Source organism: Molothrus ater, chromosome 14 (assembly GCF_012460135.2).
Source record: "Molothrus ater isolate BHLD 08-10-18 breed brown headed cowbird chromosome 14, BPBGC_Mater_1.1, whole genome shotgun sequence".
Taxonomy (NCBI): Eukaryota; Metazoa; Chordata; class Aves; order Passeriformes; family Icteridae; genus Molothrus; species Molothrus ater.
In genome coordinates, this window is record NC_050491.2 from 7,598,537 (window position 1) to 7,670,003 (window position 71,467).

At 44.9% G+C, this 71,467-nt stretch overlaps 1 protein-coding gene across 1 annotated transcript; it reads left to right on the forward strand.

The window, feature by feature from the left end:
• Nucleotides 1-299: 299 nt before the first annotated feature.
• Nucleotides 300-43,219, forward strand: GPR50 (G protein-coupled receptor 50). Its single transcript, XM_036402393.1, has 2 exons — nucleotides 300-477; nucleotides 38,699-43,219. Exons 1-2 carry the CDS (start codon nucleotides 300-302, stop codon nucleotides 39,565-39,567), a joined length of 1,047 nt encoding a protein of 348 aa, XP_036258286.1. The 3' UTR covers nucleotides 39,568-43,219.
• The last annotated feature ends 28,248 nt before the right edge of the window (nucleotides 43,220-71,467 follow it).

The following is a 71,467-nucleotide window of genomic DNA, read 5'->3' on the forward strand; positions in this document are numbered from 1 at the left end:
TGCGGGGCCCGGCGGCTCCGAGCGGGGACCCCCGCCCGCCCCCGCCCCGCGCCGCCCGCCGCCGCCGCGCGGTGGCGCCATCGGCCCGGAGAGCGCCTCAGTGCCCCCGGCGCGCACCGGGCACCCCCGCCCGGCCCCCCCGCTCCGCCCCGGGCAGGGCGGCGGCACCGCCGGGGAGGGGGCGGCGGGCTCGCCCCGGGACGGGCCGGGCCGGGCCGGGCCGGGCCCGGGGGTGAGAGCTGCCGTCGGGGCGGGAGGAGGAGGAGGAGGGGCCCCGGCGGCGGTGGGCAGAGGCGCGCATGGAGCGGCCGGGGAGCAACGGGAGCTGCCCAGGCTGCCCAGGGCTGGAGGGGGGCCCGGCGGCGGGAGCCGCCACCGGCCTGGCGGCCGTGCTTATCTTCACCATCGTGGTGGACGTGCTGGGCAACGCGCTGGTCATCCTGTCTGTGCTGCGTAACAAGAAGCTCCGCAACGCCGGTGAGCGCGAGGCGGGCGCGGGGCGGGCGCGAGGGGCGGGCGGAGCGGAGCGGCCCCGGCGGAGCGGAGCGGAGCAGCTCCTCACCGCACCTCACCGCACCGCGCCCCGGGCTCCGCCGGCCCGGCCCCGCTGCTGGCGGGGCTGGAGCCCGCGGGCAGCGGCGGGAGCAGAACGGCAGTCCCGCACCGGGGCGGTGAGGGCACCTCCCCTGGGGAGCCCCGGGTCCGGTCTGCCCCGGCCGAGGACTCCGAGCAGCTGCGCTGAGCCGGAGCAGTGCCCGCCCGTCGCTTCTCTCCGCTGGCCGGGCTGCCGCGGGGTTCCCGGCTCGCTCTCTGCCCGTCCCGCTGCTGCTGCTGCTGCTGCTGTCCTCCGACTTTTCGAAACTTTTGTCCCCCAGAGGCAGCTGCAGACGGAGGAGCCAGCTCAGGTAAAACCCACGTCCCTTCAGCGACCCGCGCTGGGAGGAGCGGGGCAGAGGTGCAGGTGAGGACGACTCCGAGTGCCGCGTCAAGTGCTCAGCAAGAGTGCTCGGGTTTTTAAGACAAGTCCATTACAACGTTGTACACTTGCTTTTGTGTTCCAGCCTTTCAGTGTTTTAGTATTTTTATTACAAACCTGCTATGCTGAAACCAGAGTGTAGAATTTACGTGTTTTTTCCACGGGTAACTTGGAAGTCTGCTTTGTAGCCCTATGTATTGACCTCCCTAATGAATTCATCTGGGAAAATTGTTAAACTGATATTATTCAGTGTTTTTAAGAAGGCTGTATTATGCGAGGGTGTAAATTTCTTTCCTTCAAAGTCTTATTATTTTAGCAAAGAAATACTGGATATCAGTATTAACAGAGAACTTATCCTGGATAAAAATTGCTGTGTAAGGAGTTTCAAGTAATCTGTGTAGTGCTGCTTAAATTGTACCATAGAGTATGTTTTACTGAGGACTATATCACTGTCTGCTTTTATAGAGAGACATTAAATGACCTTCAGTTTTATAGCTTGTAAAATGGCTTTAATGAAATATCTGTGGTGTTTATGATGTGCAAGTTGCAAGTATTTTGAGATGCTGATGTCTCACTATCTCTCTCAGTCTCCTGTAAATAAGCAGTAACTCAACAAGGTTCAGTAAAAGTACTGGATGGATAAGGCTGAGAGGACAATTTCACTCCAGTGCCTCTAACATTTGATTGATTTATTAATGAAAGAAAGCACAGAAATGGCCATTGGCTTGGGCAGGCACTGGATGCAGTGACCCTGAATAGTGAGTGGCTTTTTAACTGGTACATAAAACGCTGCCCATAGCTACAGGCAGGCTGTACTGGGTTTATGAGAAACTGCAATATAGCTGGAAAAGCTCCTCTCTTCAGCTTTGCTTTAAAATGTGGGTGCAGCAAGCCTGTAATCAGTGGTTCTGAGGAAGGAAAGCACCCTACCCTTCTCCCAAGATAACTAGCTGTTTATGTTATCTGGCTGCAAGCAGATTTGAAGCTATTAGCGGCTTTTATTACCTTTCACATCGTTGATCACTTGAATGCATTTCATGTTTTAAGACTGCTTCCACTGTGAGTTGAGTTAAAGCTCCTGTGAAAGTAAAAAAGAACAGCTTTGAGTTTAAGTGATCACGGAGATATTTTCCAGAGCTTAGTCCTTGTCAGTAGCCTGTTGTCTGCTCTCTGTACGAGCTGTCGGCGTGTGGGAATAAAGTCAACACAAGTGCAAATAGTGCTAATCTTCCTGATCTGAGGGGACGTGGCTCTTGTTGCACACAGAACGTGAGTGTGACTAGTGGGGAATTCAGTGTGACAGACTTTGAAGCTGTGGTAAGTCCCAGGACCCATCCTGTTTTGTTCACCTGAGCACTGTTCCTCCTTCAGTCACAGCCTAAACTGGGAATGCCTGTGCTAAATCATGAAGGGGTTCAGCAGCAGGAGGATGAGGTGGTCAGGCCAGTGGTGGTGGTTTGATTCAGTAAAGTAAAATGTCTAACCTGCATCTAAGTGTTGTCATCTTGTGTTGCTAAAAAAATCATATGTGCTTAGAGTATTCAGACAGTCCTGCATCTCTCTGTGTTGGGAAGTAAGCTGTCTGACAGCCTCCCTGGATGCAGGACAAAAAGTCAGGAATCTCAGCTCAGTTCATGCTCCTCCTGACATGTGAGCAGCCATGTGAATGAGAGGGGCTCATCTGGAACCCAGCAGCCAGATTGAAGTCCTTTGGACCAAGAGTTTATCTACTCGTGTGCAAATACAGCCTAAGCCAGTTCAATAAATGAAAAGGGCACCTGTGATGGCTGTGTCAGCTCTTGCCAAATCCTGGAAGGACCAGGTCTTCGTTTCTGGAGCAAGCTCACGCAAGGTCACCCAGCTGGAGCTAAAACTGTATTGTCAGGCTAAGCTGGGTTCAGGCTGGGATGTGTAACTGGCACTGCTTCAGGAGCTGTGGTGGGTGGGCACTCTTGTGAGGTGGGGTTTTTGGTCTGTTATCCTGGATGCTTTTGAAGAACTTGTCCCTTGTCACTTCAGCACTGCCCACAGCTGCAGTGGCACATAGCCACAAGAGTGTGGCTGTTGGGCAGCATCTCACATCAGCATTTGCCTGGAACTGAACAAAGAGAAGGAGGTGGGTGGTGCCTGTGGGCAGAGGAAACTGGGATTCACTGAAAGCCCCAGGTGTCCTTTGTGGTAGACAGTTCACATCCACAGCTGGCTGTTCAGCCAGTCATGCTGGAGAATGTCTGGTGTTAGGCTTTCCCACATCCAGCTACTTGGACATTTGGAGATATTTGTGTGGTCAGAGAGGTTCAAAAAAAGCTCCAGGCTTTGGTCTGTATGTCCACAGTGCAGGGCAGTGCCATGATTGAGGGTGAAGGGTGTGAGGAATAACCCTGCTCCTCTCACAGGAAAGATGTCTGTATGTCTTTATGGGAGGGGTGAAGTTTTTTGGCAGCTGAAAACTTTGACAAACCTGATCATCCTTCTATTGTTCTGGACACTGGGGGAGTTGGGAAGAACTTGCTCTTTCCAGAGAAATCACACTGCTTCTCTTTCCATCTGGGAAGGTGTAAGGTAAGTTGATGTGCCCAGTGTTGTTTCTGGGAGGTGCTCAGAGTGCTGAGCACAGATTGGGACCCAAGTAAGAAACAATGATAGTGAGCTGTGGATAATGGGGCACGTGCGGGATCAGGACCAGCCGAGGGCTGCTGGCATGGCTGAGTTTACAGCTTTCCATTCTTCCTCTGGCCAGCTTTACAAGTGTGAAAATCAGCTCTAAAACCAGCCAGTATTTTTCAATGAGCTAGCCTGCTCCCTAGGCAGAGGCTCTGGCAATACCCTCCTCTAGTTCTTCTGAACTCAGTGCAAACTCAGGCACGCAGCCCAAACTGCATTCCCTTGAAACCCATGTCTCCCAGCAGTGCTGCCTGGAGCTTTGTGTGCAGAGAGCAATTTCTGCTGCCTCACAGGACCTTTATGCTCTTGGGAATGTAATTTCTAGGGATCCAAAACCTCTCTAGGGGCAGGCAGAGCAGGTACAACTCTAATGAGGTCATTGGGCTCAACTGGCTTTTAATCCTTTGGATATACACTATACAGGGCTGTTTGCATAGCGAGGGGATTTTGTTCTTGAACTGTCACCCCAGCCAAAGTCGGGCGTCACGCAGAAGTCTGTATGTATTATGTCAACAGTTACCTTTGTCAGCCAAATGCAAACTCTCAGAAGAAATCCTAGATCTGTTTGACAAGCCCTCCAGCCAGAAAACTGTGTTGACTAACAGGAGTTGTGTTTCCATCCCTGAGCACGGGCAGGGAGACCAGCCTGCACTGCCCGGGTCAGCCGCTTGCCCTCTGGAAATACTGGCACTGGGCTAAGTTTTTGTTTGCTTGAGCAGGGCTTTTTATTTATTATCCCAAGACCTCTGGAACTTCCTGGCTGGCCTGGGACAGGCTTCTGGTTTGTTTTTTTTTTTGAAGTCAATGTTAGGAATTTGGGTGAGCTCCTTCAGAGGCTCTGAGTCCAGGTTTTCTCGTTACAGATGTGAGGATGGTTAGCAGATGGTGTTGGGGATCTTCCCAACTTGCTTCTCAGAGACTTTTGCTATAGCTGAGATTTAAGTCATCCTTATTTGCAAAGATAAAAAGTAATACTTATACTTTCTGTATCATCTATATCAGGATACTTTCACTGTACTTTTTTAGCATCAAGCCTAATGTATTGATCGATGGTTGCTTTTTTCCTGATAGAACTATTGCCTCTAGGTTTTTTTTAATATCTTTTAGCTTTCTTTATAAAAATGTATTGAATTGTATAAAATTTGCTCTAGTTTTATAGCAGATTTAATTTTTTTACATTTTTTTTAAATTTGGCTCTTGTCTTAATTTCTATTTTAAACCAAATAATTTCTAAAAAAGATACTGTTGCTTTTCTTGGTGGGAAAGAGGGCTCTACTGAGGCATCTTTAAACATCCTCCAATAAGCATTGTCACACTTACTTATATTTAGATGTTTTCTCTCAGTTATTTTTGTGTCTGGTTCTTTCTAGTTTTGTGAAACTGACCTTTAGGAGATGTTGTTTTGGACCATGTTCTGTTTCCTTACCTCAGATGTAGTTGGGAACTGTGATTGGTTTTCTTCCAGCTACTGCAGGATTTCCTTGTCCTAGAAAGCTATCTATTATATGTAGGTGTTGAGATTTATTTTTTTAAATTTTTTTTAGCACCACAAACCCTCCAGCATCTGCCATAAGCCTGAAATTACATTTCTTCTTGCTGTACATTGTGGGTAGATGCTTCAGGAGCTGCTCATCTGTTGCACTGATTCACTTGTCTACAGCAAACTCCTACCAGTGCTGCTGGTGCACCCAGCCCGTGGCCCCTGAAGTGAGGGGGGCCCTGCTGCAGGTGGCTGGGCTTTCTGGGGGGCTCTGCTGAGGGGAGCAGGCTGTGTGTTGGTTAAACGGTGAGAAGGTTGCTGGGTCTCCCCTTCCCCACCTGCTGAGTCCTGGGATGTGAAGGGTGGCACCCAGCACCCCCTTGCCCTTCAGCAGGGATGGCACCTGTCACATCAGAGGGGTGAGCTGCTGGCAGATGCCTCTGCTCTAGAGGGGGCCTGTCCACACCAGTGGTTGCTTTTAGCTTTGTTACTGAAGCACCAAGAGCTCGGTGATGAGTTTGCCATGCCACGCTGGCTGCCAGTGCTCCCCCTGTGCCCCAGCCATGGGAATGGCACCTGCAGCGTTAGGGCTGCAGAGGGGCCTGGCTGGGGCTGGGGCTCAGCACAGCGAGGGCCTGGGCTGCAGGGCTGGTGCAGAGAAGTTGTTGAGAGTGGTCTCTTGGGGGCTGTGGTGGGCTCTGGGAGCAGGAGGGCGGGGGGGGTGGATCTGTCCCTCTGCTGCAGCCCCCTGCTCCCATGGCTCTGCAGTGGGTGCTGGAGTGGGGCTGGGGGAGGTGGGAGAAGCAGGAGTGACAGTGCCATGAAACCTGTGAGAAAATCAATTTGGATTAAGGTGAACTGTGAACTTTAACTGTAATAGGAGCATAAAGTGGAGAACAATCTTGACCTGTCCTTTCCTAGAAGATGTCTTGCACAGTGAGACACAGAGACAGGGCATTTGTTCGGGCTGTGTTGGAGCCACAGGCACAGCCCCATGGCCAGACTAACTTGGAGAGGTCTCTGATGACATCACCTTCACCTTCATCTGCTCCTGCGTTGGTGAGGGCTCAGGCTGCATCCCCATCCAGGCCCTGGCACATCACTCCTTCCAGCAGTGCTGCTCTGGGCTCTCCCTGGTCTGTGTCCAGAGTGCCAAGGAGGAGGCTCAGCCACTGCCCTGTCTTGCTCCAAGTGGCATTTCTGGTCCCATGCTGTGCTGCTCCCATGCTGTGCTCCCAGGGCTCTGGAGGAAGCAGCAGCTCACTCAGCCATGAGCAGCTCCTAAGTTGCTTTGTAGCACAGTAGCTTCAGAAATATTTCTAAACTGGTTCTTCAAGCAGCTCCACTGGGGTTCCCAGGGGGATTCCATCCCATCAACTCTGGGGTCAAAGCTTCCAATATTTGGGTTTGGTTTTTTTTCCTTTTCTATTTTTTTTTTTCCAGGGAAAAAAGTCTTTATGTGGATGTGAGTATTTTTAGGAACACTGGATCTCAGGAGCCCCTTTGTGAAACTCTGTGTAACTCCCAGCATAAATTTTTGCTCCTCCCACTCCCAAACCCGGGGTTGGAGCAGGACTTGAACACAGACAGCACTGTAAATCATGGATGTGTGGCTGGGGAGTGGAGTTGAAGCACTGTTAGTCATTCAGTAAGTCAGCAGTGCTCAGCATGCACTTCAGGTGTACCAGTGGTTTGGGAGCCAGATGGTATGTGGTCAAGTGATAAATATGTGATTTGAGAGGAATTGTCATGGTTTGATGCTGGCCCAATGCCAGGCACCCACGAGAGTCTTTTGCTCACCCTCCCCTGCTACAGCTGGGCAGTGGAGAGGGAAAAAAAAATTGACAAACATTTTGTGAGTGAGAAAAGGACCAGGAAAAACACTTAAAGGACAGAACAGGCTCAATTTATGGTTGCAAAATTAATTTATTACTGACAGAATCAGAGGAGGATACTGAGAAGTAAAATAAGCCCCTAAAACACTGCTTCCCCCCAGCCCCTGGCTCCTTCCAACTCACAATGCAGGGAGACAGGGCGTGGGGGTTTGGTCAGCTCATCATGGAGATTTTCTTCCTCTGCTCAGGGAGAGGAATCCTTCCCCTGTGAGACTGTGGGGTCACTCCCACGGGACACAGTTACCCATGAGCTTCTCCAGAGTGGGTCCACTTTCATGAGCAGCAGCCCTACCACACCTGCTGCAACATGAACTCCCCTACGGGCAACAGCCCTCCCAAAACTGCTGTGACGTGGCTCTCTCTTGCCATGGGGTGCAGCCCTCCAAGGACAGACTGCTCCAGCCTGGAAGAAGGGTCCCTGTTTCTCCATCAGGTCTTCCACTGGATCACAGCTTCCTCCAGGCATCCACCTGCTCTGGTGTGGGCACCTTCCCCCATGGGCTGTGGGTGGATCTCTGCATCCCCCTGGGATCTCCACAGGCTGCAGGGGCTCAGCTGCTTCACCATGGTCTTCACCATGGTCTTCACCACAGCTGCAGAGGAATCTCAGCTCCAGTGCCTGGAGCACCTCCTCCCCCTCCTTTTCCACTGACCTTGGTGTCTCCATGTTGTTTTCCCTCACATGTTCTCACCTCCTCCTCTGACTAGAAGCAAAACCTGTGACTTTTTGATTTCCTTCTTAAATATGTTATTCCAGAGGCATTACCAGGCTCTCTCATTGGCCCAGTTTTGGCCAGCAGCATGTCCATCTTCAGAGCCTCAGAGGTTGGCTCTGTTGGACGTGGTGGAAGCTTCCAGGAGCTTTTCACAGGAGCCATCTTTGTGGCTCCCCTGCTACCAAAACCCAGGCTGTGCAAAACCAATGCAGCAATGAATCAGGTTTCCACTAGAAACAGTAATTCTGGCATTTCTGAACTGAAGATTATGTGTCTTTGCAGTGTTTGACCAAAGTTCTGTTACACATGGGTAACAGGTCTCTATACAGTTGAAATTAGTTGAAACAAAACTCCTATTATTGGCAGATCTGTGCAGATTTGTGTCTTGTATCATGTAAAATAACACCCTGCCTCCCCAGATGGCCATCCTGTGGACAAGAGAGCAAGCCATGTTCAGCACACTGCTGAGCTCCTGTTCTCCCTTTCTCAGTCCCCCCTAGCCCTGTGCCCTTCCCTGTCTCTGGCAAAGGCTCTTCTTTTCTTTTCAGCCCCAAAGAGCATTGCTGCCCAAGGACTTGATGTTCCTAAAAAATCTCAAGAGCCAAGTACTGGCGTAGATAATGGTAAATAATTAATTACCTTGCAGACAGTCCTTCAATATGAGCTGGAACATCTTTCAGGAAAAGGGAAGGTGGGCATATGTGCTCAAAGTAACTCTTCCCTGTGATTACTTAAAAGGCTTAGAAGGACAACTGTCATGTCATGGCCTATAAATAAAATGGAAATTAATTCAGAGGCAGGTTTTGAATACTTTTATCTTTTTTTCATTTTGTTTGCATTTTATTGTTTGCCTTTTGTTTGCTTTTGTGCAGGATGTTTAATTCCTTCCAAGTCTGTCCCACAGCAGAGAGCCGGGGTGGAGGAGGACAGTACAGTCCTTAGGAGAGGGCTGTGCCCCAGTCCCAGGACAGTCATGTCTGCAGCAGCCCCAGTCTGATGGAACTGCTTTTTCTGGTGCTGAGCAGGCGCACAGCCTGCAGTTCCCATGGGCTCTATGAGCTGTAACTTAAATGGAGTTTAACATATTTCATCTTACTCTTAGCCCATTGTGTGGCCTTCTGATCTCAGCTGTGAGTTTTATTTCTGCAGATACTGCAGTAGAAAATAGATCAAATTGAATCTTAATGGGATGGGTGAAATCCACAGCAGAGTTGCATTTGGATGCATTAGGAAATGGAGCCCTGGCTATGCTGCCCCAGGGAATGCTGCCTGACAGCCAAGTGGGAGGGAGCAGCCTCCCCAGTGTGCCCACAGCATGAGCCAGGATGGGGGCACAGGGCTCCTCTGCTGGCCTCAGCTCTGCCCTACTTGTGAGGAGATTCAGAAGGAGCAATTTAGGAAAGGGAGATGTTCTCCAGGTGGTCCAGGATTTTCCAATGACTTTTGCAGAGTAACTAACTTTCTGTCCTATGTCTCTGAGGTGAGGAGATCCTATTCCTTTAGGTGACCACTGCAGCTTAGGCTGTCCCTGGACTTGCATACAAACATGGCATAGGAGGGTTGGTGGAGTGAACAGCACATAGAAGGTAAGAGGGAGTAGAAGACTGGAGTCCTGGTGCCTGGATATGGATTTGGGCTCTGCTTTTAGGGTAGAACTATGCCGGGAAGACTGGGAGATGATGATCTGTGCTCAGGGGTGGTTCTTCTGCACCCACCCAATCCACCTGCTTGTCTCCTGCTTTCATCTGCTGGCCAGTTTCAATGGCAAGAGCCACCCAGATCTCATTGTGCCAGTTCTTTGGCCCTCAGTCCCACCTGCAGGTTGCTGAAATACCCCTGCCCAGTCCTTTTTAGTGGCTTGCATTGGCCTTCCCACTGCATTTGTCAGCACTCGGCTTTGGGGCTTCCATGGGCCGATGGAGGGTCCCTGGCTCATAGGGGAGCAGGGTCAGGATCAGCAGGAAGGATCCAGGCTTGCCTGGAGAGGGAGAGCCGATGGGAGCTGTGTTTTTAAGGCACACTGATGGAGGAGGGAGGCGTGTGAGGCTCCTGCTCATGTCCCTGAGGGAGCAGTGAGACAGGGATGGCAGCATGGTGGCACTTCCCTTGTGCTGCTCCCAGTTTTTCTTGGCAGGTTTCTAGGAAAATGGATTATACCACATTCAAAATATTCACTACTGGATTTAATAATATTTCAAAAATAACTTAAATACATTTCTTTCAGAAGTGGTATTCCATGGAAATCCTTTCTGTTTATCTGCTGGCATTGCCAAGCACGTACTCAAAAGCCGGCATCCACACGAGTCATTGCTTTTTCAACAGAATGGGAGAACAATAGCCTGTGTCATTAGCCTGGCCCCAAGCTGTCTGAGGACAAGGGCTGTGCATTGTGTCATTCCCTACCTGCAGCTTTTCCCTGAAGTTGTCTGGGTCATATCTCTATGTTGGCACTGCCAGAGGTGCCTCAGGGAGCAAAGCCAGGGCTGAATGGCTGGGCAGTCTACCCCTACTTCTACAGCTTTGCCATCTGAGTTTGTTCTTCAGCCTCAGTACCTCTAGAGATAGTTCTTCAGTCTCTTCATGTCAAGGTTCTCCTTCCTCACCTCTGAGATGCTCTGGAACTTTCTGAATGTCTCAGTTGTGGAGTGCTGGGAAGGTGGTGGAGATCTCTCAACACTGGCCTGATTTTCTACTGTACCTAAGATGTGAGCATTAAGTCAGTGGTGAGCTCTGCCATTATGGCTTGTGTCTTAAACAGTCTTTCTACTAACCAAAAGTGATTAGTCAAAATTAATTGGACTGAGTGGAAAGCTTGCTGACAAAACACTTCAAGAGTAGGTGTAGCTGACAGGCACCAGAATGGTCAGACATTACAATGTGGATTGCAAACTCTGCCTCTGCCGTGCTTATCCGTGGGAGTTTCTGTAGGGAAGAGAGAAGTGTGGTGTGAGGATTGCAGAAAAACTCAGGTGTGATGGGAGAAGGAGGGGCATGTGTGCTGGGAACAGGAGGGATACTTGTGGTGGGAGGCTGTGGGTGAATCCCTGCCTTGGAAGAGGCAGTCTTGTCTGCTGAGAGTTAATGCTGGCCAGCAGTCAGAGCAAGGAGGAGCAGCAGCAGCCACAGCTCTGCTGGCTCTGACCAGGCACAGGTTTGCAGCTCCCGCAGAGGATCCAGCTGCACTCCCTGCTGAGATACATTTGGGCCCAGAGCAGTTCAGCAAACACAGCCTGCTGGAAGGTGCCTGACCTCAGGTCGCTCCTCACCTAGGTTAGGAGCATTGAGCATCTCAGCACATGTACTGGTCTTCTGGCCCTTCAGGGAGAGAATTAGAGAATGCTTTGTTTTGGAAGGGATTTTAAAGATCATCTCATTCCAACCCCACTGGCACAGGTGTTACCCTCTTAGGAAAACAGAGAATTTGTAAGACAATGCACTCTTGTTCCTGACAGATGCTGATGAGCCAGTTCCTAATGACCCAAGACCTTGCTGGGGACTCGAGGGGCCCCTGTTTTCAGAACAGCTGCAGTGAACAAAACATTCCCTGCCTGCTCTAGGCTCTCATGGAAAGGTGAGGCAATGCTGTCTGCCAGCTCCTTGCTCTAAGTCCTTCCAAAAAGCAAGTGAGGACAGAGAAGCCAGGACCTGACTTGAGGCAAAACTTGGTGGGAAAACCAGGGTTTCCCATACAAGGCAACGAGGAAGTAAAAGTGACTTGCCTAATTAAGACAATAGACTAATTAGCTAATGAGAGAAGTCTTTCCAGTGTGGATGTACCATTGGAAGCCATTAATTAAGTCTTGCTAAATCCCAGACTAGACAAAGCCTTTGATAATAGGGAAGAGGAAGAAGTAGTTAGCACTGTGTCCCTTAGCACACACAAAGCCTTCTCCATGGAGTCTTTAAAATAATAAATTTGCTTTGGAATAAATTATACAGATATGGAAACAGAGGAGTGGGGAAGCAACAAACAGGGCTTACAAGGAGCTAGACTCTTTCAGTCTTGCTGTGGCAGCATCTGTTCTTCCTTACTGGTATTTTGACTCTCATTTGTTATTTCCTTTTTGAGACAAATTTCTCCCAGGAGAGGTTGGATTTCTCCTGATTGATCGTGGCATTACAAAACCAGTTGCTGCTGCTGGGCTGTTTCCATTGCTTTGGCAGACCAGTCTTTCACAGTTTCCTCTTACCTTTAAAAGTGATTCTTTTAATTATTTCTAGCAAATCTGTAAAGATACCAGTTTTTCCTCCCATGTGGAATGAAGACAAATGATCAAACTCTGACACCTTTTTCCTGGAATATGATCCTGGTTTCTAACCAACTCTTCTATTTTTCTCTTCCCTGGTTTTAAATGAGTTTCAGTTCCTGGTAGTCAACAAAACTGTCTATGGCCTGGCCTGCAAGAGAACTCGAGAGGGACTTTTTACAGGGGCTGTAGGGACAGGAGAAGGCAGAAGGGCTTCATGCTGACAGAAGGCTGGTTTAGATGAGATACTAAGACAAAATTCTTCAGTATGAGGATGTAGGGGGATAGAATATAAGAAAATAAAGATAGTGTAGAAAGTAAGGAGTTGCAGCTGGGCCAATTATCAAAGATTAGAACAGGCCTGACTTTACCAGGCCACAGCTGTAACCAGTGAGAAGAAGATGCTATAAAAGAGTGGGGTGGCTGGGTGAGAGGGGAACTGGAGTCAGTGGCTGCTTTGTGAAGAAGAAAGAGTCAGTGCTGTGAGAGCTGCCCACGAGAAACACCAAGAAGGTGTGAAACTTTTGTGATAGGAGACAACAGTACGGAACCCCTGTGATAAGATAACAACATGAGGATGGTGAGACACTGGCACAGGTTGCCCAGAGAAGCTGTGGATGCCCCATCCCTGGAACTGTTCAAGGCCAGTTTGGACTTGGCTTGGAGCAACCTGGTCTAGTGGAAGATGTCCCTGCCTAGGGAGTTGTTGTGTCAAGCCCTTGGCCACAAGCTTTCCTTAGCAGGGCTAAAATTGTCCCCAAACTGGAGTGGGAGGATATAGCATGTCAATGAAGAGGAAGTGCTGAGCAGCCCTCTGTTGAGTTTAACTTTCTGCCATGGACATGCAAGACAAATTCGTTTTAAAATAGAAAGCTGAACAGTTATTCTGCACTGTGTTGTTCTAGAAAAGCACTTCTTTTTTTAAAGAACAGACAGAGAAGCCAATTTCTGCTAAGCATTCATTTTGTATTTGTCCTTTCACTCACCCTTGCTTCTCTAATTCCACTGAGACTGATCTTTCACCAGGAAATGAGGAAGGCTGGGGAAAGGTGCTGTGTGTGGGGCATCTAAATGCACTTGGTTGCTGACTGCAGGTGGATGAGGATGCCAGCACAGACGAGCACGTGGCAGTGGCTTGCACTTCTTCAGAAACCAGTGGCCCTTTTTGTTCTGAGGGATCTGTTTTAACTCCTGGACTTTCTTGAAAGCAGGGTTCTCAGTGTGTGCTGAATCCTTTTAGAGTAACTGGGTTGGATTTGAATTGGGAGCCCTCTAAATACTGTGAGTAGCTGGTGGTACAGCTGTATTTGTAGTGGCATCCTGGCTGCAGTGCCATAGCTCTGAGCTGCCACACCAGCAGGGACTGGGAACTCCCTGTTGGGACCACAGGCATTGGGCACAGTGTGTGTTGTGTCTCTGTGGGGTATTGAGTGTCTGTCCTGTTCTCCCACTGTGCTGAGTGGTCCTTGGGGGCAGCAGAGTGGGGGAAAACAGAGTGGAATCAGGAGAGAGAATGATTCCAGTCATCCTAGAGCTCAAAGCAGAATTGGAAAATCTCCAGGATCACTGAGTCCTACCATTGACCTAACACTGCCAGGTCCATCATTAATCCTGTCCCTAAGTGTCACATCTACACATTTTTTGAACGTTTCCAGCAGCCTCCTTGTCCTTCTTTGGACACAAATCACTTGAACAGCTCTGCTCTAATAAGAAGATAGATATTTTGCAATCATGCTAAAACAAGACTGTATAAAAGTCTTCTGATTCTGGACCTTTTGGCCTGGCTGGTGCTGACTTTAAAGGTGAGGTCTCTGCTGAAGTGGCCCAGGAATAGAACAGGGGAAGCTGTTGTGGAAGTTCCCTGCAGTGTTGGTAAAAGGACAGCCTGAAGCTGAAGTGTCCTTCAGTGGCAAAAGAGATGAAAGTAGCTTTTGCTTGTATACAGACAGCCCCCTTCATATGCCTCTGCCTGTGATCTCTGTGCCTGTGTGATTGTCAAAAACAGTTTTCAGTTTCCTTTTGTGGAGGGTGTGAGAGGTTAGGAAGCTCTTGTGCTGGCTTTCTGGGCAGCTGTGAACAAACCCCAGTGCTATTGATATCTCTTCCACAAAACTGGGCCTGGTAATGTTTATTCTTATCTTTCACCCTTGTAAAAGGAAGACCGAAGATGGGATTTCTTTAGGATGACGGTGAGCTGTGGACTGTAAGCCTCCTTTGCAGGGGACTGCTGCCGGACCAATACACTTCAGACAGACCATGTGCTGCTTTCTCTGTCCTAGACAAGGAGATTTTTAGAGCTGTGGTACCTGAAAGAAGCTAAGATGTGTTTGTGTCCATCTGTCCTGGTTTCAGCTAGGATGGGGTTAATTGGAGCCCAGTGCTGGGCGTTGGATTTAGGATGAGAATAGTGTTGATAAGACACTGATGTTTTAATTGTTGCTAAGCTTGAGTTAGTGTTTACACTATCTCAAGGGCTTTTCAGCTTCTCATGCTGCCCTGCCAGCAAGGGGGGGCATAAGGAGCCAGAAGGGGCATAGCCAGGGCAGCTGACCCCAACTGACCACAGGGATATTCCAGATTGTGTGGTGTCATGCTCAGCCCAGAAATTATGGGCAAAGCTGGCCAGGTGCTGCTGCTCAGGGACTGGCTGGGCATCAATTGTCAGGTGGTGAGCAATTGCATTGTGTATGATTTGTTTTGCATATTCTAATTCTATTATTGTTATTACTTCCGTTTCTGTGCTATTAAACTGCCTTTTTCTTAACACACAAATTTTACCTTCCCTCCCATTCACTCTCCCATTCCACTGGAAGGAGATAAGTGAGCAGCTATGTGGTGTTTAGTTACTTGCTGAGGTAAAGCATGACACTAACCCATCATCTGGTTTACTTTATTTCTGTCAGAAGTGCCCAGTTTGCACTTTAGGAGCTGCATCAGGGACAATGCTTCTTCCTTGTGAGAAGTGCTAGTGGTAGGATGTGAGACCTGTGGAGCTATAGTTTCCCCTCACATTGTATTAGTTTCTTTGTCTCATTCTTTCTCCCTTCATCTAAAATTATTTTAGCTTTTAAGTGCATTTCCAAGCTGTGGAAAGCTACTGACATTCAGAAACTCTCAATCTCCCCCACAAAGAGCACAATTCTGCATTTTCTATCAAAAAGTGTATTATAACTCATCAGTCCAGTAACACCTAAGTTTGCAAAGGTTTATGGGTTGTTTAAATATATTAAGTCTATGAATCCCAAAAGTAGATATCTGCTAATGCATCAGATCTGTTCCTTATGCCTCTTGTACTTCCCTGCCTTCCTCACAATCCTGCTGTAGTAATTTTTTTTCAGGGACTAACAGTGTCTGCCTGTAATTGTGTTGTGAGTATCTTGAGAAGTGAGAAGCCAAATAAAATTCAAAGCAGGACAAGGCAATCTTCCTGCAGATTTTGAAAGTGCTACAGGATTGCGCATTAAAGAGATCAGGCACCTCTGCTTTTGCCCTTTCCCTTCTGTCGTAAATGATCTGCATTAAAACAGTTTAGCACAGCAACAAAACACAGCTAGTTTTAAGCAGCAAAAAGGCAGAAATAGAGCAAGAAGAGTCCAAAATTAATTTGTGAAGCTGCTTGTTGTCTTCTGACTTAAGATCTGTATTCTGAATCATTGTTCAGAAACATAAGCCATTGTCCATGTGAGTGGATTTATATAGGGTCTAAAAGGAAAGGGTGAGATCAAGTCTGGTGTTTAGGTTTGCCTGCCATGAGTCTTCATCTCAGTTTCCCTCTCCTGTGACTCTGCCATGGAAGTAGGCCAAGACACTTTCACTCTGGGAAGCAATGTAAAGCCAATGGGCTGGGTTTCACAGCATGGAAAATATTTGCTCTCTTCTGCCAGTCTTCTTCCTTAATCTCTGAATATCTCTATGCACAATCTTGTCTGTAATTACAGCTGCACTGGAACCTGAGAGTGTGATACCAGTAATTACTTACTTCATATTTATTTATTCATATAACTTCTATTGTCTTTTATCTGTGTTGAAAATCAGATTTTTATTTTCAATTGTTCAAAAAAGTCAAGTGTTTAAAAAACACACAAAACCAACCCTGTTGGCCCAGGCACTCATACACCAACACGAGTGTGTCGTGTGCCTTGTCATCTTATCAAAAGTTGCAACTTCTAAAAAAAAGTAAATTGTTTTATCACTGATTCTGGCAGCTCAGGCAGGGGTTTGTATGAAGAGATGCTTTAAAGGCTAAAGGGACCAAACAAGGGTGCATGTTTCAGTGCTGTTCTGAGACAATAGAGATATGACCAGCCAAGTTGTTTGAGCTAAACAATGGACTTTTTGCATACTAATTGATAGCCTGATGTTTTCTTGAAATGTGCTGGTTAACAAAAATAATGACTGCATCACTAGGATACCAATACATCAGAGAATCATAGAGTTGTCTAGTTGGAAAAGACCTCCAAGATTCAACCATTAACCCAGCACTGCCGTGTTCATCACTAAACCATGTCCTAAATGCCACATCTACACGTCTTTTAAATCCCTGACAGGATAATGACTTTACTATGTCCCTGGGCAGTGTGTTCCAAAGGTGTGTTGCCCACCCTTTTGGTAAAGAAATTTTTCATAATATTCAATCTAACCCTACCCTGGAGCAACTTGAGGCCGTTTCCTCTTGTCCATTGCTTTTTACCTGGGAGAAGAGCCTGACCCCCACCTGGGTACAACCTCTTTTCAGGCACTTGTACAGAGTGATAAGGTCCCCCCTGAGCCTCTTTTTCTCTGGGATAAACATCCCCGGCTCCCTCAGCTGCTCCTCATCAGCCTTGTGCCCCAGACCCTTCCCCAGCTCTGTTGTTCTTCTCTGGACACACTGCAGCCCCTCAGTGTCCTTCTTGTGAGGGGCCCAAAACTGAACTCCGCATTCCAGGTGTGGCCTCACCAGTGCCCAGCACACAGGAACAATCACTGCCCCGTCTTTCCAGCTTATGGCTTTATCTAATTCACGTTTGATTTAGAGTCTAAATTTTCACACCATTCAGAAAAAAAAAAAGGTTTCAAACAAGCAGTGCCTCTTAACATACATGTAACTTCATCTCCTGCTCTGAGTAGAGGAAAGGAGTATAACAGGGAGCAGGTGTTGCTTCTCCCAGCTTTATACATACTTGACTATGATGCTTCTTTTAGAAATGTTTCCTTCTCCAAAGAGCCAAGTAAAAACTGTCATCCTGAAAACGATGACCAATTAAGAAATGGCAACATGGAAATTCCAGGAGAGGGAACAGCATATGACCCTTATAAAGTGCTGTAAGCACTGTGGAGAGCAGACAACTGTACTTGGTTCCTGGCAATATCTTTAAAAATTAAAATATGAAGTAGCCCAAGAGGAGCTGGTTGTAGAGCTTTGTATATCATCAGTGGTGTAGTCTGGTTTTTCTCTAATACCTTCAAGCCAGAACTTTGGATGAATTTCAGTACAAAAACTACATTTTAATTTCACAGTGGTTAAAAAGGTATCATTTCTCGACAAAAGTCTATCTAGCCAAATTTTAAAGACTTTTTTCTCTTCTTCCATGGCTAATTTTGATTAAGACCTGCTTTGCAACAATGCCAGTAAAGCCAAAGCTTTTTTACTTCAGAAAATGGAGAAAGGTACAGCAGGTTTATTGGCAAGGCTGGATGTATTTTATTAACACCACGATGGGGAAGTCTGATTCTGATTTATTTGCAGAAATTTCACAATTTGGCAGTGCTGTCTGGCAGACTTTCTCTTGATAGTTCATTGTTTGAATATTAGGATTGGCCTGAATAGAAAGTTTTGTTTGAATGGGAACTTCAGTGTGTGCTGAATCCTTTTTAGAACCTGTGAACATTTTTGAGAACCTAAGGCACACAGGTAAATGTTAGAGAGTTTGGAAGAAACCCGTAGTTCCTGATCAATGCAGTTCTAATTCACATATCTGTTAGAAATAGAACTTTTCCAAAAGCTTCTGTCTAAATTTAAATGGACTGTTTATAGCAACCAGCCAGTAATACAATATCATGAGCAAAATGTGCTGAGCATGTGGAGCAAACAGGGTTATTAAGCCATGAATAAATCATTGGTTCAAATCAACTTGCACTAACGATGGTGCCCATTTAAAGAAAATGTACCTCGTAATTCCAAGTGTTTCAGAATTTATAATAATAATTACAGTCTTAATCACCAGGAGGCAATGTTTCTTTCCCTTGCTGGCAGAGGAAACCCTCGTAATGTAGGGCTTCTCCTTCTCTAGATACAGGACTCTAATTTTCCCATGACAATCATATCAGACATGTGCCATTTTATGGGGTTTTTCCCCTCTGCCAAATGGGGAAAGGCAGAGAAAGATGACAAATTTGGCCTTGTATATTGTTTTAGGGAGTGAATGTCTTTGACTCTTAATTTCTGTACTATGGAGAATTTTCATGTCCAGATTTGGGTTTTGGTGTTTAAAATTGGAACAAAAAGTCAAAATTCACTGCACACTGGAGGTCGATTGCAGCTTGTCAAAACACTCTATTAGTGCTGAAAAATGTAAATGTGCATATAAGATAAAATGGACTTTTCCATGAGGCAGCTCCTGCTGGCAGTGGTGGTGCAGGGCATGGCACCAGATGACCCTCAGGTCTGCTTTGATGTGGCTGTTCTCAGGCTCAGAGCATTCCTCAACCCCTTGGTCTCCATGAGGTATGAGAAAACACTGCCTTAACAGACCTCTGTGCATTAATTCCATGTGGCAAATACTGACCTTATTTACCTGGCTTTCTGAAAACTTCTTGCTTCTGGTGACACTCAGAAAGTCCAAGGCATTTTTTAAAGAGAGACCTGAAAATGCAGGGTACTGAACCAAAAGGAAAACAGTCAAAATGTAAGCTTTCTACAGCTCCATGTATTGCAACCCCTTGCATTATTAAACCTTTTATTTATTATATCAGACATAACTATGTGAATTCATACACTTCAGATGTATACAAGTATATTCCCAATCAACAGGAAGAATTTTAAGATACTTTATGAGTGGGTACTTTCTGCAGTTTTTATTTTTTAGGGTGCTTGATGCTCTTTATCCTCCTTAAACTTGAAACCAGGACAGTTAATGCTGTGGGATGGGATGAGATGGAGTTTGAAGAATGGAAAAGCACAAGAAACAATTTCTTATAAGGTTACCTATAATCCCCTGCTAAATCTATGCTTCAGAAACATCTTGAAAGGGATGGTGCTGATGCTGTTGCCACGGAAGCAGTGTGAGTGTTCGTGCTTGCTTCAGCACACCAGGATCAGCCCTGTTGGGAATGTCCCTTCCCATAAAAGGGGAAGGAGGGAATTTACTCTTGAGATTTGTCAGTAGTGGGAAGGGAAGTACCAAATGGGTTAGTTTTCCTACCACATCAGGTTTCCCACTGGCACTCACTTTTCCTATTTTTTGCTGAAAAATAGAAGAAAGCACCAAGGGGGTGGGGTAGAAATGAGAAAGAGAGGAATAGTAAGGATTCCCTTGTCTGTGGGATGTGGATTTATGAGTCTCATAAAATGCTTTTCTGCTTTTCCTAGTGAGAAATAATCATCCAATTCTTTTGTCTTTAAGAGTATGATGATTTATGCTCTCAGAATGAGTGCTCTTTCCAGTTTTCCACATCTTTTCAGTGCCTCAAAAATGTCTTGGGGAGATTTCTTTTTCCCAAGAAAGAGTGGAACAGATGATCCTTGGGGCTCCTTTCCAGCCTGGTTTTCTATGATTCCATGATAAAGTGTGTTTGATTTTTGTTATTTTTGCCCCATGTAGTTGTGTGGTGTTCTCCATTAAGGGCTCTGTGATTGTGTCTCGGGGAAATGTGTGTAGATAGAAAATCATTCACATGATACTCTGTGCCAGAGTCAAAATCTGTGTAATTATCTGAACAACTGCATACCCTAAGTGTTACAGAGTTGAAGACATTTGTGGCTTGCAACCTGGGCTTTATGAAAGATCTAGTTTTGTCTTTGATATTATGTGGGTAATTCACATGATGTCATTCAAGTTTGCAAAATACATCTCCAGAGTATTGGTTCTGGGATCATTAGTAATGAACATTAATCATAATTAAAGGAATGTCATTATTTGAACTTTTGAATTTTTGTCCTTTCAATGTTTATGTGACTGTTGCAGCAGCTGCAAGTATTGTTGTAAACATCTGACCACATCCATGGAAAGAAATCTGTAAATGATCAGAAGACTACTAAAGTACGGCTTTCTTTTCCTGGACTTTAAATGGTGTCAGCAGCATAGTTACCTTCCCAACGTGTTTTCCCTTTTTAATATATTGAGGAGCCAGCTTTGCCTTCCTTTACAACCCCTGTCCATGGATAACAATCCAAATTAATCCTGATACCATCTTTATACACCATTTGCACATGGCAGGAGAATGTGTAAGTGAGGGAGGGTAAATATTTGGAGCAGGTACTGTCATAGCGTGCAGCCAGTGGGTGTGGGTTGTGGACACGTCGCCCCAAAACTTGTTGTAGGATGCACTGTGGTGAGGTAAGGCACAAAGCATCTTTCTCATCATGTGCCCAAAGAGGCTGGACCCAGCACATCCAGGAAATAGCAAAGTTGGGTTTGTTTCCAGAGGGCTTGTTCCCATGCAGTCTCCAGCACGCTCACCCTGGCTCAGGCTGCGTGTACTGGACAGAGCATTCCAATTTCCAGCTCTGCCTGTAGGGAAATGAAGGAGCATTTTAGGACCTACTGCTTCTCCTTGCAGAGGTCAGACTAGTTCAGACTAGTGAGAACTGGGTTTGGCTTCCCATGACACAGCAATCCGAGGGGAAAAAATATGTGAATCCTGGCTTAAATGGATAATGTGAAATGCAGATGTGTCATTATGCCTTGCCCTGCTGTCTGCAGGGGCAGGGCTGAGCCTCGTGCTTCTGCTGACAGGGGTCTTGCATGGTTCCCAAAGTGTCAAAAGTTGAAGACAACTGTACTTTCTGGGTCTCCAGAGAGAGTGTGCAGTGCCCCCACCCCCTGACTCCCCCAGCATTCCATCCATCCTGGTCCCCTTCCTCCCTCACAGCCTGTCTCCTGGGCTTTGTCTGCCTTCAGCCCAATCCTGTATGAAAACAACAGAGGGAATTGGGAGGGGCTGTCATTTTCCTTCTGCTGTCACATCCCCCAATGAATCTGAGGGTGACTTATGGGTTTAAAGTGAACTAGCAGCAGTTTTAAGCATGGTCCTGCATGTTCTGCTCCTACTCCTGATTTTTCTCTACTCATTGAATGCAGCCTCTCACGTTAGAGAGGGAACTGTCCTGCTGACTGCAGCAAGCAGGCACTGCAGACAGAGGGGACACTTTACTCATCAGCTCCCACTGCTTTCCTTGGTGATGCCAGGCCTTGCAGTCACATCTGGGAGTTTTGCAGGAGGATGGGAATTCCACACAGTTGTATTGATGAGGCATGTAGTCCAACCTATGTGTTTTCATCAGCCTTTTTCTCACTTAAAACCCTTTCAGTTGAACTCTTTTTGTTATTCTTGAGCGTGTTTCCTCCTGCCCTACTTCATGTCCCAAGGTAAAAGTTACCATTAAAGGTTTTACAGATAATTGCGTGTTTTTATTGCATCCTGCAGGCAGAGCTCAAAGGTTGAGAGGAAAGATGTGCCAAACTGGGCTGTCCCTGAGAGGATTTCCTTTGTGATGGAGCATTCTGGCTCTAGCTGATGCGTCAGCCAGATTTTCTTTGTCAGCCTTCATTTTAGAATGTGACCAGGTAATAATAGAAGAAAATATGGCCTTTAATTCTTACTCCTAGGTTTTTCCCTGTTGGCTTTCAAACCAATGATGTTTCTGAAATGTTGAGATGCAGATGTGTTTCTGTGTTTTCTTCCAGGGAGTGAGCAATGGCAGCACTGCAGGTCCTCAAATGAGTGCAAGGTGATAATATTTTACAGAAGAAACCTTTGTTGGTGAAAAATTATGTAATCAATTTCCCAGATTCTTTTTTGCAGAAAACGATTTTTTTTTTGTGTTATGAGGAAGAACAAAATAGTGGTTTTGACATCTTCAGAAATTAAGGTTTTCATGTAAAACTTTCTTGAAAAAAGCCCCAACTCAAGACTTCAGTTTTATAATGAAAGTAAAAGAGCTTGAAGTCACGGTGAAATATTCTGCTCCCAAATTTCTTCTTGTTTGGTGCACTGGAAATTACATTTTCTGAGGTAATGAAGAACAAATTGTGTAGTAGCAGTAGCCAAACACTCTTGTTCCAGACAAAAGGTTATTTTTACAACCTGTGTGCTGGAGTGTGCCAGGAAGTGTGTGAGGAAAGAGCAGTGACACTCCAGATGCCACACTTTACCAATCCTTCAATTTTCAGGTTTTTTTGAATTGCAAAGTTTATCTTGTGTTTTGGATGGAATAATACAGACCCAGATCCAACAAGCAGTCTGTCTTCAGTGGCTTGATAAATTGTTCTTAATTTTCTGGAATAGGTTAATTTCATTTAGGTAAGGAAAGGCAAAAAAGCAGGCTTTTTAGGGCACTGCCAAAAAGAAGATTAAGTCAGCATCAAATCCATTAGTCACCCAATTTATCTGTGTTGGCTAACACCATTTCAGCCTCTTTGTCTTTTTTTTTTTCCCTTAGGTGACAATTTAGGTAACTCAGAATTTCACTGCTGTATTTTGCAGCATTACGTAGTGGTTGCTCTGCATAAAACTAGGTTTACCACCCTCTTAATTTTTTTAAGCAGGTTTTGTTTAATTTTATTTTTTCATGGCAACTTTTTCTTCTTCTGTGAATGTACCAGTTCTTTGAAAACTAATTTCTGGGACTGTGCAATCCTAATTATTGTTGTAGGCTGCTGCAGAACATGCCTGTAGTAGAAGTTGCCTCTATTAATTGTGCATTTTTATGTGCCCATCATTATTCAGTGCTAGTTCTGGGTTTCCTTTCAGGATGCCTGTTCCAGGCTCCATGCTGTGCTTGCTTGGGGTTGTCTTGGTTGTCTTGGCAGCCTTTGTTCTCCTCATTTTAGTTTCTTATGACAAAGGATTGGAGATTCCTCATAGACAGAGGTTCTGATGTTAGTTGAAGTCTAACCACTGATGGAGACTTTTTTCACCTTTGGAATATCTCTAACATGTTCATCTTTTGAGGATTCTTTGCTAATTCCCTGCTGTTATATTTTTCAAATTCTTCCAAGAAACATGTATGCCAGCTATTATCCCTGCCTTTGCTGGTGTCACTGAAGCAATTAGGGATTTAGGGGAAAATACTGGTTTAGAGGAGACTTCTGCTAATAACTTCTTCCCAAAATGAGTTTTCATCTTCTAACCTGAGACATTGAAGGTGAGTTAGTTTCACTTGAAGTCAGCAGCAACCTCTCAACAGGAAATGTTCCTCTGGCACCACGGTGGGAATGACTCCACAGAGTTGATGGGAAGAGTGTTGCCTATGGAATTTAAAGTTGCCTGTGCTACATTCAGCATTTCTCATCTAAACTCCTCCCAGTGTGGGGGACTGTGGGGAACTCCAGGGCTGGTGAACAGGGATGTGCTTCTGCCAGTTATATCCCATTTCTTTGGTTGTTCTTGCTGTCACAGCCCCTGAGCCCGCCCTGCACAGAGCTGTGCACAGAGCTGTGCAAAGTGCTAAGTGTGGGAGGACTCCCCAGAGCCAGAAGGTGAGCATGCTGGAAACGTTTCAATTTCTGTTCTGCCTCCCAGTCAATGGCATCCTCTTACTTGTAGATACCAGTGAATCCACTGGAGGCAGATCTTTTGCTGGCAGGGCAGGAAGCTGGAACATGCAGAGGCAGCGGTTTGCTCGTGCTGCGTGGCGATTAACTGGAAAAGTCCTTGCTTGGAACAAGAATGTGTCTCTCGTTTGTCCTTACATTCAGTTCTCCAGTATAAGACTAGCTCTTACTAATTAAATGCAGAATTACACAGTGCAGTCACCTTCTGTCCTCTAAAGAAATAGAGAACAAAATGTGTCAGCACTGCACTTTCCTGCTGTGGGATAATCTGGAACTGGCTGTTGGTTATGTACTTAATTTGTTTGGGTTGTCAGTGTTTATTAGGAGCCTGATTGAAGCAAAATCATCCCATCCCCTCTGGAAATCAGCATCCTTCTAGCAAGATGTACAGCTTGGCTTGCAGGATACTTTTTAGTCCCAAGTATTTCCCTGTGGTTTCTGTGGTACCTCTACAAAATCAACTCCAAGTGTGACTTAATACAGTCCTGTTCCCCCAGCAATCCCAGCTGCTTTCATAGTGTAGTCACCAGTGCCTGGTGGCATGGAGAATTTGGGAGTGCTGAAAGGTGGTGACAGGAGTGGCCTTGACCTCTCTGGGAAGAAGGAAATGTGTGGTCTGTTCCAGGATGGCATTGCTGCATCAGGCCCATCAGCATCCTCCATGTTGAATACTTCCATGTTATAATGGAATATTGTAACACCAAGTGAACAGCAGTAAAATTCAGTCTGGTAAGATTTATTACTTTAATATTGGAGGGCTTAAGCTGATACCAGATTAACATATTCATAGGGTTTTAGGAACTGCTTGGGTATTAACTGCTTCCTTTTAAAGTGAAAACTTTGCAAGAGTGTCGCATCTCCTCTGCGCTAATGACTCAGTCTGTCTTTGTAAGAGGTTGAATTTCTTTACATGATGTTTTGAGACTAAATATGAAAGAGGGGAAATGGCCCTTAATTTTAACAAGTTCCCATTTGGTTTAACAGCTGCTGTGAGATCTCTCTTGTCTTTTTGGCTGTGTTTGCCACTTTGGCAGTGTGTTTCTGATTGTCAGAGTCATACAGAGTTCTAATGAAGTGCAACACTTTTTTCTTTTCCCTACAGCTGTTATTTGTCATTTGATATAACTCTGCCTTGTGAGAGTTTTATTCCTGTATAGATGATAAAAGGACAGCTAGTATCAGAAGGTAGTGCTGGCATGAGTTTCTGCTTTGTTGCTAACATAGAAGAACCCATCGCTCTCCTTTTAAAGGATGAGTTATGTGGCTGAATTTGGGAAAGCCTTTCAACTCCTGAGGGAGCCAAAGCCAGCCTCGTCCCCTGTTCTCCCCCTTGCTGCTGTCCTGTCCTAATTAGCAGTTAAACTCCACGCCCTGTGCTCCCAGTGCCAAGACACTGACTTCTGGCAATCATGGGAGGTTTGTTTTTCACTGCAGTGCAGTAAACACTCTGTGTTTCTGCACTGTGCTCCCAGATCAGGGCTGTCAGGCCTGCTGAGTCAGCAAACATGGCCCACACTCCTTGGGGTTCATCCTCCTCCTCTGCCCCAGAGGGGGGAGATGTGGCAGCCAGGGCTGGGTGATGTGATGGCCTGGGCACAGCGTGACCCTGGAGAGGCTCTTGGGTGGTCCAGACTGGAGAGTTTGCTGCAAGAGCTGGGCTCTGTTATTTTGTGTAAATCTATTATTGAAGCTGCAAATCCTGGTTCTGCTAGCTCTGACGTTACAGATAACCCTCTGATTCCTTGGAGTACATACAGAGCTCAGCTGAGCTATTTCAGTGTTGCACATTTCACGTGGCTCTTGCACAAGGGCGATCCTGCTGGGCTGAAGGTGACTCCCGTACTCTCCAGATGTTTCTTGAGCTACCTAAATGCACGTGCAACCAACACTGGTGTGCTGCCATGCCTGACATGGCAGGGAAATACACACCATATCATTGCATGCTGCCAGCTCTGCTTGGGAAGCAGACTGTTTGCTGGACTCCACTCATTAATGTGCAAAGCTGTCATCCATTGCTAGAAACGTGCCAAGCAAATTTTTGGATGGAATTTCTGCAAAGCTCTTTGTAATGCACACTAACCTTGCCTTATGTCTCCCTGTTCTCTCTGTGTTTCTGTGCTTTTGGGGTTCCCTTGGAAGGAGGTGGTGGGAAACATGCTGTGAGTTTCCATTCCCTGCCTGGATATGTCTGTGTTACACTGCTGCTGAGGACTAGAAACCCTCTAACCCTGCCAAATCAACCCCCTCTTAGAAAAGTATCTTTAATGATATGTGATATTCCCACTGCCCTGAAGATTTCATGGTGAATGTATGGCATTGGTATTTGTTACAAATACTTCTCCCTAGAAGATTCTGTATTGAGCCCACGCTTCATTTAATCCTTAGAACTTCTCTTACTTTGGAGTTAGTTCATAAACAAAATTGCTTTACTGGGGACAGATAACAACATGGGGTTTCAGCAATTAAATGAAAAGTAGCAGGGAATCCTAAGGAGAGGAAATGGAGGGTCATAAATGGCTCTGAAGAGACTTGAAGGCAGGAATTAATATCTTATGCTTAATGAATGACAGCCCTTCAAAAATGCTGTTAGATAAAGCAATATAGGAGTGGAGAAGAGGACTTTTCAGAAATTGCACAGACTGATAGATGGTTTTTCTTTTAGAAATTTAGCAAACTTGACCATTTCTCTTGTCTTTGGGGAGGGTGGCAAATGAAAGCATGACCTCTAAAACTGATAGAAATTCCAACACTTCAGGAGCAAAAGGCAGTATGAAAAGCTATAGCTTTTTCCTCTATTTTGCCCCTGCCAGGGGAGAGATCTCACACTGACTGAAGGTGCTGAGTTATTCCTTTGTTTCTGACTTTACTCAACCAGCACATGCCTAAAGCTTTTTTTATGGTCGCAAGTAGGGTGGAAGGTAGCTTGGATTTGAGTAAGGGCAATGTAGTTACAGAAATCATAGAATCATAGATTCATTAAGGTTGGGAAAGAACTCTAAGGTCATCAAGTCCAACCATTAGCCCAGCACTGCCACGTTCTCCACGGAGCTATATCCCCCCAGTGCCACATTCTCACACTTCTGGAACACTTGAAGGGACGGTGATTCCACCACTTACCCAGGCAGCCTGTTCCAAGGGAAGAAAGACTCCTCCTTTTAGCAGTTTTTAAGAGCTGTGGCTGAGGGGGATGATCAGTTGACCTCCCAGGTCCCTCCAGCTCTGTTGCTGCTGATGGTTTTATAGTCACACCCTCGGCTACATAAACATGGAGGTGGAGAGCAGATTGTCCTTTACCAACCTCCAAGTGGCTTGAAAGGTCCACTCAGGGTTAGCATTAAAGGGCTGCATGCAGCCCTCCCCTCTGGGTTCCTGATGGGAATCATGAGGCTCAAGTGAACACATTATCACTTTGAAGTATGGAGGTGTGGATGCGGATGCTAAGTCGTTTCAGAGAGAAGAAATGTCTGTGATTTATTTCTTGCTGAGAAATTTCATTAGGGAGAAAAAGGAAAAGGAGGAGAAAAGTTTTAAGGGGACACTGAAAGCATCATCAATTGATGGTGGTTATACAACTCTAAAAGTAGGCCTGCCCTTATCACTACAGATTAGAAAGTAGGACTCAGGGGTATTCCAGGATTAGGCAATTTAGCTAAATACGTCAGAGTTTCTTTGCCTTATGTGGATGGCCTTTTTTACAGCATCTTTTATTCTTTATGGAGCTTTTTTTTTCTTTTTTGCTGAGGGCAAAATATAATTTGTAAGAGCAGAATCCAGCAATGCTCTTCTACTGGAAGCTATTGATAGCAAAGTGTCTGCCAGCCTTTCCAAGTATCATCCACAAGTGTGAGATCTGCCCTTGAATGTGTGTATTGTTGTCTCTAAGTCTGATTTCTTACTTCCTTCAGTAATTTAGGTGTCACTGTCCCATGGAGTCTTATTTGCCTTCAAGCCACTTGGACATTATCCACCACTAGACTCCCATTGAGATCAGTGTTGGAGCACACTCACTTGAACCATTTGTTCACACAGGCTTGTGCTGGAACACATTTACTCTGGACTTTACCGCAAAACCATCTTTTCTCCTTTTATAGACCCACACATTGCACCTCAGTGTTTTGTAAGTCTTTAGGAAAAGAACAGTAGCAGATGCCATCCAGAAATACATTTGGGACTCCCTAGTCCAAGTTTCTCACATCATTGATCGTTTCTTGTTGTTCATCCTGTACCCAGGCTTGACATGAGGTCTGTAAACCCTGTGGAATATCTGGAGTGAAACTTTTGCTGATGTTCTGGGAAACATGTTTTTGGACTCCTTTCTGGGAAAATGAAGGCATGAGAGTTTTTTTTATTTTCCAGTATCATTATATTCTTACTGAACCAACTTTAACTGTTTGCATTGGACTTTTGCCTATGTAATTGTATCAGAGTCCCTAAAGTGTTTCCAGGTGAAAGTAACTCTCTATTTCCTGTGGGATTAGTAAATAGTTATGAATGAACCAGGAGGTCCAGAACAATTTTCTTTTACTTTCTTTTCTCCTACTTGCTTGCACTGTGTCTCTCACAGTTCACACAGTCTTGATAAAGCCATGACATCTTGGGCCTTTCTTTGCTTGTCCATTTTGTAAGGAATATTACTCCTCTTCCTAGCCGATTGTGAAAGCTGGATGAGCAGTACTTCAGGTATCTCAGCCCTTTTCATTGCCCTCAGTCATGTTGCTTTCCTGTCCCTCATGGCATCATTTCTCTTCCAGCCTCACCTCCACTGCTTGTGTGTACTGTGGCTGTACCTGCTTCATGCCAGGTTCAGCATGAGGCCGCAGGAGAAAAAAATATGGGCTCTAGGGAATTCTATGATCTAAATCTAGCTCATGGGTTTTTTTTGTTGTTTGAAAAAATATGTTAAGGTCTTCTGAAGAAAGCCACCAACTGGGGCACAGCACTCCCTGTAAGGCATACCAGGACTGTGCTGTAGCCTACAACTAGGCTATCATCTTGGAGATAGTTTGGATCCAAGTTATATTTCTTTTTCCTAAGTATAGTGGCAAATGCTGTGCAGAAGCACAGGTGATCATCACCCTGCTACTGCCCTAACACCCAAGCCTTCATTTAGGTAACCTAGAATTGGTTCAGAATGAGTTAAACAGTGAATGGTCTTCATCAATGGAAACATTTTTGTATAGTGAGTGTTTCTTTAGTGGCTTCATTATTTCCATATGCAATTCAAAAGAATTGTATGGGAAAAAAAAACCACCTCCCATTCTCCCCAGCTAAGAAGGAAGAGCTGGGACTGTAGAGAGAATCATCCCTGCTATGTCAAGACAAATTGTTAATTGTGGCATCTGCTCCTTTGCAGTGGATGTCCGTGCTTGTAGTGACTGGTGCTGGCACTAAGGTTTAGTCAACAAACCGTGCTGGTGAGGCACAAGGAGGAGCAGGAGCAGCTCCCAGGCTCAGCTGTGGTGGTTCAGCAGGGCTCTCCAGGGCAGTCAGACAATGTTTTTAACACTGAAATGAGCTGTGTGTTCATAGCTGACTGTATGCTCTGCCTGACAGCTGCCTAGGAGTTGGTTGCTTGCACACAGCTTCTTTCTGGGAGCACACTTTGACCAACACCAATAGCAAAAGAGCATTATTAAGTCTGTTAAGCCTGAGTTGGCAGATTTTTTTTCTAGAATAGTAACAGATGGCAAATGCTGGTGGTACAGCTGCTAGGACTGAGAGAGGACGGATGTTGGTTTGTCATTTCAGTGGATGCTGGCAATAATTCATATTTATGTTTATACAGGGTCTTTCCTCTTTGAGAGCACTTTACAAACCAGGTGATAAATAATGGCCTGGAGTTAACGTGGGCTGGTAGAGCTCATCCCTGAGCCCATGTGGCCAGTGTGGGAGGGTAAACATAAGGGCATGGGCCTGTGCTTCTTACACAGCCTGGATGTGGATGGGGCAGCTGCTCTACGTAACATAGTGCCACTCAGCAGGGGTTTCAGGCAGAAAAGGAGGGCAAAGAGCTGGAATTCAGGGGGTGACACTGGTATCCAGGGTGTCAGGTGCTATTTTGGGTACATGGACTGACCTCTGGCTGTGTGGAGTTTTGTGTAGACTCTTCCCAAAGACATCTGTGTCCCACAAGAAGCTGCCTTAGGGTTGGGTAGCCAGCAGCCATGCTGTCCTTGTGGCAGCCTGGGCTCTGCAGATCACCTGGCTCTGGCAGAGGTGCTCAGGCTCCCTCTCACTCTGTGCAAGTTGGGGGGTGGCCCCAAGGCCCTCTTGACTCTGACACTTGCTCTCCATCAGCCTTGCTGGGATGTGCTGTGAAGGCAGGCAGGATTTCCAGGCCCATCTTTAATCCAAGCATTTGGAATTGATAGGAGAAGAAATCAGGATTTTTTGTGGATTGGCTCACTGTCTCATGGTGTTACTGAGGGTGATGAGTTTGGTGGATATAACAGTGAAATGACAGAAACTGGGGCTCATAAGCAGAAAGAGCACTTTTTAGCACTTTTGTATTTATTAGGAGCTGGATCAAGACCACCACTTACTCCTTCTCCATTACTAGCAGATTCAGTTGCCATAATTGCATTCAGGAAAAAGATCCCACTAGCAAGAGCTAAGTATAGAAATCAATAAGAATTGCAGCACTGTGGTTTTCCCTAATGCAAAGGGTCAGAACTTCCAGGAAAACACAGGAAGAAATCATTAAAAGGCACTTAAATGAACATTAAATGGTATTTTAGAAACTTGAAAAATGTTGAAGGTAGGTAAAATGTCAACTTTATATTATTTTTCCTTTCTTTATATTATATTCAGATCACCTTTTCAGGAAGGAGTGCCTGAGGTGAGCAGGATGTGTGAGGATTAATGGGTAACAACATTTGGAAACTTGCCAAATACAGTTTCCCTAGGATGGTGTAAAAGCTTCTTTTTCTTTATAAAGTATTTGAAATTCTGAGGATGGGGAAGTTGCTCTGCATTGGTACCAAAAGAGGGCTGACCACTTCTTAAGTGTTCAGAAGAAGATAGAATTTAATCATTTTTATTCATATGAGAGTGAATGTCCAGCTACCATTTGTGTAACAGCAAAAGAAAAATCCTCCCCTTTACATTGCTTCCAGTATAATGGTAAGTGATATAAGGAAGGATATGAAATCATGTTAACAGGGCTGTTCTCTAATTTCTAGCTCATTTCCACAGACTTCTGAGCTCAGCTAAGGCTGTGAATCTGGCTGATCTTAGCCAAATGAGACTTATGAATCTCTGGGGTGTGAACACTGCCAACTATTGCCCTTTTCTGCATTCAGTTAGAGTGGCTGAAGGCACGGCTCAAGTTTAGGCTCTAATTGTTTTGGCAGCAAAACAATTAGAAAGTCATGACTTAAAAGTCTAAAATCCAGTAAATCCAGTCCTTCACCTGGTAATGTAAACAATTCTTGAGCCATCAGCCATGATAATATATGGTGCATAACAAATGTAATTGCAGCCCTACAGGGCTGGTCCTTCCTTCTCCAGTGAATACTCTGAGGTTTTTCTCCTTCTCTCTCAGAGGTCCAGAGGGAAGGGCAGCTTTCACAGCTGAAATGATGTACTGATGAGAGGGCTCATGGAGTCAGGGGTGCCAAACCTACACCAAAGTGTAGGCTCACAACAAGGCAGAGGAGGAGGAGGAGGAGAGTTTGCTTTGTGGACTGCCTTGGCCTTGCTCTGTGCATCTGCAGGGCTGGCACAAGGCAGGAGCAGCTCTAAGTGCCCCCAGTTTTCCCATAGGGAATGATGCCAGCAAACCAGATAACAGTTGGTAGCCCATACCATACTGCTATTTTCTGGCTTTGTGGTTGTGCTGAGAGATCTCAAAGGACTGTTTTCAGGAGTTAAATTATTCTGGAGTTTAATGCATTTTTTAGGACTTTCATAATGTCCTTAAATTGGATGTTTCCACATTGTCTAATCTTATATCCTAAGAATGCTGTGGGTTGGCAATACCTCCTGCCCTTTTCGTTATTATCCTGTGTATCATTTTATGCAGCACAGTCAGGATTTGAGAGCAGCTGACAGCCCAACTGCACTGTCTGTTTAACTGCAGGAAACCACACTTTATCCCTGTCTGAATGCTAATGGAGTAATGATAGCAGATAATTAATTGAATGCCTTTTCCTTTCTTTTGTTTATTCCTCTCTTTGAATATACTCCCTAAATACACAAATAAAATCCTCAATTAAAATTTATGGATTAATGAATTGAACAACAAATTTTTTTTCTTTTTTTTTTTTTTTCTTTCTGCCTGGATCTCAGTGAGAATTTTGCTGATTTTCACTTGTGCTCCCCTGTCAAACATTTTCAGTTGTCATAATGGGTAAGTATACACTGGGCTGTCATGTGGGTACATCAATGTATCAGTGCTTATCAGAATGGTGGAAAGACATGACAACAGTCTGGGATTCCTCCTGTGTCATTGTGTGTGGTGTGGAAGCCAGGAGCTTGTAAGGATCAGTGCAATGGGTCCCAATCCTCTACAGAAGGATCATTCTTAATGCACTTTGATGGGATAAATATTGTCCACCCAGGAATGACCCTTTAGAGTTTGTGATGTAAGAAATGCTTGTCAGAGTGAGGGCTGCAGGCTCAGCATCCCCCAACACCACAGCATGGTCATCCACTTAATTACAGCAGTACATGATCAGCATGATGCACATGCTCAGTGGTATCTTTATGTCATAAAAAGAAGAAAATTGATCTGAAAGCGTTTCCTATGAACTGCCACTTAGCAGAACTGAGCACACACTTTACATCTGCAGGCTGGAGGTTAGTGACCTACAAGCTATCACACAGCAAGTGGCAGGTAAAAACAAACAGGAAAAAGAGGCCATCACGGCTAATAAAGAGTCTTGCTGCATGCTGAATAAAGCTTTTTATGACTTTATTTTTTTGCTTGAAGCAAATAGTACATTTTGTTTCTGTTTTGCAGTGAGCATAAGCTTTGGAAGGTTAAACAGAGTATTAGATTATGGTAAGTGGTCATCAGAGGCTTGCTTTACAGTCATGGCCTGTTAAATTGTTTACTGAACCTCATTATATATATGTCTCTGATGTGTGTCTTAAATCCCATTGATCTGGAAGACCTGAGTCTGTTGATTTTTTCGTAAAGCCTGAATGAACAAACATAAAATTTAAGATTCTCTTTATTATAAGCTGTGGTTTATAGTATAATTATAGTAGTAAGAAGTCACTGCAAACATACCAGTTGCATCAATAAACTTCCAGAATTTTGTTTAATATCTTCACTGATGATCTGGATGAGAGGATTGAGTCCACCATCAGTAAAGTTGCAGATGGCACCAAGCTGGGAGCATGTGTTGATCTATTGGAGGGCAGGAGGGCTCTGCAAAGGGACCTAGACAGGCTGGATGGATGGGCCAAGTCCAACAACATGAAGTTTAATTAGTCCAAGTGCCAAGTCCTGCACTTTGGCCACAACAACCCCTGCAGTGCTACAGTCTGGGAACAGAGTGGCTGGACAATGCCCAGGTAAAAAGGGACCTGGGTGTGCTGGACAACCAACTGAACATGAGCCAGCAGTGTGCCCAGGTGGCCAGAAAGACCAATGGCTCCTGGCCTGTGTCAGGAAGTGTGGCCAGCAGGCACAGAGAGGCCATTCTCCCCCTGTTCTCCGCACTGGAGTGCTGTGTCCAGCTCTGGCCCCTCAGTTTAGGAAGGAGGTTGGGACACTTGAGCGCATCCAGAGAAGGGCAACAAGGCTGGTGAGGGGCTGGGAACACAAACACTGTGAGAAACCACTGAAAGGGAGCTGGGGGTCTCCAGCCTGGAGAAGAGGAGACTCAGGGGTGACCTCATCACTCTCTACAACTCCCTGAAGGGGGGTTGTAGTTAGGTGGGGTTGGTCTCTTTCTCCAGGCAGCACTGACAGAATGAGAGGACACAGCCTTAATATGTGCCAAGGGAAGTTTAGGTTAGATGTCAGAAGGAAATTCTTCACTGAAAGAGTGATTGTGTGCTGGAATCAACTGCTCAGGGAGGTGGTGGAGTCACCGTCCCTGGAGGTGTTTAAAAAAAGACGGGACATGGCACTCAGTGCCTCCTAACACCAGGAGGTATTAGGTCATAGGCTAGAATAGATGATCTTAAAGGCCTTTTCCAACCTAGCTCATTCTGTGATTCTGTTATTCTGTAATTCTGTTATTGTGTATCTTAGCACATTTTTATAAATACAGGTTTTTAGTCCTGCTTTTCTACAGCTGTCGGTTAATCTGGCAGAAGCTGGACAGAGGACCAGGGTCTGATCTCACTGCTGGGAAGAGGATGGAACAGCAAGGTGACCAGTCATGCAGTGAGCCCCATGGCACTCATCCATTGTGCTCATGGGTCAGCTTCTCACTTGCTGCCTCTGAAGCTGTTGTGTGGGGTTTTGTTTGCCTCAAAATGCTGTGCTGGGCACTGGCTATTTGGGAGCAACTCAAATCCCTGAACAGAGAGGGGGGAGGAAGCAGCATCCTGGACAGCAGGCTTACCTGGAGTTAGACTGTTCCAGGTGAGCAGAAGTTGATCCACAACCGTGTTTCTGCTTTGCTGCAAATCCTGTCACTCAGGACAGTTCAGTTTCAGCACTGGGTGTACAGGTAACAGTGCTAACTTCAGGTTGCATTGAGCATCTCTCTTGTTCACCTGAAGGAAACAGATTTGTTGTTCTGTAATACTTCAGCAACGAATGTAAAAGAACTTCATTATGAACAACAAAGAAACAAAAGGTTTGGATGTTTGGACATTTTGAGATGTACAAAAAAGTGACAACTTTCAGAAAAATATTTTATCTCTTCTCCCCCCTCAACTTTTAACTCTGGTTCTAGGTTCAGGATATGCAAAACCACAGCCTGTAAAGGACAGCCCACAGCTGCTGTGTGGGAAAAACAGGGAGAGGCTGGATCTGTGCAACAGGAGCTTGGGCACCAGGGGATTTCCAACAGCCTCTTGAGGCAGGCAGTGCCAGTGACCCTGGTGTTTGCACAGTGATGCTCAGTTAAGCTCTGTAGAACGATACCTGTTTGGATGAGTCAGGTGCTGTTGGGGCAGCCTGCCAGTAAAGACTTTTACGTATGTGGTTTATTGATTTGCAGAATTCATTGAGGTATTTCCACATTTCCTAGAACCAGGGCTTGACAATATGTCCTCAGATAACCTGTGTTGTTGGATAATCCAGGCAGAATGAGAGGTAGGGCCGGGGAATTGCTGGAGTACAGGAGCAGACTGCTGGAGTGGGCAGAAATAGGTTTATGGGAGCAGAGGGAGAACTCAAAGAAGTGCTAAGGCACGAGATGTTCTGGGATAAATTCCCTTTTGCATCACTTGCACATGCCTGTATCTGCTCTGCAGCTGGGCTTCAGGTTTCTTGGAGTTGTTGTTTTTTTCCCCTAAGCAATTGTGGAATACACTGTGAACAGTGTGTTGTACCTCTATAATTTGTAGCTTTGTGTTGGACTTCTGTAATGTAAAAGAATTTGTAATTTCTCTGAAAATGGGGAGAAGTCTGTGTTACCAGTGTTACACTTGCCTTTCTCCCCCATTTCTGCCTCTTCATGTATGACTCTGTAACTGGGGGGTGGAGCACAGTGGCACATGAGCCAGTTTATAATAAGTAGAAATTAAAAAAGGGATGGAAAATGTGAAAGCTAATAAGGAAATATAGTCACATGCCAACAAAGAGAAAAAGATTAATCTGAAAATATTGTTGCAGAAGCAGATAAATTTAAATTGGAGATAAAGCCCTACTGGTATTATTTATGGGCAAGGCTCCTTTGTTTTATAGTGGGAAAATGTAAAAAAAGCAGTACTGGGGATCATTGGCAGGAGACTGCTGTTTACCTTTTCTAAAAGCCACAACATATTAGATGGCTTCCCATTCCACAGTGTCTTTGGGAAGGGGGGTCCAACCTCATCCTACAGAGGGGAGGACACAAGCTGTTGGGGCAGGGCTCGGCACACAGTGGTCTCACAGCAAACCAGGGACTGCAAGGCTAAAGCAATGTTTAACTCAGACTACTCCTGTTTTAATAATTAGCCAATAGCCAGTTCCCATACTTTGAAGGGCATGTTCTGCTTTGGTGGCATGCAACATGCCCCCTCTTTTCAGTACTCAGCCATTAAAAATGCACTGATTTCCAGGACTGACCTGCAAGTGGCTGTTTTATGGGTCTGCCTTGCCCCTTCATGTCACCAGAAGAAAAGGATGAAGTTGAGCACATTCCCACCTAAACTGGGAGATGGGTTTGTTTCTGTGAATGAAGTGAACCCTTCTGGCTGTATTTCCAGCCACCCAGCACCCTCCTGGGCCATAGGTCTGGTGGGTAGGAGAGGTGAGACTGCGCCATTGAAGGTACAGAGCAGGGCAGGTTTGCTCCCTGAGTGGAGGAGATGATTATTTTCTTGATAAAACCATCTCATTTTCTCCCTGCGAGGAAGTTGTGTCAAAATAGTACACACAATACTGTGCTCTTGGATTGAATCCAAGCTATGAAGTTCATCCTGTGAATATAATTTCTATAGATTTTTTCTTTATATTTTTACTTTCAAATATTCAAGTTGGTTAAGAAAGACCAACAGAAATGGCTGATTTCTTCCAGCAGCTAGCAGTGAAGTAAGATAGTAATTTCCCCTATGATTTTCTAAGCTTTGGATTGAATCCATGGATGTGGTGTTTTAAGTAGGGAATATTCAGCTTTGTTCTGCTCTGCCTAGTTCAGAACTGGACGTTGAATGTGTCTCTTTCATGCCCAGCAAAGACAGAGACTTGCTTTCTAGCTGCTTGTGTATGAATGTGTATCCAAGTTGGACAGGTCTGGTGAAGAGGGAGAGTTGTGGTCCAGTTAGTGGAGTCTGTCTCCAGTATCCTCTGGAAGTCTCCTAAACTGGATAGCTGATCCCTCTCTGTCTCTGTTTCACTCTCTTGAAAATTGTTTTAGAAAAGGAAATTCTGGTGCTGGGGTCACATTTTCTTTTTGTTGAAGTGCGTGTTTTTGATTGAGTGAATAAAAGTTTTGCTGCAGAAGAGCATTCCCTCTCTGGGGTGCCTGCAGCCTCACTAAGCCTGGCCACAGTTGGTTCTGCCCTTGAAAATGGGCATAAATGGAATTAATTATATGGGGAACCAGGTTCAGTAACTGCATTTTAAAAGGCTCTCAGTAAGTTATTAAATCAGCAAGAAAGCAGCACTGAGGCCCAGCAGATGCAGAAGCTGTGTGCTCTGGTAAACCTGTGTACGTAAAATTTCTCTAAAAAGATTTTAGCACTTCACATGACCTCTGCTAATACTTATTTTGAAGTGACAGTCTGTGTCAGCTGCCTCAGCTGCACACTGCCGGGGGCTGTTCTCCAGTCTGGACTGCTTTCTGGTCAGCATGAAGTGCCCTGATACAAGCTGTTGACTTGTCCTGATAGTTTTTGTTGGCACAAACATAGCCATGACCCAACTGCAATGGCAACGCAGCCATGCTTTCCAACAGCCCTTGCATGTTTTTTCCAAATGCTAAAGCCTGTGACCTGGTTGAATCGAGATGTAAGAAAGTCCTTTCAGGGATACTACACAAAAATACCTCTTTTTAGTAATTTTAAAAATAGATATCTACTCCACTAGACAGCAGGATATGAGGGCTTGAAGAGGAGGTGTAGGTGTGATCAGTTGGATGGGATGTTGCCTGTATCACATAGGAGCACAGGTCTTCACACCTCAAATGTGTTACATACAACTGTATTCTCTATATATATTCTCTCTATGTGTATATATATTTGCTGTCTAGTAATATTTTTCTTCCCACTGCTGCAGCTACACCTGAAAGTTGCAGAGTTAGGAAAACCAACTGTTTTCTCTAGCATGATGTCCTCTAAGTGAAGTGAAGTGTTGAGCTCCTGCTGAAATGACACTCTCTGTGGTCATCAAAATGCTGAGTATTGACAGGTGTCCTTTTCAACATTATAGCTAGTCCTGTAGTTACACCAGTTCCCACAAGACCTCGGGGTCCTTTTCTTAATGCAATCCTCTATGCTGACTGGCAAGCTGAACAGAAAGGCTTTTTGCCTCCCTGAAAATACACCAGACTCATGAAATGAGCAGCAAGTGCTGTTAGAAGGTCACTGATCACCCAAGTCATTGGAGGCTGCTCCTCACAGTGGAGCTGTCAGGTGTTGTCCCACACAATACAGCATTTTCAATTCAATAAGGCTTAAATTATTTTATACTTGCTGAGACTCTCAACTCTCTGGTGTAGAGCCTAAATGAACAAGCTTCAGCGCATACTCTGCAGAGATGACTGACTGCAGCTTATTAATCACATTCTCTGCCCAGGACCAGACAGTGAAAAAATGACTGGCCTTCCATATTGAACTGGACAATTTTAACATTAAAAAGACAGGAAAATATGCCAAATAAGATAAGCACATCAAGGCTGCCTGCACCATGATTCCTTGAAAAACACACAATTATTAGCATGAACAGTGCAGAAATTCTGGTGAATGCATACCTGCTTACATGCAAAAGAACAAAAGAGACTTTTCCTGTGCAACTGCTGTCAGTGAAATGAATACACCACATAACCTGCCTACCATACTCCTTTGGCCCATGACGGTCAGAGAGAGTCAAGGTGGCTGGTTAACAAGGAGAACAAAATCCTTCTCTCCTACACAACTTAGAGGACCACAGGTACCTGACTCCCAGCTGTAGCCAAGTTAAAGGTAACACTTTTAGTGCAGACTGTTCCTAAGAAGGAACGTGCAGGTCAATCATGCCTAGTTACTCTCCATTGCTGTCACTAGTACAGCAAAGTCTTATTTTCTAGGGTTTCACATTCCAAATGGACAGTAGAGTGAAGCCCATCAGAGGACTTAGGCCTAAAGAGGAGTTTGGAATTGCAAGTTGTCCATCTGGACCTACACTAACCTCTTGTGGTCTCTTCTTTTTTGTAGGCAACATCTTTGTTGTCAGCTTGTCTGTTGCAGACCTCGTGGTTGCAGTTTATCCATACCCCCTGATCTTAAGTGCCATCTTCCACAATGGATGGACCATGGGAAATGTCCACTGCCAGATAAGTGGGTTCCTGATGGGCTTGAGTGTCATCGGGTCCATTTTCAACATCACGGCGATCGCGATCAACCGCTACTGCTACATCTGCCACAGCCTTCGGTACGACAAGCTCTTCAACCTGAAGAACACCTGCTGCTATCTCTGCCTCACCTGGACACTCACAGTGGTGGCAATTGTGCCAAACTTCTTTGTTGGCTCCCTGCAGTATGACCCCCGGATTTACTCCTGCACCTTTGCCCAGACGGTGAGCACGTCGTACACCATCACAGTGGTGGTGGTTCACTTCATCGTCCCACTCTCTGTCGTGACCTTTTGCTACCTACGGATCTGGATCTTGGTGATTCAGGTCAAACACCGGGTGAGGCAAGACTGCAAGCAGAAACTCAGGGCGGCTGACATCCGAAACTTCTTGACTATGTTTGTGGTTTTTGTCCTTTTTGCTGTGTGCTGGGGACCATTAAACTTTATTGGCCTTGCTGTTTCAATTAATCCTTCAAAAGTGCAGCCACACATTCCAGAATGGCTTTTTGTCCTGAGCTATTTTATGGCCTATTTTAACAGCTGCCTCAATGCTGTGATCTATGGGCTTCTTAACCAGAATTTTCGGAAGGAATACAAAAGGATATTGCTGACACTGTGGACTCCCAGGCTGCTGTTCATTGATGTGTCCAAGGGTGGGACAGAAGGGATGAAAAGCAAGCATTCTCCAGCCATAACAACCAACAACAACCATGCTGAAATACACCTATGAGTCAGGACTACTATTTATTCTGGATTACAGTTGTGTATATAATATATAAGAGCCTTTCTAGCTGTGTGCATTGCACAGCTGGTGTTGCCCTCATGCAAGGAAGGAGTCTGCAACCTTTCATGCTTAGCTTATTGCTGTGACATCAAGGCTTTGAATAAGGATTTCCAGAACGGAAATAACTGATTTTTTTTTTTTAATATGTCATCTTTCACTGTGTGCCTAATTAATCGGTTTGGTTGCTTTTGCCACAAGCATGCCAATACCCGAAAAGGGAAGTGTTCAGAGTGCATGGAGAAATGCAGTTATGCTTGAAATGCAACCTTCAAGAGGCAGCAAAATTGCCATTTATCACACACAAACCTTTCTCCCCTCCCTCTGAATTCTATTTTTCTAGCATTAACTTAACCTGAACTGTATCAAACAAAGTGTAAACTGCATGGCTTTTTACATTATAGATAAGTAACCGTATTAGCCAGCAGGTGTATGTTTGGGCATGCTGTGTGTTTTTCTTTTCTCTTAAGGTTTAGGAGCTAGCCTGGGCTAGATGTGAGGCAGGCAGAAGCCAGACCAGTGTGTGTCTGATGCACTCATTTTAATTGAGTATCTACAGACATTAAGTACCCCTGCACTCTCCTTCCCAGGCCATGAGTAAGTATATGACATATGACATAATCTAATTGCAGTAAGATACTTGGAGCCTGATTCTAATTTAGGCAGTATCCTATCATGGCCAGCAGTCATTCCAAACATCTTCAAAAGTCACTGCTACATGAACATCACAATAAAAAAGATGAACATAGCACAGTCCCATCTGTGTAACTCGGATTGAGACTTTTATGTACAATTTACACTTGTAGACAAAGGCAGAAGGGGAAGGCAGTGTTGTTACAAAAATCCCTCTTTTTGCCCATCACAGAACATGAATTTGCTGATTGGAGAAAAAGTGGAGGTTATTTTCCCATTTTATTCACGTACAGAACTGTAATTAACTCACAGAGTGGGGAGACAAAAGCTGCTTAAGCATAATTATGCATCAGTTCTGTTTGAGCCTGGACTGTGCTATCTGTATCACTGGAAACAATGTCATGAAGTTCTGGGGAGGCCAGTATCACATTAGACATAAGCACATGGGTGAAGATAAGGCTGTTTCTTTAATGGAGTATGAAAGGGGTGTGTGTGTGATGGCAGCTGTCTGTAGATAGGACTTCTTTGTTTCCTTAGCTTCATTGTGAATTCATCTCTTTATGGCTTTAAATGTGGATCCTGCTTTGAAACAACCCCCTAAAATGAACAGGTAAGACTCCCCTGGTGCAACTCTACCTTCAGGTTGTCACCCCTGCCTTGATGCCGGTGTGCTGAGGGGCACAGCAGGGAGAGGGGCAGGTCTGAGCCCTGGGGGTCTAAGGAGGACAAGCAGGCAGCCCTGCCCCTGGTCAAGGACTGCAGTCTTCTCTCTTTGGTTCTAGTCAAGGCAGGACTAGTTCCCAGCACTGAGACCAGACTTCATAGGCTCCTGGAGATGGAGGTATGTAGGATTTCCCCAAAGCCTGAGCAGGCAGTGTGCCTAATCCTTAGTGAAAATAATAAGCCATTTGTGCACTGCTTTCTGAAACCAACTTGCTGCTGATTGTCCCTTCTGATGATTTTTCTTGGGGGGAGAGGAATTGAGAGAAATTAAGGCTCTTTCTGAAGTGGGCCAAGGAACTTTGCATGCTGCATTGCCTCCATGAGGACTGAGTGTCTCTGCTGCTCTGTTGCCATGTCAAGGTCACTGCAGTAACAGGGGGGCTCTGCATTAATAGGGTGCCCTGGCACTTAGAAAGTTTCAAACTTGAACATCTCAGCCACTTCAGATGAATGTTGTTTTAAAATGCACTGCAGCCAGCCTCCCATAATAGGAATCAAACTGAGTTCTGTTTTGGCCTCTTAATCTGTCTCAGCATGGCCAAATAAAGGTATTTTGACCCTCAGAAATAACTGTTGTCTGTTCGCCTTCCAGAAAAACCACCCTGGATGAATTCACACCATTCCATGCAAGCAAAATAATTTTGAGTTAAGCTTGGATAAGAAAAGCACTGAGGGCACATAACTGTAGGGAGTGTTTGTCCCATCACGCCTGGGAGATGTCCCGTGTTCCATGACTAGTCTTCAAAGTCATTTGCAATTAGCCACAACAGTGTTAGTTAGAATCACATTAGCAAATAATTTGAAGCATCTAGTGCCAATTGAAATATTCTGCTTTAAGACAATTGTGAAGAATCTTGTGCAAGTTTGCCAAATATCTCAAATACCCCAAAGCTGGAGATTCATCTTAGGATTCTTGTCTTTTTAACTGAATGTTCAATGGAGGAAATGTGGGGGGTTTTTTATTATTATTTTATTCCTTAAGCTTGTATTTGCACTATTTCCTATTCAGGCTCCAAAGTTAACAGCCAGCAAGTATTTGAACCAAACCAAGTCCAAAGAGGTCCTGAACAGGCAAGCTGTGAGAGTCCCTTCTCCACCTGGCAGGAATGGGAGCAGCAGGAGCACGATAGGGCATCTCCCCGGGACTCACTGAGTCACCACTCAACCAAACTATGCAAAACGATCTGCTCCTCTTCTGCCACAGGCTCTGAGCCCAGCTGCTGCCCAGATCTCTGCAGGGGCCAGGCAGAGTACCTGCTGTGCTGGGGTGGGTCTGAGCAGCTGCCTGCAGCGCAGACCCCGCAGGCTGGGGGTGGCTCTGGCAGCACAGGGAGCACAGCCCTGGCACGACCTGTTCCGAAGGGCTCTGGGTGTCCCAGGGAGGCGCCAGGGCTGGGCTGGTTCAGCCACCATGGTTGGAGGCTTGAGCTGAGTCCTGCTGGAGCTGAGGTTTGCAATATGAACCATGGGAAGCAGGGAATGTAGCCTCAAACAGGAAACACTGTGCTGTTTGTTTGCACTTTGAGAGAGGCAGCGCTTAGGATAGGATGGAGTTTTATATTGACTTACTTTAAAACTACCCAAGCAGCTCCTTATTTTTATGTTAGGAAATGGTTAACAGGGTACAGAGAGTTTATTTTTGTTAGCATTTGTTTACAGAAAAAGGAAAGTGTGTTTTAGCTGAGAATTATGAGCAGTGTCACAGTTTCCCTATGGGAATCTAGCTTTAGTCCAAATTTGAGATTTCAGTGAGATCCTACAATTTTAATTGCATTCTGCCAGTTCCACCTGTTGCATATCTGGCCTTAAGTCTCATTGAGATCTCATACAAACTAATTTCAAATCACTTGCTCTGGGTTTGATATGGTGTGTTGAATACCTGTTCTAGTCCCAAGCTCTAAAATTGTTGTGGTGGAAACTTATGGAGAGGCAGTATTGCCTAATATTGAAGAAAGATTAATCTCTTGTCACAAAGAAATATTTTTGGATGTTGCTAATGAATGTTGTTTCATCAATTTAAGAAGAATGTAACCAATATATTTATATATAAATGTATATTGTATATGCTGTTTCCATTTTAATGTTTAATTGAGAATCCTTCAGTATACTTTCCTATTGCCATTTTTGTTCATAAAATAGATTAATTCCCTTTACCTGTTAAAAATGTAATAAATCTGCCATTGGACTACTTACTGATTTTTTTTCTCCACTAGCAGTTACTTTTTAATAAATATTTGGAACATCAGCTTGAGTTTTGTTGACTCCCAGAAAGCAGATTGAATTGACAACCGTGTTTGAGTTCGCACATATCTCAGCAGCCCCACTTGGACCTGGAGGTGAATGACCCAGGGCATCTGAGACATCTCCTTGGATCCACATGTTTTCTTCCACTTGTCTTTGAGCCAGCTGCCTGATGCACTCTGGCCTTCCTCATCAGGGAAGAAACTTTCTCCACACAGCCATTGCTCTTCTCACTGTGTGCCCCTGCAATGTCCTTTGCCTTTCTTGTCCCTATCCGTGCCCACCCTTGTGTCTGTCCAGGGGTGCTATGGAAGCAGAGTTTGTCGTATCCTTTCCCCTGCTCTTTCCTGGGAAGGACAGCACAGCTGAGCTGTCAACAGGAGGGTGTGGGAGCCAGGGTGGTTGCAAGTCAGGGCACAAGGTGGTGTTGGCTTGTAGGGAAGGGGTGGGACAGAGAGGGTCACCCTGGGCTGGGGGCACAGGGAGGGCTGACACACACGGAGCTTTGTGAGGATGCTGTGTCCGAGATGTTCTATTTGTGCTCTTTTCCCCACCTCTGTTTTGGAGCAGGTTTTGCTGTACTCATTCAGTTCTTCAGCCAATAGGTTCTATCCACAGGTTGCACTGATTATATTCCCATGCTGACTTGACTGGAGATGTTCTGGGGGAGTCTCTGAGCTGGTTGTGAAGCAGGGAATATGGGAGTATGGAAAGGTCCAATGGTAACAGCAACTTGAGCTCCTGTTTCCTAACCAGATGTCACATAGAGCCATGGTATTAAGGTACTAGAGACTGAGATTGTCCAGTAAAACAAAGAACATCTGTTAAACCAAAGAACTGCTGAAAAGCCATGGAGCAGACATGTTGAATGAACAAGGACTATTCATTCAATTACATCCCCAAGCAGTTTTGTTACTTTTTTTCCTAATCTTTTCCAACACGCACTGGGTTTCCCCTGCTGCTTCTACAGTGAAGCCTACAATGCTTGGTGGTGTGACATGCTGAAAGCAGTGTTTATGATAGTGGCAAATCTCAAAATGGTTCTCTGTGCAGGGCTGCCAGAAAACCCTTTCATGGACTTGTATCTGCTGTTTCTACCATGTGGAACAGAATTAATTGAACTGTCAGAAGTAAGGCAGTGTTATTTATTTACTTACTTGTCACAAAGTATAGTAACTGGGAGATAAGACAGAGATATAAAACACAAGAGGTGTGGAAATTTAATACCAGGATAAAATCTCACTCATAGTGACTATTTAGAAACCAATATTTGTCCTAATGTATTTACCTCCAAGCTTATAATTTATAACATGAAACCAGTCAGTAAAGAGCTACTGCATATGTATTTAGAATTTTATTGAAAAAATGTAAATCACTGGACTTAATGTAATACTTCTTAGCACAAAAACCCTGAGATAAGAAATGCAGAATAGGTTCTCGTAAGAACTCTGTGATGGGATATGCAAATTTTTTTCATTGGTGATAAGAACCATAAAATTCATATCACTCATGAACTACACTTGTGAATGGAAGCTCCATAATATTGTTAACTGAATTTTCATTTTCAAGTGCTTGTTTATAATATCCATTATTCATGGGCTATAAGTACTGTACAGCAGAGATAGAATTTACAGTACAGGGTCGATTTCCAGAGCAAACAAGGTGGGTCTGAACCATTAACTGAAATATGTTTCCATATTTTCTGCCAAGCATGGTCTCCTGATAAGCTTTTTAACTCAAATGATTGCTTCTAAGAGATCAGGGAAACTTTAATGTCTTTTGATTAGGTGCAATGTCTGAACAGTCACGGCTTGCTTAGATTACCTTTTAAATAGACTTGAGCCCTCAAACCATTTCATGTCTGTCCAGTTGAAGCACATAATTTATTTTGTATGTGGAGTATTTTATACATAGCACATTTAATAAACTGTTATGTCCTTCCTTCATCATTGTGCTTCTCCTGCAAGCAAAATTTCTGAATTTCACTGGAAATAGGATGCAAAATTGTTTTCTCAACTGTAAGCAGGTTGCTTTGCCTTGAGGTGGGTTTCCACTGGTTTTGATAAGTGTGTAGGATAGAGGTTTAATGTGGCATCAAAATACAACCATCTTTTGGCTGAAAAGTGACAGCTGTTTGCAATTTTTAAAAAAAGGGTGTGGAAAAAGCACCAAAACAATTTTCAGGAAGTAATTTTAATAGACATTTCTGGTTGAAATAAGAGAGAAATATTTGAAGGGATTGTACTGAACTGGGACCTGGCCACGACAATGAAGTTAAGAAACCCTGTAATATAAAAAATGACCCAAGGATTTTTATGGCACAGGGACATGCAGGTGGCAGGGAATGTGTGTCTGGCTCCAGAGTCAATACAGTCAATACAGTAAGGAAAACAAAAGAAACCTAGAGAAAACCAGAGCACATTTTGGAAACTATTAAATGAATACATGTATTAGTAGTTTAGTAAGATTTTGCTTTTGGTCTTTCTTCTCTTTCCCTCCCCAGCTATGATTTCGTTGTAAATAAAATGAAGTGGTTACTGTCAAGTGCTCCCAAAAGACAATTTGCTTTTGGTTTGTGTCTGGCTCTAGGGAGCCCCAAGCTGTAGAAATGGCAACCTGGGCACAGCTTGGCCAGCAGGGATAGGATGGGGCTAATGAGCTGCCCCTGGGCAGAGTGGAGCCCTCAAGGACTAAAATCCCCCTGGGGAGAGGCTCTGCTTTCCCAGGCAGTGAATGGCTGGAAGAGGAGGATGCTGTGGTTGCTGTGGGAGGATGGATTATAGAAGAATAAGAGATTGAAGATTGAAGAATAAGAGACAGTGCAGCAGCCAATCTCACCCCGGAGGAGTTGCAGCTGTGCTAATTACCAAGGATTAGGAACAGGCCCCCTTAATAGGCACAGGTGTATCCAATGAGGCTGAGTGTTAGAAAAGGATGGGCTGGGTAGCTCAGAGAGAGTTGGAGTCGGTTGGTGGTGCTGTGGTGAGGAGGAAGGAGCCAGCTGGCTGTGAGGAGCTACCCATAAGACTTCACAAAGAAGGTATGGAAATTTTACAGTCAGACAACAATGATAGGTTGCTGTGCCAGCCCCAGAGGCACTATAGGGCTCCAGCACCTTGAGGTGGTGCAAAACTGGGCCCACATCCAGTTCCAGTGGAGTCTGGTGAGACTGAACCAGGAGAGAACCACACTGAGGTAGGAGGGGGCAGTTCTGCTGGGGGTGAGAGGGAGGATTGCTTCCTTGGCACAATGCTCTTTGTGGGAAAGTCAAAAGAAGTTCCAGAAAGCAGATACCTGCTGTGGGAAACAGAGCTGCTCTGTGCTTGTGGCCTGAGGCTTTCTCTGCCCTGCTGGTGGTGATGGAGGAATTAAAGCGGTGACAAGGGGTGTTTTTCACACCCAGAACCTGTCCTTGCTGCCCTGCCCAGGCGGTGCCCCTCCCAGCCCTCCTGTCCTCACAGAGCTGCTGTGCTCCTGACTGAGCTGATGACACCTAGCCCTGCCTGGGGGGTGTGAGAAACATTAACTATTTAGGAAATGACACAGGTTAAACCCTGCTTGGGTTAGTCATAACCAAGCCCTGCGTGAGAGTGGTAGCAGGGCCTTTGTCTGCAAACCTTGAGGGCAATTGATTCCACGTGAGACTCTCCTGATGTCTCCTAGACCAGAAATTTCCCTCCTTCCTAGGCTCATCCCTTCCCTCTAGGCCACCACTGAAAGAGAAGAATAACAAGTGAAGGAAAAAGAACTGTACTTTGGCTTGAAGCCCTTTGGATTCTAGAGTAGCCCTTATACTGCTTTCCTCATTATATAGACATGTGTATACCTAGGATTATTTATTTATTGACACAGCCTGGGTTTTCCTAGAGGAATTAAGACCAGTCATACATTTAAAATAATTTGCTACACAAAAGTTCTGGGTTTTTTCCTCCTGGGTACTTCAGAACAGATGGAAAACGCAGCAGGTGCTGCCAATGTTTTTCTACCCTTGGGAAAACTTGTCACAGTTACCTGTTTATCTTGTTTATTTTGACATTTTGCTGCCTGAAACTGCTCTGTAACATAAAAGCACATGCAGAGTGGTTAGAGGTGAAGTCTTACAGATTCACATATTCTTGAACAATTGAAAATCAATAACTTACAAGCAACTAAGAAAAAGGTGGGGTTTTGTGCATGTGGAAGACAGCTGGTATTTTTATTTTTACTGAGGAAATGCCATGGAATTATTTGTGTTGGAAGGGGCTATAAAGCTCATTTAATCCCAACTCCCCTGCCATAGGCAGGGACACTTTCCACTGGACCAGGTTACTCAAAGCCCCATCCAGTCCTTGAACAGTTCCAGGGATGGGGCAGCCACAACCTCTCTGGGTAACCTGTGCCAGGGCCTCAGCACCCTCACAGGGAAGAATTTCTTCCTTATATCTAATCTAAGCCTGTCCTCTGTCAGTTTGGAGCCATCATTCCTTGTCCTGTCATGCTATGCCCTTGTGAAAATCCCTCTCCAGTCTCTTTTGGCTCCTGTAGCTACTGGAAAGTGCTCTAAGGTCACCCTGGGGACCCTGTATTTCCACCAGGGAATGCAGGGGTTTGCACTTTGTGCATCACTGACAGAAAAGTGTAAAATGAGCTTTGCTTTAGTTGCCATGCACAAGCTTTTCCTTTGCTTTTCAACAGGAAGCTGAAGCCTCAGTTTATTTTTGCCGTGTTCTTAGGACTGTGCAGAAAAAGAATGAGGAGGTTGGTAATACAGACACTGAAGGGTTTCCTGTGCTCAGCATGTTTAAAAAGTGAAGTTTGTGGATGAAAAGCAAGGCTAGTTGTGCTGGCTGCTGCTGAGTCCTGTTCAGCTGCAGTGCCTTTGTAAGAGCTCAGGAGTGGGGATGTTCCTCCCCTGCTGATCCCTCTGAGGCCTGGAGAGATTTGGCCAGGCTTTACTCTCAGAAGGAAATAAAGACTTTAACTGTGGGTCCTTGGGCTGACAGAGTGTGTCATTTCAGATGCCAGACCCTTCCCTCACTCTGTTTTCTGATGCTGAAATTTTGGAAAACAATGAATAGTCTTTACTGCTCCCACCCTAAGAGGCAGCTTCTTGTGAATGCCTGGAGCTGGTTGCTGCCTTAGGGTGTGTTTGTGGGTATTGTTGTTTGAGGAATTGCTGTTACCTCTTTGAAGGGGCAAGGGGCTGGGCTGGAGCAGCACAGCTGGTGATAACAGCTGGGATGGCAATGGCACAATGTCTCCATCTCCATGCTTTGTGGAATATGGAAATCAGGCTCGTGGGTAAGGAACAAGTTGCACCTCTCTAACTTCAGTGTCCCCTGGGGCTGCAGCAGAGAGTACCTATTCCAGCCTGAGATGGAGGTGGGATGGCCACTTTGGAGCAATTTCTGTAGGGCTTCTCAATTCTGAGTGTTGGTCTCTTCATTCAGACTTCTTAGTTGTGCAGTTGCATCTGAAATTTACCTTTGAGCCTTTGAAGTGAAATGAATCCTGAAAAACTGTCTGAATTCAGAGCTTTCAGCTGAGTTATGTCTCAGTGTTTAACACAAATTAATACTAGCCATTAAACATCTCAGCGGCTAATTAAATGGAGTATTTCTATGTTATATGTAAATCCATCCATATCTTCACTTTGCAGCCAAATAGAATTTCATTAAGACACTTCAGTAACTGTAAAGGGACAGAAACAGCATTTTGGGGTATTTTGTGTTTAGTGAATTATGTAACTGTCTTGTAGTGATTACTAAATACCTTAATGATATGTCTGGTGGAATTTGTTCTAGTTTTGGCAGGGTCATTAGGATGATAAAGAGCTCAGCAATGGAGAGTAAATTACAGCTGAGTTCAGAAATGGTGCTTGAATCTTTAAAGTCCATAGTTGCTGTAAGTTTTTACAAGGATGTGTAAAAAAGAGCTAGATAGCTTTGCACACAAGTCGATTTGTCAGACATACTGCACATCAAACACTGCCTTCAGCTGCAGTTCCTTTATATGACCAACGTGGAAAGGCTCCTTTTCCCAGCCTCTGGTCTCATATTTTTAGTTAGCAGCTAGCACTGGCTTTGGTGTCCTGGGTTTTGTGTCAGTTTGAAGAGTGGATGCTACCTAGTGGTTGAAGCAGGGGACTGAGTGGAGGTGACAAGTCAGGACATCTTGCCTCTGTTCTTGCCTTTTTCTACTTGTTTTGTGACCTTGAACTGAAGTGTGTTTTACCTTTGGTTCTGAGATTTAGTTAATTACACTGCAAAACACTGAGGATGAGACAATTAAGTTATCTAAGGGAATTGCACAATGATTAATCCTTAATTTGCTTTGTGGTTTCTTTGTTTCTCATTAAGCCTGCTGAAGCAGGACCTTTGAAGTGAAAAATCAAAGGTGAGTATTGGTTTTAGAAGTTTAGAGGACTGAGTAAGTCAGCTGTGACAAGGCTTTGCAGAGCCCATGGTTTCATATTGGCCTGGGGCAAACCCCAGGGCCTGGGTGTGTGTAACAGGTTGGCACCTGCTACAGTCCCTGATTTTTTTTTTTTTAAATTTTTTTTTTCTGTATCAGAAGAACTGTTGTGAGAACAGTTAAAAGCAGTGGGGAAAGATCAGATCTGCAGGCCATGCTTGATTTGCTTAGATGTGCAATTATCTGTAACACATTAGAGTCCAGTCAAGCTCATTTATCATTTCCCTTGTGGGATTTGTGGAGTTGTTTCAATGCTGTTGTTTCAATGCTGCAAGGACTGATTTTATTTTGGCTTATTTGGTGTTCATACTAATGTCTGCTGTTTAATTCTAGTGTCTGCAGGTGGTGTGATAACTGAAATGAGCCAGTTTTCCTGGTGAAAATACTTAGTGACAATGAAACCTCAGATTTGCTGCAATATTCTTTGTCCATACTGATTAATTCTCCCTCCAGCATTGGATCATGCATATGTGTTTGTGGACTAAACTCCTCCTGTAAGTGTATAGGGAGGAAACAGTAGGACTGATTCTTTTTCTTTGTTTCCCAGCAAAGTGAACAAGACTAATTTCACTGGAAGCTGTAGTTATGCTAATGTAACATTAGTGTAGGAGGAGAACTGTGCCCAATCCAGAATGATTTGGTTTTATCAGTTAGAAATTAGGACTGTTGGTGGTAAAAGTGGCAATAAAAAAAAATGAAAGTGAGAAGTGATTTAATAATAGAAATAGATCTTTTTTTAAAATTGGAGATTGCTCCAGCAGTCCACATGTAAGCAAAATTAACAATATCCACGATGTCTCACTATACCATTAAAAAATAGTATATATATAAAAAAGGTACTAAAAATTATTTCTATGCTCTACAAAACTACATCATGTCTGTATTGAATATTCTTAAATGAAATGAAAGACTATTTGGAGAGATAAGTCAGAGATATTACATTAATATATATACACATATAAACTTGCACAGGTCATATTGTTACTGCTAGAGTCTCTTAATTTGAGGAAAAATAGCAGTGGCTGTGTGCACTAATGAGAGATATGTTCATGTAGAAAATGTGTATTTTAAGCTACAGTGAAAGCCTGTCAAAACTGAGGCATAGGAGCTTGTGTTCTCAACAAGAATATCTCACCACTTAGATTAGAACCATTATGACTTGGAGAAGACCAAGTCCAACCAAGCTCTGCCAAGTCCAGCACTAATCTGTGTCCCCAGGTGCCACATCTGTGCGTCTTTTCAATCCCTCCAGGAATGGCTGTGTTGGAGGTTTTCACAAACTGGGATACATTCTTTGAGTTTTATTGTGTGTCAGTCTCACTACATGGTTGAGACAACTGAAAGATGGCGACAGCTCATGTCTTGCTAAAGATTTCTTTGTTATAGAGTATTTTAAATAGTTTCTAGCCATTGTTAAAGCTTACAGAGGATTGTTCTAGCTAATCACTAAAAGCTCATGTGCATTTGCTTCAAACAATGCTTGCTTGTCTGCTTTTCTATTAACAATACACAATACTCTATTATTAAGTTTAAAACCTTCTACTATCTTGTTAGGCATATTTTTCTACAGTCTTAAGGTCTATCTTAGCTAAACCTAAAACTCAAACTATTGTTTCATGTCCTTGCTTGCAATACTATTGTAACTTTTCTATTTCAGACTTTGCAGCTCTAAGTTCTCTGCTCTTTGAGGCCTACTTAACAGCTTTCTGAAAATCTTCTTACCTTTACTATGTTTCCCACAACTGTGATTCCACCACTTCCCTCTTCCAGTGCTTGACAACCCTTCTAGTAAAGGAATTTCTCTTAATATCCAATCTAAACATCTCCTGGAGCATCTGGAGTCCATTTCCTCTTCTGTTGCTTGTTACCTGGGAAAAGAGACCGTACAACTGCCTGAAAGGAGGTTGTAGCCAGCTGGGAGTCAGAGTGATAAGGTCCCCCTTAAGCTGCTTTTTCTCCAGGCTAAACACCCTCAGCTGCTCCTCATCAGCTCCAGCCCCTTCCCCAGCTCCATTCCCTTCTCTAGACAGGCTCCAGCCCCTTCCTGTCCTGAGGGGCCCAGAGCTGAGCACAGGATTCCAGGTGTGCCCTGCCCAGTGCCCAGCACGGGTGGATGGCCCCTGCCCTACTCCTGGCACAGGCCAGGTGTCACTGGCCATCCTGGCCACCTGTGCACACCTGGCTCTGTTCAGCTGCTCTCTACCAGCACCCCCAGCTCCTTCCCCTCTGGGCACCTTCCAGCCCCCCTGCCCCAACCCTGGAGCACTGCAGGGGGTGTTGTGTGTGTAGGATCCAGCCCTTTGCCTTGTTGAGCCTTCCACAATGGCTCTGGACCCACCAATCCAGCCTGCCTGGAGCCTGCCTGCCCTCCCAGCCAGCTGGGAGTCAGGTGCAAACTCAGTGTGCTCTTGATCCCCTCATCCAGATAAGTGATAAAGAACATAAACAGGACTGGCCCAAACAGAATTTGTCACAATTAGCTGTAAAATTGCATCCACTGCTTTGGTTTGTCAGCTAGACTGAGTTTCTGCTGCTTCTAAGTCACTTGGGTTGGATTTTATGTAGTTGGGATGAGACACATGAGGGGTGAATGTTTTGCAGGTGATTTCACAGCTGCTGTGAAATTAGATATTCAATTATATTATCTGCTGGGTTTCATTATTCAGAAAGATATCCAGAGCCTTTGTAACTATCTTTTCTAAATCATCTAACTGATTTTAGGACTTGTTGTCTGTGTGAAATTCCACCTAAATTCTCATCCCTGGCCAGCTTCAGGTGAGCAGCTTGTGCAGCGACATCTTGACTCTTGGGCAGCGCCTTAGATATCTGTCCCAGGCCACTTGCAGATTGAGGGGATGCCTAGAGCATCCATGACCAGGTGGGTCACTGCTGTGGGACTTGAACAAAGCTGAGTGCAGGAAAAGCTAAAAAACACCAAGCAGCTGTTTGCAGTGATGAAGTGAAAAAATGTGTTTATTGATTACTTTTTAAGGTGAATCAATCCTAAAAAGAAGAGCCATAAAAACTCTTTTTATTATAACATTATTAAGCCTTAATGTGGGCAAGCTGCCATTAAAACAATTACTGTACTTTGGTACACTTAAGGCTGCCTATTAGACTGGTTTAAGAGGTGAAACCATTTGTTATTTCCTCTGCTACCCAAATATAAATTGTGTCCTGTAACATTTGGTAAGGCTAGATTTTCAGAGAAATCAGGAGCTCAATTATTCATGTCCTATATTAACATCAATATTTCATGGTTAAGAAGAGGCATTTATGTGAGCCCAGTGAGATTTTTAAGCCTCCTTTATTTTGTGTTGTATTTAGGGAAAGACTTTACCTCTGGAAGCAGACCAGTAGGCTGATGCATGGGCTTAATTCACGTGAAGTTGTTCTGCTCAGCTGGAGCTTTAAAAAAAGATGATGTGGCCATGCTGTGCTCGATCCTCACCCTGCTGCAGATCCCTCTTGTGGCTATGGCATGGGACATGGAGCTCTTGGGATGATGGGGAGTCTTGCTGTTCACTTGTTGGGATGCTGGAGCAGGTCCCATCCTGGGTGATGTCAACTCAGCACCTCAGCTTTGAGGGTTTTGTGCACACAGCTACAAATGATGAAGGTGCCCAGAGAGAAGCTTCACTGGAGGACAGGTCACAGAGCCCAGCAGTCTCACTCAGACTTGCCTTGTTCATCTTTGGCCTCTAATCTTGGAGAGTCACAGGTCCCCTTTGCCCCCATCTGACAAATGAGATGGAGTTTGTTGCTCTGCCCATGTACAAAGATGCTCAGACCCATCTGTGTTTAAATTTATAGCCCTGAACTTGAATTTGAGTGCCTCCTGTGAAGGGAGATTTAAATACCTGGGCTAGCCTCAATTTGTCTGCAGGTGAGCACCATAATCAAGTTTAGATAAAAGGAAAGAGCATTTCAGACAACCCAGGGGGATTAAAACCTGGTAATTTCTACAGGGGCAAGATTCATGGAGGTAGAGAGCTTTCACTGCAGGACTTGTTTTGGTGTTTTATCATCCCTACCATGAGCATGTCTTCCCTCTGGCCAGCCTTGGTCCTGCCACAGTGACATGTTGAGGGGACAGCTTGTGACACAAGAGGGAGATGAGCCAAAGCACTTGGTCTCTTCTACTGAAACACTCCAGCATTTCTATTAATGCAAATATTTCCCTTTTCTGAGTTACCTTTCTTGTCTGCACTCTTCTCTGTTATATTAAGGAAAAACCCCACCAACTGATTTTTGGCTAATTTGATTATGATCAGGTCACAGCCATTCAAAAAACAAAACAACAAAAACCAAAACAAATCCTCTTTTTGAAATCTTCCCTTTGTGGCATGATTCAGCTTTGATTTTGATGTTTTATTAGAGCAGCAGAGCTCACACTGCTGTAATCAGAGGCCAATTGCTACTTCAGTACAAAGCTTGATTCCCAAGAGTCTCATAACTTGCCTGCACAAGTAAATAGCTGTTGTCTTGCAGAACTGAGGTTATTTTCTTAAAAGTATTCATGCCTTCTCACTTCTCCTTTCTGTTCACCCCATCCCTTCCAACCACCAAGGCTTCCCCAATACTCTTGCTCAAATTCAAGCACACTTCAAGCCAGGAGTTGCTGTTAGCACAAGGAATGTACAAGAGGTCACCCTGGTCCTGGGTCCTGCCGGTGTCCCTGCCACTCACCACTGCATCCAGCTATGTCACACAAACTATCACAGGCAGAACAAAACTCTATCTTAAAACCAGAAAGGCAACTCCAGCCCTTCCTAGCTCCTAGGAGGCTGTTCTAGTGACTCTCTTAGTTCCCAGTGAAATTCCCCTGCATGTCAGTGCTTGGGAGGTTTTGCACTGTTCATCTTACCTAGCTTGTCCCCCTTCAGTGAGGTTGTCTTTGTGCTGCAGTTCCAATAAAGTTACTGTTTCTATCCTTACTCAAGCCTTGGTTAATGCTGGCACATTCTGCTTCCAGGTGAGGTAATGCCAGAAGTACAAACCTGGAGAAATGAAGCTCTTGTGCTCTGCCTGCCTGTGCTGTGGGAAGCCTTGCTGGGAGCAGAGTCTTTTCCTGCCTTTGGGAGCAGGTGAGGGAACAAAGGGGAACACACACAACTGGAACTGCTTCTGTTCAGTAGAGCTGTCCTGTGCACATTTCACTTGGCTTTAAAAGTGTCTGTGGCGTCTAAACAATTTATGGCAAGTGGAAAAACAATTCAAACTTGAATATTGCTCTAGGACTGATAATGGCTTCAATCTTTTGGGGGCCTCTTCCTGCTCTAAGAGTTGAAGGCTCCTCAAAGGGTTGGAGAAGAACCTCCCAGTGTGCTTTAACTGACTTCTCAGTGATAGTCCTCAATGCTCTACATCATTTATGCTTCTAACACTCTGCAGTGTCAGAAATGGCACTAAACTTTAAACAGAATCTCTGGAATGTGCATACAAGTTTGCCCTGACTGCACACTTCACCTGTAATTTTGGTTAGGTTAGGTGCTTCAAAAAAAGAAAAAAAAAATTGTTCTGTCAGTCTGCTTCAGAGTCAACTGAAATGTTTAATAAGTCAAATAACTTTTTAAAAATTATCCTTATTTCTGCTGGTGTCCCTGGGGTTATGTCTGTATGCAATACTGACTGACTACAGCTGTGCAGTCTAGAGAATCTGCACTTTTTTGTCAATTTTCTATTCATTAGCTGTTGCTGCTAACAACACTTTCTTCACGTCCTTGTCTTGAGTCACTGTACTCTATTATTTGGAATAGGGGTTGATTCTTGATGTGTTTTTGCAACAATATCCAGTGTCATTAGGCTTGAACTTAGCTACAAGTCTTGGTCTGTGTTCCATTGCTAGCACTAATTGATGTCAGCTTTAATTCTGTGGATCCCTGACTATTTGGCTGTGTCTGTATATATACAAATGTAAAGAGTGCCTGGCCTGTCTAAAACATCATGTACTGGTGTATGTGGGAAGCGCTGGGATCTCCTGTGAAGCATCTTAATTAGTTTTGCCTTTCATGTTGACATCCTAAATTCCAGGCTTGATTTATGCATCAGATTTTTTTCTCCCTCGTTTGTCAAAACAGAACAACTTCTTTAGAGCAGAACATAATGCAAATACTAATTAAAACTGACAAGTCAAATTGATGTCACCTATTTTTAAGCGGAAGAAAAAACTGACTAAGAAAAATCTATTCTGCCCTTGTTGAAGTTGGCTGAAACATGATTACTGGAATCTAGGAGCACAGAATGAATGTTCTGCTTTTGCCATTTCTTGAGGCAGGATCAGCCATCCATGGGCTGAGAGAGCAGAGCTGTTGCCTGTGGGGCAGGACAGCAATCCCAGCTTCTCTTCAAGCTGCTCTTGCTGACAGCTGGCCTGGTGCTCTCTGCTTTGGCCAGATGTGATCCCAGATGTGATCTCTGCAGATTGCAGCTGGGAGCACTGAGGCTGGCAGTCATCAGCCCTGTCTCTCCAAAGTGCTCTGGAGATTGCTGGGCATGAGCTCCTCAGAGTGAGCCTGGCAGTTTGTGTGGTGCAGGAGGAGGGTGGCCCATGCCAGAGTGGTGGAAGCAGCCTCGCTCAGCTGCTGTTTGGCAGGGGATAGGACAGGTGCTGCCCACAGAGAACTGGCTCTTGTCACAGATGACAGGAGCGTGGGAGCCCTCTTTGTGTAGCAGGGAGTTTGGATGGCTGATAATTACTTCTTCCCCTCCCTCCCTGGGAGGCAGGAGATGTTACAGGCACCTAATTATCATGAAAACTTTAGAAGTTTTTTGGTTTAGATCTGGTTTTCTTCCAACAGAGAGCACTGCATCATTTCCAGTGCATCCTGGTGATGTGCTGATGGTGTTCTGCTGCTGAATAGCTCAATAAGAAATAAATACCCACACTTATCTGGTGAGGTGCATTTTCTGGATGGTGAGATGCATAGATGCTAACAACAAAACTATTTTCTGTGTGGATAGACAACCACTAGGGTACAGTGCAACCATAGTATGCATAAACCTTTATAAAAATGGAGATATGTCAGATATATTCTCATCACATCTTAAAATAACATTTGTGATATGGTGCATTGCATTCCCTTTCAGTCTGTATGCATCTGCTAATGATAGCTACTATTTATATGCTTCCCCCCCATGTCTTGTGAAGATTCTTCTACTGCTCTCCAAAAGCCTGGGTTCTTTCTGATGGCCTTACTCTTTTAACCACTCCTGGGACCCCTCAGTCTGTCAGTGTAGCTTCAGTGCTCAGCAAGTTGCTGAGTGCTGGAACTGTCCTTAGCTCAGTGGGTCTTTTCTTATTCTACTCCCACCCCTGTTTGCTTGGGGAAGTAAAGGCTGCTAGGAAAGAAAGCCTTTTATTCCTCCAAATCAAACCCTGTTTTTTCACTGGAATGATGGAGTATTACCCAAGAAAAACTAATTTTTCATTTTTGGCTTTTTATGGCTTAAAAAAAATCCACCACCCCTTTTTTCCTCCTGAACCCTTGTTGCTTATTGTGCTGGCTGAAATGGGTTGGCTGTCTGTAGCTTGAGAATGAATTTCAGACAAATATCTGAGTATCTTTTTAACTAGAACTTGTAAAAATCTTTTGACAAGAAGTACAAGAGTTTTAGACTAAAAATCTTGTAAACAAGCTTTCCAGAGCTGCTCTTGCTGAGAGCTGGCTTGGTGCTGTCTGCTGGTGGATGGGCTTTGGCCAACAAAACACTTGAGAGAGGCTCCATGACCCTCCAGGGAAGCAGACTGGTGTAATCCATTTCCATGGACGACACTCAGAGGGCAATAAGGAGGTAATCTGCTGAAGGCAAGTAATGGCTCACATTTTTTTGATGTCTGGGCTTCTGTGGGGTGAATGGAGTATCTGTGTTTTTCAGATGAGAAATGGAGGCCAGATGCAGGGCTGGGCTGGTGCCAGTTGCAGTTTCTAGAGTTTTGGTCTGGAGCATGAGATGAGCTGCAGTGAGGCATGTGGAAAATCAGATGTCTCCAAGGCAGAGTGGTGATCAGTAACCTGATTAGAAACCATGGGAGGTACTGGGGACACTGAGATCTGCAATCCTCTCTCTGTGGAAGGCAACCACCTGTGGTTATTAATTGTTGCAATGTTGTTGTTGGACCCAGGACAAGGTGAGAGATGAGAATTGACTCCAAGTTCTCAGAAGGCTGATTTATTATGTGATGACATTATATTATATTAAAAGATAATGATATACTAAAACTATACTAAAGAAAGAGAAGAGACAGCAGAAGGCTAGAAAAGAATGATAATAAGAAACCCATGACTGACCAGAGTCCTGACACAGCTGGACTGGGATTGGTCATTAAGTAAAAACAATTCACATGGAACCAATCAAAGATGTGCCTGTTGGTAAGCAACCTCCAAACCACATTGCAAGCAATCAGATAATTATTGTTTACATTTCATTTCTGAGGCTTCTCAGCTTCTCAGGAGAAAAGTCCTGGCAAAGGGATTTTTCATAAAATATGCCAGTGACAGCCCCCATTCTGGGGTTGCAGGAGAAGCTCTCTGCCTGGGACACGAGGCCTGTCTGGCTGTGCAGCAGGCACCACCCAGCTCAGATCTGGCTCTCAGCTCTTCCCACCACCCAAGCTACCTGAGTGAGGCACTGTCAGGGGTGTGACAAGGCAGATGTGAAGTACCTGATGTCAGCCAGCATGAATCCACCTCTTGAAATGCAGCAGTGAAATTGAGGAAGAGGTAGGTAGGTGTTCATGGACACCTTCTTTAGAGCATGGCAATGATGCTGCAGCTGAGTTTCATGGGGTAAGATGTGGTGGTAAGAGGCACTGGGGAGCAGGAGGAAGAGCAAATGGCTCTGAGAACTGGAATATACATGAGCAGGTTGATGGGTCTGTAAGGACCTTCCCAATGGTTTGTGTTTAGAACAGACAAACTGCTCCAGCAGCAGCAGGAGAATGGAATACTGAGTACAAAACTAAGGAGAAAAAACCATTTACTGCAAATGTACTCTTTGTGATCCTTAGGGAGCTGATTTGTTCCTAAGTGAAGCCCCATGGGACTTGGATCCATCTCCAGGGAATCACTGCAGTACAAGTGTGCCAGACTTCATGCTGCTGATCACCACAGGACTGGTGACAGCAGCTGTAAGAACTGGTCAGGACCTGATCCCTCTTTACTGGAATAAGGTGGCAGTGCAGCCATGGTTCTTTACATTTTTGAAATAGGTGAGCACAGAGATGTGGGAGTTGTCTGGGCACTTCTAACTTCCCATCTGTATTTTCCCAGTTTCAGCAATGAGAAGTAAAAGCTTTTCATTGTTTGGTAGCAGTTACCAGTGTGATGTGAGCCTGTATGACTCTAACTATTAGTATCACATTAAAACCAACAGGTAAGAAACCTGTTTTAAGTAAGAGTGAAATCTCTGGTGAAAGTTATTGTGACAAAAACTTTGTTCTTTCATCACTGGCTGGGCTGGGGCTGGGTAGGGGCTGGATGCCCACACATGACACAGGGCTGCACTCTCTGGCCTGAGCAGGTGAGTGATGAGTGGAGCTGGTGGCAGGGACAGTCACAGGACTGATGGAGGGAGCTGCTGCTGTGTCAGAGCAGGGCAGGCTGGGCTCTGGCTGCTCTCCCCATCAATCCCTTCCCACTGCCTCCAGCCCAGCATGGCCTATGGCAGCTGAGTGCTTTTGCACCACAAACATGTCATGGGGAGCCTGGATGTTATCACAGCAATGGCTGTGAGCCCACAGCTCTCCCCAGGGCTGGGGCATTTTCTGGATGATGATAATAACTGGGTGAATCACTTGGCAGGGAGAGGGCAGGTCTAGTGCAAGGAGAGCTTCATGGCAGAGCATGGCTGCCACGGCCCAGGTGCTTTCAGCTCCCCAGGTGCTGGACCCAGTGCCTGTTTTATCCCAAGACATTTTTTCCAGGCTCTCTAGCCCATTGTGGTGGTGCCATCCAGCTGACAAGTCCCACTGGGATGCAGATAGATTTGTCTGAAGCTGCACTTAGTGAGTGCTTTATTCTGAATGAGTCCTGGCAAGCAGCCCGTGTGCTGTAGCTTGGCCAGCTGACAGCAGGCTCAGTGTGTGTCAGCTGGCTGGGTTAAACCTCAGCAAAAGCAACTGGAAGATGTTCCTAAAACATACATAGGAGAAACTGTCATTTTCCCATGGAACTGCAGATAAGAGCATTATTCTTTGGCTCAATTTCCTAAAATATGAAATTCTGGGATGTTGTCATTGCTGGTCATTTTTGAGTAGCTCAGCCCACCTATTGTCAGCCCTCCCTTTTTGCCAAAGTTGTACCAGCACCTTGGTGAAGGTCTTGGTTTGTGACTGGGTGAACCAAGGAATCCATTTACCAGAAGCAGAAAGGGTCTGTTCCAACATCTGTCCAGCATGCCAGTCACACAAAGCAGATGGAAATCACATAGCTTATTTAACTGCACTGGGTAAAGTGCAGTTACATTGCCAAAATATACATTGCCCAGCTTTGCACTTCATGCAATTTTTCAAGGTTAATATTTCTGCTGTTGTTGTATTTGATTACTGGAGGTAGTGAAGCAGAGATTATCTAAACCTGCAACATTTTCTGTTTTAATCATCTTTGACAATTTGCAAGTAATACTGGAGATATGAGACTACTGAAATGTTGCTTTTTAAATCAGTTTCATAACCAGCTTTGCACATGTAGCCCTACTAACAGCCAAGATACTAAAAATTATGTGTAGTGATGTCTTCTTAGAGGTGGGGGGTGTGTAGTTACACTGTGGGTTGGATGCTGTTATTTTCTAACTGTTTTTTCTACTGTTCAATTACAAGTTTTCTGATTCTCTCTTAGCACTGCTTGCTGCCTTTCTTGCTCTCTGATGTTTTACCTGGCAGAAACCTCCAGCTTTCTTTGCTTAACAGCTCAAGTAATGTTCAGAGTAGAATGTTGTTAATAATGACACCAGGGATATATCTTTCTGAAGGGAGATACTGAAAATTCAAAACTAGAAGACACAAGGAGAAACCAGCAATATTTGAGTCTAAACTCTGGCATCAGTTTAGATGATGGCTTTATTGCTGATAATCTCTCAGCATTGTCAGATGGTGAAATCTTGAGGATAGTTTTGCTTTTACTCAAGTTGAAGTAAGGGACAGGTTTGTCTGGAAATTGAGTACTTAAATATTTAGTACTGATTCATACATTGTTTTTTGAAGTGAGAGGCATTTTACCATCTTATTTTTGCTCATGTGTACAAGTGCTATGCAGGTGAAATCCAGCTTCCATCTGCTAAACTGAGAAACTTCTTTAGCAGTCAGTGTTGGCAGCTGCTGAGGCCCCAGTGAGCTACAGCAGGAGCTGGGGCAGTCTGAGAAACAGCAACGTGGAGCTGCTCAGCACCTGGGGGCTCCTCCAGGAGGCTCCCTGCTCAGCTGAGACATCCTAATGACTCGAGCTCAGTCTAGTTTTTAAAGACTTCTGGCTCAGGATCAAGGGTGGGTGTTGTTTTGCCCTCAAAATGCCTGAATTACGTCAATGACTCGGATTTAGTTGAAAACTTCGGAAGGAAATGGAGCAGTAGCAAGGGGAAAGGCAGCTGAAAAATAAGGATGTGGCCCAGGGTCAGTGAGATGTAGAGCTAATCAAGATAATATTTTTGAGATTACTATCAATGCTAGAAAGCTGTGTCTACACTGACCCCTGATAGTTAACCCTGAACCCCTCAGTAAATCAGGACACTGCGCTTGCTGAGGTGCTGCACAGCGAGGTCAGGGATCCATGGCTGACCACGGGGGCTCAAAGGCTGCCTCATGCTCAGGCTGGGCTCAGCAGAGGAGGACCATGCCCCAGTGATTCAAAAATGAGGTTAATGTAAATCAACAGTAGCAAATTTTGTTGTTCTATGGTTTTATGCTTTCCCCTTGGCTCCTCTATGAGGAATTTAAGCATCAGGAAGTGGCTTGGTTTTTCTGAAGGAAATTCACAGCACAGACATTTCTTTTGCAGGGGACATAATTGTCATTTCAGCCAGCTCTGCCTTTGAATGTCACAAACATCCAGAACCTTTCTTCACTACCTGGAATTTGCAGGATCTCTCTGCAGAGTACACATGACCTGTGCCTCAGAGAGGGTTTGTTTACACTGAACTCTTCTAAAACAATAAAAGGAGCAGAGCTTATGATGTGAATGCCTTGTAGCACACATCCACTGCATGTTTGCAGTGAAGGGTCAGGCTTGGGTGGAATCACTTGACTGGGTTAATGAGGCTAAAATCATCTTTTAGTCACAGTTCAAAATTCTGGATGAACTTTCTGCAAATGAATTTGCTGTAGCTTCTCCACCACAAGGGGTTGGAAGCTTAGAGTGGCCTGGTGTGCCAGTCTGTTCCTTAAGAATTATTGAAGACCTACAATCAAACCCTTGATTTGATTTCCTCCCATTTGCCTCTACTGGTTCTATCCCTGGGCTCAACCAGGGACCAGCAGTGATGGAGATGGAGATTAGTGGTGATCAATCTAATTTACTGGTTGGCACATTTCCAGTGAGCTCAAATGGACTATAGTTAATCTAGTTTTCAACTATGCTTGTGTTGTGAGTGCAAGTTAAAATTTGCTTTATATCCCTCTTACCAGATGGCCTTACAGCTAAAAGTATCAGAGTGGGAGGAAGGAGATCTGGCATTAGTTTGTAGCTTTTCTGCAGCTTTTCTATATCATCCTGGCATGCCTCTGTGAGGAATTCTCCCCAACACAGTGACTGAAGACCTTTTATTTTTTATTTTTTTTTAATAAGAGCAGCACATACCATTACCACAGCTCATCTTGCATGAAGTCAGAGTCACAGAAGGGCTTGGTTGGAAAAGACCTCGAAGATCGTCTTGTTCCAACCCCTCACTGCCCTGGGCAGGGACACCTTGCCCTAGACCACGTTGCTCAAAGCCTGGAACAGGCTTGACCTGGAGCACTTTCAGGAATGGGGCACCCACAGCCTGTCTGGACAGTGCCAGTGCCCCAACACCCTCACAGGGAGGATTTTCTTCCAAATACCTAATCTGAGCCTGCCCTCTATCAGTTTGAAGTCATTTTCTCCAGTGAGAGCTCCTTGCCCTTGTCCAAGGTCCTTCTCCAGCTCTCTTGTAGCCCCTTCAGGTACTGAAGTTGCTCTCAGGTGTCCCTGGAGCCTTTTATTCGGAGATGTGTGGCACCACTGCCCATGTGCAGCACAGGGTGTCCCTCTAGTAAGGGGGAGTTTGCTCTCTCTTTTGCACTTGATTCTGCATCAGATAAATTATCTTGTTGTGTTAGTAGCTGATATTTTTAATTAGTTTATTATTATTCCTTTTTTTTCTTTGTTACATATATTCTCAGATAAACCTAGAATTAACCTAGATCATCTTATAAACATCCAAGGCTGGGTTGGATGAGGCTCTGAGCAACCTGATCTAGTTTCAGATGTCCCTGCTTATGGCAGTGACATTGAACCAGATGACCTTTAAAGATCCCTTTCAATCCAAACCATTCTGTGTTGCTCTGAGTTAGCTCAGTGTGAGGAGGACTAAATCCTGGAGATGCCAGCAGGGTCACCTCTGAAGCCTTGCAAAACTTGGTCTTTGTGTCTGGCTTTCCAAAACCGCCAGATGGGAATGAGAACCATAAGAGGCTCCTCATTCCCTTTGTTTAGCAAGCCCTTGTCAAGGACTGGGATGAGTAAACCACTCCCATGCATCTATAAAGGTGCTAAAGCAACGTGGGGCTTGGCTCCATCTGGTAGCAGATGCCTGCATGTGTATAAGTACTGTGGAAAGAACAATCTCCTTTTAATGCTGAAAATGAAATTCTATATTGGAAACAAAAGTTGTCATGGAAGTTGCTCTTCCTCAATGCAGCTCAGTCATTCCTGTGCTCCTGGCTGAGGCAGTGAGTCACAGCTCCCATGCAGCTCCAGCAGGAGAGCCTATGTGATGACATCTGATTATTGTTTGGTTTAAACTTCTTTCTCCTGCTGGTTTTCAGCAAGCGAATGAAAGGTTTGTTTCAGTGCATGTGTCAAGCATGGAGGTGGGGGCGGTGGGCTTGTTTGCCCTCTAACATTTCTCACTATACAGAAAATACTGTCTTTTCCTGGGAGATGCTTCATGTCATCCTGGGGGTTTTTTCAAGAATCACTTGAGAGCCACTAAACAATGGGCTTCAGCAGTTTGTGTTTGGAAGTTCCATCAGGCAGGAGAAATATGGATTTATGAGCTTCTTTGGAGCCTGGTGTTTTCGGGGCAGGGGGTTTCCAGGCACTGGGATGTGAGACAGAGGCTGCAGAGTGGGATGTCCCAAGGAGCAGCTGGCACAAGCTCTGTGTGCAGGCGTGGGGGGGACCAGCCTTGCCTGCCCATCCTTTCCAGGCTGCATTTGTAGGAAACCCTGCACTCTTCCTGCAGGCCCTGATGAGGTCTTGTGGAGGATGGCCATGCTGCCAGGCATGGCTGTTGTGTCCATCCAAGGCATCCTCTTGGGCAGTGTGGATGAAGGCTTTGGTATGGGCTACCCTCCATTTCTGGCATTTTCTATTATCTTTCTCAAACTATCAGTTAAAACACTGGGTAATGGCACTGGGTGTGCACATGAATTTTCCTCAAGCTCACCTAGAGAACAATCTACTTTCAGGTGTTTTGTACATTTTACCTTGTTCTTAATATTCACTTTGTTATTCATCAGTAATAAAGAAAAACATACATTAATTATTCTGCTGGTTTGGGGGTTCAGAGCCAGGTAATGAAAAAGCTGACAATTGTGCAACCATAAATTCTCCTAATTCACAGTCAGTATTATTTAAAATATTTAAAAATAAAACTCCACCATATCATTCATTTTAACTATCTCTCATATGTCATGATTTGGTGCTCATGTCTTCCTTCTCAGCAGCAAGTCTTCACATTTTATTGTTTAGGTCAGAAGGGAGTAATAAAATAAAATCTTTTTTCAAAAATAACTGGATTGTATCATAAGACTATCAGCCCTGATTTGCTTTATGGCTAACCTTACTGAAAGTCACTGTTTCAAATGGTGGCATGAATTATAACAGCAAAAAAAAAAAAGTATGTCCTGAGGATAGCAAAAAAATGATGGCATGTAAAATGTTTCTGGGAATTAATTTGCTGACATTGTGTCATGTTTCAATAAAAAGTAAATCATATGTCTAATATAAAAATAATTAGGCAAGGCATGCAAATGCTTATGAGATCCAAATCTTGTGTATTGATCCTGATTTGTTATATGGTTGAAAGGGTCTGGAAAGTTTAACAAAGATAGTTGATAGTGATGAACTTCAAAGTCTCAGCCTTTGCTGAGATTTCCCTTGAGAATTGTATGTGATTCAGAATTTACCACCTTAAAGAGATTTTTTTTCACCTGAAAAACCACTTACATGTAAGTTTTAGGGGGTTCTCTATGCTGAGAAGGCTTCTTCCAGGCTTTTGTTTCTGCATGTAAACTCTTTGAACTTTTTGATCCATGGAAATGGTATCAGTAACAACAGCATCCCCTTCTTCCCTTTGATTCTCTGTCACCCCCTCAGTGCCCAGGGCCCTGGGCAGGGTTGTGTCCCTGGGTGAGCTGTGCTGCTTTCTGGGCAGGGGTTGTGTCCCTGGGTGAGCTGTGCTGCATTCTGGGCAGGGGTTGTGTCCCTGGGTGAGCTGTGCTGCTTTCTGGGCAGGGTTGTGTCCCTGCAGGAGCTGTGCTGCATTCTGGGCAGGGGTTGTGTCCCTGGGTGAGCTGTGCTGCATTCTGGGCAGGGGTTGTGTCCCTGGGTGAGCTGTGCTGCATTCTGGGCTCCTCCCAAGCTCACAGTGACAGCCAGGCTTTGGGATTTGAACCTGACCTTGACTTCTCCCCACAGATTCATTTTCTCCAGCCTTCAGTCTGGAGATGTGGCTGCCCTGGGAGGGATTCTGCATGGCACAACACTTGGGTCTGGCTGGGCTCTGCACCCAGCACAGTCACCTGCCCTCCTGGGGAGCACAAACCCTTCAGGTTATGGCAAATGTTTCATGTGAACTCAGATGTTTTGCTGCCTGTGTCTCCTTGGGGTCTGCAAATTACCTTCCTTTGATGGATTCCAACATGTTGTACCACATCCATTCTGACATTTTAATTATGTATTATTCACATTGTCGAAGAAATTAACAATTGGAGCGGTTGAAGCTTTTCAGGATATTTTTCCCCAAATAACAATTCTGTGTTTTGAGCACCAGCCAAATTCTCCATATGGCTAAAATGTGCTAGAACAGAAAGACATTAGCATGGCTTAATAAACTTCATGCATGGTTTGTTATTGCAATATCAGAAAGAAAACAAATATAGCCACTAGTTCTTGGAATAACTCTGTTAAATTACTGTTGTTTGAAATGAGCTCTTTTATGGCTTATGGCTGATATAATTTGCATTGTGATAAGTAAAGCAGCATTCTGTATGTTTAATACCTTTCAATTTGACATAGGCCTGCTTGGGTCTTGCATAAATCTTCTCCCCAGTGGGAGGGGAAGGCAATAGCTTGAGTTTAGGAATGCATCAGAATGCAGTGGGTTTGGGAGACACAGGCTCTGTTCCCAACTGTACCATGCAGCACAAGTTTTGTTGATAGACCTTTAGCCTGTTTTCAGTCTTTGTCTATTTACATTTCTTGGTTAAATGTTCTGAGAGCCAGACCTAGCAGGGCACACAGACTGACTTTGCTCCTGTGTTTCACCAAAAGCTGCAGTGCCCATGGTCACATTTGTGCTGGGGCATTTTGTCTGTCAGCAGAGGAAACTGCTGAGCACTCAGCTGCTCATTGCTCCTGGGTCAGCACCTGAGCCTGGTATGTGCAGTGTAGCACTGGGGGAAAAGGGTGATCCCTGTGTGTCTGAACTGTGTGACTTCAGTGAGCTTCACAGAGAGGAGCCTGGCACTCCAGTGCTTGTGAGAGCTCGTGTGTGGGGTTTAGGCATGCATGGTCTAGAAACAGCTTTGTGTGTGTATGAGATGTGCAGGGCTCAGTGTTCTCCTGTATGTTATGGCCATGAGGGTCCTGTGAGATCCAGGGATAAACTGTGCTCCTGGAACATCATTGACCCCTGGACATGGCCTGCCCACGTTCAGGTCATGCTCTGCTAGGAAAACCTGCTCTGCTCATCACAGCTGATGCTGAGTGTGGGCTACACACAAGGAGCTTCTAGTGGTGAGTGCCACAACAGAGCTGCTGCTGGATCTTGTGCTCCCAAACCACTTTACAGCAATTGACACTGGAGGAGGATAAGCTTGGGCTTTTTCCACCTCAAAGAATGGCAGATATCTCCTTGCTAGTGATGCAGTCTGTCTATGTTTTCATGAATGAGAGTACCTATGAAAAATCTTTATTTACAGACCACTGGTTTGGAGGCACTGGATGTTTTAACTAACTTTGAGGGGTTATGGTCAGAATGGTTCACACAGCTATTCCCAGTCTGATCTGCACCTCTCTGGATTCAGAGCACATCCACCCCAATGCCTTCAGAACACACGAGTGAGGTTGGATTGCTGATGTGCACAGGATGAATGTTTCTACTACCCCATCATCGTTATCATCAGCATTTTACTCCTTGCTGGAGAAGTGACAGTGTGGCTGTAATTAGCTGTGATTGTGCAGGATGGCAGCAGTAATTGGGAAGGTGTTACATGAGAGGGGTAGGCTGTGCCTCCCTTCCCCTGCTGCTGCTGGCAGTCTGTGAGTGCAGTGCTATTTGCATTTGTATATTAAAAAATGAGGAGGAAAATGCTGCTAGAAAGCAATCTTCCCTGGGAGCACATTTTCCTGGCACTCTGGGCTTAGGAGTTCACAGTTCAGCCCTGGCAGGATGTGAGACTCTGGGCTGCCACCCACGCCATGGGCTTGGGAGTGTTACTCTGCTGATTTCTGTTCTGCAAAGGAAAACACTGCAGGTAGGAAAGCATCTTAGTGAGTACAGTAACTGTCTAAGGTTTCTTAGCTCACCATGCTGAAGGCCTGTCCCAGGCTGGTTTTCTTGGGCAGGAGATCTGCACCATTTCCATGCTGTGCCTGCTCATATCCCGGTGAGATGTCTGGTAGCTTTTCCCTGCAACAATTGTATCCTGATGTTTCATAATACATTTGGTGGCTTCATTCCTACTGCCAGTATGAGAAGTAACAATAGCAAAGTATTTTCTTTTCCTGCAGGGAAAGCAAGCTGGCACCCCAGCTCTGCAATGTCTGAGCTTAACTGCTCACCACCCCTTTGCAGCTGCTCTGGAAAATGCTGCTTTGGCACCAAAAATGGTGTGATTGCCACGTGGGCAAACCTGTAGAGAGAGTCCAGAGCTCTCAAGCTCTGTCTCTGGGCCTCAGCTGTAGCCATGATATTTTCTGAAAAATCCCTTTGCCAGGATTTTTTCTCCTGAGAAGCTGAGAGGCCTCAGAAACAGAATGTAACCAATGATTATCTGCTGCTGTGGAATGCAACAGGTGCATCTGGGATTGGGCTCATGTGGTTGTTTCTAATTAATGGCCAATCACAGTCAGCTGGCTTGGACTCTCTGGTCAGTCACAAGTTTATATTATCATTCCATTCCTTGCTAGCCTTCTGATGAAATCCTTTCTTCTATTCTTTTAGTATAGTTTTAATATATCATTTACTTGTAATATAATATATATCATAAAATAATAAATCAAACTTCTGGAGTCAACATTCTCATCTCTTCCCATGTCGTGGCTGCCTGCAAACTTCCCCACTCAGCCTCAATGAGTCATTTAGAGATGTCAGGTGGTGGAGCAGAACCCCTCTGGCTTCATGCAAAAGCAGAGCTGTGGGGAGGAGAGGCCACCCAGTGAAGCTGGTGAGGCTCTTGTGATAGTGCTGGGCTGAAATCTGCCTTCACTGCCTTGGCATTGCTCAGCAGGCGCTGCAGGATGGATCAGAGCTGGTGCAAACCAGAGGAAAGTGTGGCTGAGTGTGTGTTGGCTGCCTCTGTGAGCCACAAACCTGCTGGATGGAGAGCAGAGAGATAAATGGCATGTCTGAACACAGAGCATAAATAATTGTATGGGAAGCTTAGTGCTCCCATGCCAGCATGTATAAATATTCATATTATTCCATGAATCTGTCATTATGTGCAAGTGCTTCATCTTCCCAACTTTACTCCTGCCAAAAGTCCTCACTCATGGAAACACTCTCACTGGAGGCAATCAGATGATTGATGTGAGTAAAGGGTTGGGGGAGCTCTTCTAACAGCCTGATTTACAGCAGTATTTCATTCCTAATTTCTGCACACTGGGAAGCAAAACCCAAACACAAACTCAGCTGTTTTTGAGAGACTTTCTCACTGTAGGGTTCTTACTTCATGAGGACTGAATGAAACCACAGAGATTTTTCCCAGTCACTAATCATCTGCATCTGCTTATTATTATCAGTGATGCTGGTGAAGGAATTTTTGGGGGCTGAATTGTCTCCTGAGCTGCTGCTTTCCATAGTCTCAGCCAGGCTTCTGGCGTGGCCCATAGCCCATAGGAGTGGCTCCCCTGTTATTGCTTGTTGTAGTTGTTAGTGCAGGGCAAAATAGCTCTGAACTCTGATATCTCAGGAGCATTTATGGGCACAAGAATGCTAAAGCTTCTCTCACTCCTGCTTGGTTCAGAGCAGAGCAAAGGTTTGCCTACTCCAGCAAGTGGCTTCTCTTTGAGGCTGGCAGACACAGAGGCTGTGGTGGAGCTGTCCCTAGGTCCATCCATGCCTAGAGAGGGGGTGGGGACCAGACCTTCTGTTCTCTTGCCTCCTCTTGACAGCAGAGCTTCAGCAGACCCCTGTCTGCCACCCTGGACGTGGCATTTTGAACATAAGTTGGTCCAGCCATATTCTAAATGATGGCATGGGAACAAAGCAGGTGTTACTGCCCATCAGCTGAGGTGCAGCATGAGTGTCTGTGTGCTCCTGACTGACTGCAAATACCATCTTTGCTGCCTTTGTGTAAACCTTGAGTTGCAGCAGAGACACTGGAATAGTTGCAGGCTGGTACTGGAGAGAGAAGGGCTCAGCACTTTCCCATATGGCTTTCATGGTCACATGCCTCATCTCTACCATTTCTACGCCTTCTCGTGCTTAAATATCGGCGTTGAGTGTAGAAAAGTGTGGCTCAAAATGAGCACAAATGCTGGTGCCAATTAAAAGTCTCATTGGAGATAAAGGGTGTTGGCAGTTCTCCCAAAAGTATCCTTTTCTCTGTTTTCATGGTTGTATAGGGCTGCTAATTTTCCTGTGATGAGTCACTGAAAGAATTTATAGAGGTAAGAGGGATTTCATGCTCTAAATATAGCCTCAAGTCAGCCCACAAGGAGCAGCCACAGGAGCTGGCTGCTGAGCTAGTAAATACAACTCAGTGCTGCTCCAGCTCCTCCTGACTGATGGAGCTGGAAGGGAGGGAATGGAGAGTTAGAGCAGGAGGAGTCAGCATGTGTAGGCTGGGGCACAAGACCTGAGATCACAACATGGTGAGGCCAATCACAAGGGCAGATGAAAGTGCAACAATGGACACCTTTTTAGATGGCCTGTTCCCAGCTCCTCCTTCCTGCAATAGTCAGATTCCAGCTGGCCCCACCTTTCTTGGCAGTAGCTGTTACCTTCTGTAGTTTAGTTGGAAGAAAGGAATAAGGTGATTCCTTACCTGTTAACTCAGTACCTGCTTGGATCTTGGTTTTGGCAATCCAAAACTTTTCCCAAGTGTTTTATTCACCAGGATTTCATTGCAGATGCTTGCTCACATCCCCTACATCGGAATGGGGGAGAGAACTGGGAGGGTAAAAGTGAGAAAACTGAGTGGGTTGGGATAAAGGCAGTTTAACAGGTAAGGCAAAGCAAGGGACTCATTGCCCACGTGCCATGGCAGGCAGGGGCTCAGCCATCCCCAGGGCAGCAGGGCTCCATCACCTCTAACAGTGGCTTGGGAAGGCAAACACCATCACTCCAAACGTCCCCCCTTCCTCCTCCTCCCCAGATTGCCACGCTGAGCTGGTGCCATATTATGGGATATCCCCGGGGTCAGCTGGGGTCAGCTGTCCTGGCTGTGTCCCCTCCCAGCTCCTGTGGAGCCTCTTGCTGGTGGGGTGGGTAAGGAGCAGGAAAGGCCTTGGCTCTGTGTTAGTGCTGCTCAGGAACATCCCTGTAATATCAGCCCAGTTTTCAGCACAAATCCAAACCCAGCTTCTACTATGAAGATAATGAACTCTACCACAGCCAAAACCAGCACAACAAGACTACAGGTGATCTGAATGCTTTTTTTTGCTTCAGCTTTAATGGACTTTTCGAAGTTACCTTGAACTTAGTGCAGGTTAAAAATTGGCTGCTTGCTTTATACTATCTGAAATCCATATGATGATTTTAACCAATTTAGAAGTTGTTTAGGCAGAACTGGCTGTAAAATAAGCTAGAAATATTTCTGACTTTAGGCAGGCCCTTAAAATCAATTTATAGGAGCGTTTATCAATGCAGAAATTATCTACTCATGAACAAACCCAAAAAATGCACAAAACTTTCTTGCCACTAGGAAAGAATGAAACTGTACCTTGAAGTAGTACTTTATTCTTCATTAGTGCTGCTGCATTTTCATCCCTGGCCTGTGACTGCTCCTCCCAGGCCAGGGCTGGGCACAGGCAGCTCCTCTATCTCCACCTGCATAGCTGAGCTGGCTTTCCCAAGCAGGAGTGTTGCTGTGATCACATGAAATCTGTGAGCCAGAACAGACCATTACACAGGTATTTGCACACATCAGCTCCTCCGAGAACATCATTTTTGCTGT

What these genes read in the sequence shown, in the direction of transcription:
- GPR50 (XM_036402393.1), top strand. Translation starts at nt 300, where the DNA reads ATGGAGCGGCCGGGGAGCAACGGGAGCTGCCCAGGCTGCCCAGGGCTG. An exon ending in CAAGAAGCTCCGCAACGCCG is followed by an intron (nt 478 to 38,698) that starts GTGAGCGCGAGG and finishes TCTTTTTTGTAG; the next exon opens with GCAACATCTTTGTTGTCAGC.